The sequence below is a fragment of the Mycetomoellerius zeteki genome, unplaced genomic scaffold (assembly GCF_001594055.1).
Source record: "Mycetomoellerius zeteki isolate Tzet28-1 unplaced genomic scaffold, Tzet1.0 scaffold25, whole genome shotgun sequence".
Taxonomy (NCBI): domain Eukaryota; kingdom Metazoa; phylum Arthropoda; class Insecta; order Hymenoptera; family Formicidae; genus Mycetomoellerius; species Mycetomoellerius zeteki.
The window spans coordinates 492,066-561,522 of NW_017257227.1; the positions used below are offsets into that span (position 1 = coordinate 492,066).

At 32.9% G+C, this 69,457-nt stretch overlaps 11 protein-coding genes across 16 annotated transcripts in view; 6 read left to right on the plus strand and 5 right to left on the minus strand.

Annotated features, from left to right (window-relative positions):
• Positions 1–791, minus strand: part of RagC-D (Ras-related GTP binding C/D) — a 2,267-nt gene extending 1,476 nt beyond the window's left edge. The window contains exons 1-4 of one of the 2 annotated variants that reach the window (XM_018449683.1): positions 742–791; positions 570–634; positions 111–271; positions 1–24 (exon numbers count right to left, since the gene is read on the minus strand). The exon at positions 1–24 is cut by the window's left edge and continues 383 nt beyond it. In XM_018449683.1, the coding sequence (XP_018305185.1) occupies positions 1–24; positions 111–271; positions 570–578 (194 nt within the window). In that variant the 5' untranslated portion in view covers positions 579–634; positions 742–791. Of the gene's footprint in view, positions 25–110; positions 272–569; positions 635–714 lie in introns of both variants that reach the window. The other variant, XM_018449682.1, reaches the window with a different exon arrangement.
• Positions 792–2,049: 1,258 nt separating this feature from the next.
• On the minus strand, positions 2,050–4,292 carry LOC108723746 (nudC domain-containing protein 1). Its single transcript, XM_018449691.1, has 4 exons — positions 4,108–4,292; positions 3,036–4,014; positions 2,478–2,848; positions 2,050–2,292 (listed from the first exon to the last, which is right to left on the minus strand). Exons 1-4 carry the CDS (start codon positions 4,220–4,222, stop codon positions 2,093–2,095), a joined length of 1,665 nt encoding a protein of 554 aa, XP_018305193.1. The 5' UTR covers positions 4,223–4,292; the 3' UTR covers positions 2,050–2,092.
• Positions 4,293–4,643: 351 nt separating this feature from the next.
• On the minus strand, positions 4,644–7,212 carry Pdss2 (Decaprenyl diphosphate synthase subunit 2). Its single transcript, XM_018449695.1, has 7 exons — positions 7,091–7,212; positions 6,076–6,447; positions 5,879–6,004; positions 5,577–5,781; positions 5,183–5,449; positions 4,909–5,064; positions 4,644–4,804 (listed from the first exon to the last, which is right to left on the minus strand). Exons 2-7 carry the CDS (start codon positions 6,408–6,410, stop codon positions 4,649–4,651), a joined length of 1,245 nt encoding a protein of 414 aa, XP_018305197.1. The 5' UTR covers positions 6,411–6,447; positions 7,091–7,212; the 3' UTR covers positions 4,644–4,648.
• Positions 7,213–7,613: 401 nt separating this feature from the next.
• ABCB7 (ATP binding cassette subfamily B member 7) lies at positions 7,614–14,024 on the plus strand. Its single transcript, XM_018449864.1, has 12 exons — positions 7,614–7,707; positions 7,778–7,980; positions 10,577–10,828; positions 10,890–11,097; positions 11,196–11,362; positions 11,468–11,746; positions 11,973–12,147; positions 12,243–12,400; positions 12,481–12,644; positions 12,781–12,910; positions 13,020–13,295; positions 13,671–14,024. Exons 2-12 carry the CDS (start codon positions 7,813–7,815, stop codon positions 13,920–13,922), a joined length of 2,229 nt encoding a protein of 742 aa, XP_018305366.1. The 5' UTR covers positions 7,614–7,707; positions 7,778–7,812; the 3' UTR covers positions 13,923–14,024.
• A 1,126-nt stretch (positions 14,025–15,150) lies between these two features.
• On the plus strand, positions 15,151–18,986 carry LOC108723702 (lebercilin). The gene is made up of 9 exons (XM_018449618.1): positions 15,151–15,450; positions 15,616–15,725; positions 15,825–15,979; positions 16,065–16,283; positions 16,373–16,492; positions 16,601–16,827; positions 16,906–16,972; positions 17,058–17,524; positions 17,672–18,986. Exons 1-9 carry the CDS (start codon positions 15,389–15,391, stop codon positions 18,891–18,893), a joined length of 2,649 nt encoding a protein of 882 aa, XP_018305120.1. The 5' UTR covers positions 15,151–15,388; the 3' UTR covers positions 18,894–18,986.
• A 1,395-nt stretch (positions 18,987–20,381) lies between these two features.
• Positions 20,382–21,371, plus strand: Bet3 (blocked early in transport 3). Its single transcript, XM_018449619.1, has 2 exons — positions 20,382–20,454; positions 20,802–21,371. Exons 1-2 carry the CDS (start codon positions 20,416–20,418, stop codon positions 21,297–21,299), a joined length of 537 nt encoding a protein of 178 aa, XP_018305121.1. The 5' UTR covers positions 20,382–20,415; the 3' UTR covers positions 21,300–21,371.
• Positions 21,372–22,440: 1,069 nt separating this feature from the next.
• Positions 22,441–23,060, plus strand: LOC108723767 (E3 ubiquitin-protein ligase RNF180). The gene is made up of 3 exons (XM_018449718.1): positions 22,441–22,493; positions 22,610–22,826; positions 22,896–23,060. Exons 2-3 carry the CDS (start codon positions 22,638–22,640, stop codon positions 23,055–23,057), a joined length of 351 nt encoding a protein of 116 aa, XP_018305220.1. The 5' UTR covers positions 22,441–22,493; positions 22,610–22,637; the 3' UTR covers positions 23,058–23,060.
• A 1,115-nt stretch (positions 23,061–24,175) lies between these two features.
• red (LysM peptidoglycan-binding domain-containing protein red) lies at positions 24,176–27,997 on the minus strand. 2 transcript variants are annotated; one of them, XM_018449674.1, is made up of 5 exons: positions 27,737–27,997; positions 27,292–27,584; positions 25,599–25,748; positions 25,395–25,522; positions 24,176–25,086 (listed from the first exon to the last, which is right to left on the minus strand). In XM_018449674.1, the coding sequence occupies exons 2-5, from the start codon at positions 27,466–27,468 to the stop codon at positions 24,852–24,854; spliced, it is 690 nt and encodes a 229-aa protein (XP_018305176.1). In that variant the 5' UTR covers positions 27,469–27,584; positions 27,737–27,997; the 3' UTR covers positions 24,176–24,851. The 2 variants fall into 2 exon arrangements, with proteins under 2 accessions (XP_018305176.1, XP_018305177.1); XM_018449675.1 differs by having other exon boundaries at positions 24,856–25,086; positions 25,399–25,522.
• A 1,192-nt stretch (positions 27,998–29,189) lies between these two features.
• On the minus strand, positions 29,190–35,489 carry Cka (Connector of kinase to AP-1). Of its 2 annotated transcripts, none has more exons than XM_018449863.1 (11): positions 34,685–35,489; positions 34,179–34,282; positions 32,947–33,147; positions 32,569–32,776; positions 32,215–32,373; positions 31,591–31,729; positions 30,913–31,037; positions 30,639–30,817; positions 30,164–30,495; positions 29,628–29,939; positions 29,190–29,504 (listed from the first exon to the last, which is right to left on the minus strand). In XM_018449863.1, exons 1-11 carry the CDS (start codon positions 34,976–34,978, stop codon positions 29,335–29,337), a joined length of 2,223 nt encoding a protein of 740 aa, XP_018305365.1. In that variant the 5' UTR covers positions 34,979–35,489; the 3' UTR covers positions 29,190–29,334. The 2 variants fall into 2 exon arrangements, with proteins under 2 accessions (XP_018305365.1, XP_018305364.1); XM_018449862.1 differs by having other exon boundaries at positions 32,215–32,376.
• A 9,150-nt stretch (positions 35,490–44,639) lies between these two features.
• wde (Fibronectin-III type domain-containing protein windei) lies at positions 44,640–63,204 on the plus strand. 3 transcript variants are annotated; one of them, XM_018449823.1, is made up of 16 exons: positions 44,640–44,760; positions 52,902–53,197; positions 56,905–57,229; positions 57,595–57,711; positions 57,881–58,852; positions 59,343–59,665; positions 59,799–60,059; positions 60,149–60,463; positions 60,569–60,707; positions 60,959–61,146; positions 61,268–61,366; positions 61,458–61,512; positions 61,680–61,753; positions 61,830–61,929; positions 62,281–62,450; positions 62,777–63,204. In XM_018449823.1, the coding sequence occupies exons 3-16, from the start codon at positions 56,968–56,970 to the stop codon at positions 62,870–62,872; spliced, it is 3,171 nt and encodes a 1,056-aa protein (XP_018305325.1). In that variant the 5' UTR covers positions 44,640–44,760; positions 52,902–53,197; positions 56,905–56,967; the 3' UTR covers positions 62,873–63,204. The 3 variants fall into 3 exon arrangements, with proteins under 3 accessions (XP_018305325.1, XP_018305326.1, XP_018305324.1); XM_018449822.1 differs by lacking the exon at positions 44,640–44,760 and adding an exon at positions 49,880–49,956; XM_018449824.1 differs by lacking the exon at positions 52,902–53,197.
• Positions 63,205–67,287: 4,083 nt separating this feature from the next.
• The window catches only part of LOC108723789 (probable E3 ubiquitin-protein ligase RNF144A), a 4,055-nt gene continuing 1,885 nt past the window's right edge, over positions 67,288–69,457 (plus strand). Inside the window, exons 1-3 of the mRNA XM_018449754.1 lie at positions 67,288–68,920; positions 69,005–69,167; positions 69,286–69,457. The exon at positions 69,286–69,457 is cut by the window's right edge and continues 151 nt beyond it. Of these exons, the coding sequence (XP_018305256.1) occupies positions 68,234–68,920; positions 69,005–69,167; positions 69,286–69,457 (1,022 nt within the window). The 5' untranslated portion in view covers positions 67,288–68,233. The remainder of the gene's footprint in view (positions 68,921–69,004; positions 69,168–69,285) is intronic.

Sequence of the window (69,457 nt, forward strand, 5' to 3'; positions counted from 1 at the left end):
TTTTGTATCGACGACTTACCGCTACTAAAGAACGAAAGAAAAAAACATTGACATAAGTATCTTAACAAATTTGGGGTGTATTATCTTGATACAAAGAAATTTAATCATACCGTCTGAGACCCATCAGAAGTATTCTAGGCTTTTGTTCTCCAGCTAGTGGATCCATAGATCCTTCAGTTTCACCATCAAATGGTGCATATCCAAAATCCTTTGGAAAAGAACTGCTTTGATAATGGTCGTCATAACCACTTTGATAATGATCATCATCATCCTAGAACAATATTATAGAAGAAACTCCATAAAAAAAACAAAGTTTAAATGGCTCACAATAAACGAATTCTTAATGTATCTTATAATTAGAGACAGCATTATTGTTCACTCCATGTATTAATGTACATAATTTATTCCATCATACATGTACATCTAAATTAAGTAAAATATTCTACAGAAATACGAGTGACATTACATTTTTTTTTATATCAGTACCACTCTTAATTATTTATCACCTTGACTTATTATTTTCTCGACTGAATTCAAACAGAAGTAAATTAATGTTTTTGTCCACTTACCATGTTCATGAGATTAAATAATTTTTGTGCCAAGATTCCAACCGTTCTCTCAGAGGATTACGAACCTGAAATTCGAAGAACGTCACAGTGCCACGCCGTATCAACTGAATCGCGATTACATATAATGGAAAATTATGTAGGCTACAAAGTTTAATATAATATCTTTATTTACAGTTGACGTAGGGTGTGTGTGATGACTGATGATACAATGCCCGTTCAGTGTTGCCAACTCTAGTGAGCCGGCTCCTATTGGCCTAGGAATCCTAGGATGCGTTCCGAGTTGCGCATGAAGCAGCGTGATGTATCATTTTATTCTTCTTTATTATTTGGTGAACAACAAGGACAAATAATGCATCATGCGCTTCATGAGTAACTCGGAATGCATCCTTCGGGTGCGTTCACACCTTGACGGAAAAGCAGAAAGCAGAAAAGCAGCAGCCAATCAGAACTCGCGATAGTAGTCGAAAATTTCGGCTTTTTGTACTACTTACTACCAGCGCGAGTTGTGATTGGCCACTACTTTTCCGTTTTCTGCTTTTCCATCAAAGTGTGAACTTATAGTGCGGTTCCATGATGCGGAATTGACGCAATGAGGAATTGGCGGAATGCTCATGATTGGTTTAGAAAAGACATATCGGCGGAGCGCAATTGACGGAATGCTTATGATTGGACGGACATCGTTCCGCCAATTCCGCATTGCGTAGGCCGGAATCAGACTAGGCATTGAAGATTAAGATTGAAGATTGAAAGATTGAAATTTGACCAATCAAAACAATAGGAACTAAAATTCCTCTACCCTCATTGGTCAAATTTCAATCTTCAACCTCAATCTTCAATGCGTAGTCTGATTCCGGCTTATACGTTCCGCACCATGGGATCGCGCCATTAGGGTGAAATCACACAGTGCGGAAAAAGCTGCGGAATAGAAAATGCGTCATTGAAGCATCAACGCTATTCGGAATAGCACTGATTGGTTGCTTCAATGACGCATTCTCTATTCCGCAGTCTTTTTCCGCATCGTGTGATTTCACCCTTAAGACCATCACACGTACAAAAATTTTAGACGTAATTGTAAGGTCGCAAGCAAATCAACCAATCACAATCAAAATTAAGATCTCGCGTTTTTAAATGCTCAATTGTGATTGGCCGATTTGCTTATGACCTTACGATTACGACTAAAATTTTTGTACGTGTGATGGCCTTTAGACAGGATGGAAGAATGGGGGCAAAATACATGGGATAGTTAAAAGTGTAGGAAAGAGGCAAGGCTGTATTGGTGTAATGAAAGGAGCACGTATGTGTGGATGAATGATTGTGTGTTAAATTTAAACATTGTAAACCAAGTCCCCTTCTTGGCTGCAAATTTGCTAAAGTGAATAAATATTGTATTCTATATTTTTTCCTAACTCTTTTTCAGATTTTCCAGTTTGTAGCAACTCTTGTGTCATATACAATCATTATACATAATTAAAGTGTTTGTAATTTTTTATTTATCCCGATAAAAAATACAGATGGCACGATTATCACATACGGATTTGTAAACGATATAATTTATCTTTTGAAAGTACAATCAGATATTTGTTTGTAGCAACGACGCCCATAATGGGAGAAGCTTGGCAATCAAGATCAATAATTCTTTGTTTGGCAGACTTTGCTCCGACATCAGGTCTCTCATATAGGAACACATGTCGTGTATGTTCCACTATAGCTATATACGAACCATCTATGATAAAATTAGTTGTATTAATATTGTTAAATAAAAAAAATTAATGTTAAAATATAATATACTCTACAATACATGTACAAATAAAGAAAAGTTGCAACAACAATATATACTCTATTAATATAATAATATTAAGAGTTATTATTAAACAGAGATATATTTAAAAAATATTTCTGTTGTCTTACCAATTGGAGATACACAAAATTTTTTATTGCTTTTGCTAGCTTCGACATAGCCAAATCCAGGAAAGCTATGAACGTGTTGCAAATTCCATTGAGTATTATCGTTTCCATTGCCCATTTCCCAGATGCAGGCATCATGATCGTATCTTAGACACACTGTTTGTCCATATTTTCTTTTGTATGTAAACAACACATGATTGTTGCTTCCCAATCTAGCTAGATGTGTGGTTGCTTGTGTAAGAAGATTAATCCTTTGTAAAAACTTATCTTTTCCCTCTAAGTCACACTCTTCTAATTGTTCAGCATTAAACCCCACACAAGGTTGATCACCTCCGACACTGTTATTTTGTTGATCTGTACATAAATGTGCTAGCCTGTGTAAACAATAATACATTATATAATGTTGAAAATAATCATAAAAATATAATAGATATATAGAATAATTTTAAAATAATTAGATATTATATGCAATGTTAAGTAAAACGTTAATGTAGTTAAATTAAAACTGCTGAGCTTAAAACTGTGTGTATTTGTGTAACAATTATATAATACAAAGAGTACCTAGCATGAATTTCTGCAGCAAGAGCCTCATTGGGTAAACATTCGCCTCCAGTGTCGCCTTTAATTAATTCACTCCATATTAATCCACTTTCATACTTGCTTAAATCAATTTGCAATGTATCTTCTTTGTGCCTCCAAGTTGCCATATTTTCCTCTAATCTATGTTGACATTCCCCTTGTATTAATATATCATTGTCTATTGTAACAGATAATTCTAATGGCTTGATACTTATTTTAGGTCGTTTGATGCTATGCTGTTTCGGTACTTTAATCCAAACTGTAAGCGATTCTTCGTCTTGTGACCAATAGTACTTTGGAATCTTTATTTGTGAACTGACGCTTGGTTTTTCTATTTCAGTTTCAGTTTTTTGCGAGTTTTTATTCTCAAAACCAATGTTATCCTGACAAATAGAATGCAAATAATTTCCATTTTCTTCCACATAAGCATAGTCTACTGTGCCTTGTACTTTCAGTATCTGTTTATCTATGTTATATACTTTCGTCATTTCATTTTCCACACACAAACCATACGATAATAATATGAGCTGTGTATATTTCCTTTGATTATCATCTATAGCAATAGCACAAATGGTTAAAATAACTTTGGAGCTTTTTTCTATATATTGAACATTCATAATGATTCCAGGTTTTTCAGGAGTTAATGGAAAGACCTTTCTATTTTCTTCTGTATACCCTATCAATATATGCAGATTTCCACCACCATTAGAAATTGCCACAATATTATTCGAAGTAAATCCAATTGATGGATTATATGTTATTTTTGATGAGCTTATATCTGTTTGTAATTTATATATTTGATCCAAGGAACCATCCTTATCTAGACGCCAAACAGCTAAAGTTTCATCAATGAACCAGCTTGACATGTCATACACATTGTTAAATAAATGATTATGAAAAGCAAAGAGCCTTGCTTCCAGCCAGGACTCTTGATTATGATTTGGCTCTAATCTGTATACATCTGAAACATACTTTTCTGTCAGAAGATCTATACTCTTTGTTTGCTAATAATTGTATGTATAATATTCCATTGTATTTTCATATTTATACTTACGGTTCCTTAGCGTGTTTTCAGAAATTACGGAAATAACCTCATTGAAAAATTGATATTTTTCAAAAGATGAGTTTATCAAACTCTTATTAGGACGTAACTCGATTATTTCTGTCATTGTTGCTTACATTAATATAAAATAAATATCAGTAAAATACATAAATTCTTGAATTGATAACAGAACAAACCACTGATAGAATCTCACCTAACCATAACTTAACTTAACCCAAGGTGGTAATAACAAGTTAGGTATTAACCAGCTGGTGGTAATCAGTGGTAATAACCAGCTGATATTAACAAAAAGTGCAAATGTAAGTACAAATTTAATTAAATATCAGTGTTTTATATATTGCAATATATTATAAAATACAAAAAATTAACATGTTATATATATATATATATATAAAAACTTAATCATTGTTTTTTGACAACTTCTTCTAATCCTAAAATTCTTTTTCTATATAATTTTACTTAATATATACAAAAATATATAGCCTTAAAAATGTTTTTAATGAACAATAAAATAAAAAATGAAAAACTTTTGTTAAAAGTCACCTATAGCTACAATAATATTAGATAACGCCTTTCTGGCATCGCTTTCTTTAAATACACTTAAGATTTCCATTGCCTTTTGTGAGTGTTTTTTCACAAGCTCTTTAGTTAATCCAATGCCTGGACCAGCTGCAACAATGTCAAGTACCTATCAACATAAATTATTCATATAATCATCTGTTGAACAAGATAAGGGGTAACAATTAATTTAATTGTGCATAAATTTTATTAAATATTGATTATTTAAAAAACCTTTAAATAATAAACATTCTCAACTGAGTCCAATCCCTTATCGAGCTCCATTAAAAGTGATGGATCATGTTCAACATGGAACATAATTGGGGCAGCACACAAATTTTGCAAAATTCCCTTGTCTTTATTAATGCATAAACCTAAGTCCAAGGAAGCCTGTAAAAAAATTATTACAAAAAATTATTAAAGATATTATAAGTATTTTACAAAAATATTGAAAATTATTTAAAATAAAAAAATTTATTTAAAATAAAATTTATTTAAAATACATTACCTGCCAAGCTAAAGCTAAGTGTTTGCCAAATTCATAACCCTTCTCTTCTATTTCTTTACTGTGACCAGCTATTTTTAATGTACTTTGGCAACTTTTTCCAAGCAAAGATCCAGCACCATAAGTATTCAAAAGCGTCCATTCTTTTAGTGCGTAGCCCGTGCGATTTTCGGGTGGTATTGCCGGTATGGGAAAATTTTGATTGTCTCTGCGGGCTACAAACTCTGCTTGACATAAGTCTCTTATTGCAGTTGATATTAATAGCAAAAGCTGAAAAATATCTTTTTTTACTAGAAGCCTCTTAAATTAAAACAAAAAATCTTTTCCTTCTTTTTCTTGTAATAAATTAAAATGACAGCATATATAAGCAAGAAAAATGACAAGTATGTATACTTACATCTTGATTCTTGAGAGCTGCTATTTCGGTACAACTAGTGCTAAGCAAGTAATCACCACATAGCAATGCTATTTTATTGCCGAAAGTTATGTTGTTCAATTCAGTAGAATCCATAGATTCTGTATCTACATTTATGTTTACCAGTCCTCTATGTATTAAATTGCTAGTGCGTATCATTTCTGTAATTTCCGCCAGTGCTCTTTGACTGAAATACATTTATTTATTTAATATCTATGTCTTTTTCTTTCATGATATATATTTTTTGTAATGTCAGCAGGATTGAATTTTTATGTATAGTATACCTGTGTAATACACCTGCAGCTTTATCCTCTTCTATAGGTTTTGCATTCAAGTGACCAGCAGCTTTGGAGATTAGCAGCAAGATGAGACCAAATGCTTGCGTATTACGTCCATTATAAATAATGGTTCTGTTAAAAAAAAAGGAATGAAAAAATTGCAAATGAAATTTCTATTTCTAGGAAAACTTGTGATAATTTACTTGGCTGTTTTTAATATAGGATGATTTGATCCAACTAGCTTCCTCAAATGCAATGCAACGTTAGCAATCTCATCGCTTAATAGCCATCTTAAGCTTAAGAAGGATGACGGATATCCAACAATCTTCTCTGCCTCTGACATAGTTTTATTCCAGTCTGTCTTTTGACTCACTGCTAACTTGTTTTCAGCTTGGTTAACGTTACTGAAGTAGAATCTATCTCGTGCAGAAATACAAACTGCTCTCTGAGTTTGGAAAGTCTTATATGACTTCCATAGAATCATAGTCACAAGATTGCTTTCTTTCCACATTTTGAACACAGCTGTGTTTGCAGACATCGTTTAGTTTATTTTTTAAACTACTGTAGATGATATTCTAGAAAAAATATGTTAACTGATCAGTAAATATAAATTTTGGCTAAAGTTCATTCCACTCTACCTCTAAGAGTCAGTTGGTGATTAAATTATTTGTTCAGATTTACAAGCATAATGTTAAAAAAAAGCTCTTAAATACAATATTAAATAGACAAGAATTTAAATATAATACAATTGAGAAACTACTAATGCCTTGAAGATTAACAGAAGTATGAATCATTAAAACTTTCTCTTCTGACCTAACTTTCCAAAATTTCTCGTACAATCGTTTCGCTCATATTTTTACACAAAAAGGTACATTATTTTATATTGAAAACTTCTATTAAAAGCTTCTGAAAATCCTAGTCAGCAAAGTTGACATTAAATTAATATTAATAAATTTATATTTTAAATAAATTTCTTGTGTCAACATAAAATTATGTTAGTCTGCAAAAATTTCTAGCGACTGCTTTTTATCTTTAAAATCAAATTCAAAGAAAGAAGCTGAACATATCAAATAAGAATAAATTGACTCTTGGAAGAGATGGAATACTTGTACGAGATGGAAAAATAGGTCAGACAATTTATTCACGTATACGTAAAAACGGCGTAATAATCGAATATGAAATTAACAATTTTTTCATGGCATTTATCAAAGCACTTACCGATCTCTGAGATTAAATTAAATAAAGGAAATATCGTGCGCAGCTTAACAGTTGTTCAAATCGTATTTGCGAGCCTGGAATGTTATGCTATGTCTCACTCTCACGTACATTAATATGGTAGAAGTTCACGATGGGTGCGTTCAGCAGAACGTTTGTTTTGCAACTGTTGTAAGTTTCCTTCGCGCTAATTGGATCATACTTTTAGATCTAGAAGAATGGTCCTATCTCAGCAGACAATCATAAAACGGTTGCAAAACTGTTAAATCTGCTGAACGCAGCCAATCATAAAACGGTTGCAAAACTGTTGAGTTTGCTGAACGCAGCCTATGAATACCGGCCTAAGACGATACCCGAGAGCACTCGGGTGGTATTTCCGAACGCAGCTCTAGATACACCCTAAGTGCGTTCAAGTGACGGCTATTAGCGCTATTCTGTCATTCTATCCTTGTTTTATCTCTAATAACAACGAAGATAGAATAACAGAGTAGCGCTAATAGCGCCTTCCCGAACGCACCAACTGTGTATCATGCGAATTGGACTGTCATGTTTACCATGTGTTTTACGGTTAATCCGTATTGAGGTTATGGTTGTCGCGATGTCGTGATTACATGATTGCTGTAATATACTTATCAATACATTTATCGATTTGTAATGGCGTTTATTTTGGTATCCATTTAATATTTTCAGAAAAAGAAGGAATTATAGAAAAAAAAACGAAAAAAATGTTGAGCGTGCTGTACAATCGTGTGCCATGTGAAACCCTACGCAACAAAAAGCTGTGGAGCATGACGAGATACATGTATAGCAGCGGAGTCACGACACGATTGATATTATCTAATAGATTCCACATTACCAGATGTAATTCTATGTTTCTTCCTTTCGGTATCAGGGTAATACACACATCCAATAATTCTATAATTACAAATATTGCATTATGGCATAAGCTTTTGCATTCAATTATCGATTATATAATTACGTATGTATAGGGCTGGACAAAATACATATTTCTTCTACGAAGCTACGCGCTACTATATTGCGATATTGCGCAGAAATTTTATATATTTCACTTTCATTAGAATTTCTAAAAGAGGCCTCTTATTTCTTTATAACATTTACTCTTTAAAATGTGTACTTTAGACAGGGCTGGATAAAATACATAATTAAAGTACTCTGGAAATAAATACAAAATAAATAGTGTTTAATTTAGTATTTGAAATATAAAATACAAAATACTTTTATGTGCTCTACTAAAATACAAAATACAAACTATATTTTAAATACTACATTTCAAATACAAGTATTTAAAATATACTCAGCACATTTATTTACTTTTAATGTTATATATATATTATATATAATACTTTAAAAATAATTTATTTTTTTTATATACTTATTTATTTGGTCCTATATTTTATGGTATTTTATTATATATTTTGTATGTTCATGGTTATATTTTATTATCTATCAGACAATCAGTAATAAATATAGATATACCACAATTATCTTGTGCAATGTTGTATCAAGTTTCGAGATTTTATATACAAAGAAATTTGATATTATTGAGATGTATCATGATATATAGTGTGATAATCATAATTCATTAGAAGATTTATTATGACTTGTTTGCAATAAAGATTTTTATTACTGCTTCTACAGACATAATCATCTGCATATGCAATGGGACGAACGTCAAGAAAACGCCGCCAGAGGAAGAGGCTTAATTTCATAAAATTGAATAAGAACACTGATGAGTCTCTGACACATTTAAAATCCTGGCTTCTAAATGAAAACTGCACGTCAATTCGTTATTTAATACCAAAATATTTTCCCCTCTCAGGCAGAGGTTTAAAAACGTTAAAGCGCATAAAAAGTGATGAAGTACTGATTCAGTTACCCCTTCAAATGTTATTAACGACAGATATCTTGTCGCAGAGTTATATTAAAACTTTATTCCTGTATACCACTGATAATTTTAGTTCCCAATGTATGCTTGCAACGTTTCTTGTATATGAGACACATTTAGGTATAGAGTCAAAGTGGTATCTTTATCTAAAAACACTGCCGCAGTCTTTCATGAATCCGGATTTTTGTTCCAACAAAGAAAAAGCAATGTTACCAAGCTTTATATCGCATCCTTTATATCAAGCACATAAATTGCAAGAAGATTTTTCTTTGCTAATGAAAGTTACAAAAGATATGGATGTTGATAGAAGCTATTGTCCACATTGTAATGTGTGTCTGCAAAAAATCGTAACATTTGCAAAATATAAATGGGCATACTATGTTGTCAATACACGAGCTGTATATGTAGACGCTAAAGTATGCAAGGAGAACATATTTAACATAAAACAACCTAATAATTTGGCTCTCGCGCCGTTCTTAGATTTATTTAATCACGATGTGAATGCCGCTGTTAAAGTATCTATTATTACGGATAACTATCAGAATCAATTTTATCAAATTGTTACTTTGAAACCGTTTGATGAAGAAACGCAAGTGTTTATTAATTATGGTGCACATGACAGTCTCAAGTTGTATATCGATTATGGATTTTTCATCCCATGTAATCCGCTAGATGAAATCCAGTTTGACGTCATTGATATAAAGAGATGTTTCGATATTTCGAGGAATAAATTAGATTTTATTACATTCAATGGCTTCCATAAGAATATGTCGTTTACTCGCGATGGTTTGAATTATAATGCGACAATGACATTATTTATATTGAGTACAAAGTTAGAGAAAGACCGTTGGAAACTGAAAATATATGGCGAAACGTTTGATACAGAGGAACGGAGTATAATCAATAAGCTAGGAATAAGTATCTTAAACTTGAAAAGAACGGAGTATATATGTGCTTTAAGTAATATGAAGAATGTGAGACTTAAGAGCCCGAGCTTTTCAATCGCGATTAATCTCGTAGAAGAGTATATTGATATCTTAGATGCTGCATTTAATTATATGGAGAAACTAAGAAAAGCTATATCATATTAAATATAATACAGCTTTCCAAATTAATATAATCTACACAGTACAATATAAAATAAATTTAGGAAATGGTTTTTGTACATACGTATACATATGTAAATTTCATTAAACATATCTTATTTTACAAAATATTGTGATGATAGAATAATAAATAACGATCAAAATATTTCTTTGATTTTCTTTTTATTTATCCATTGTATGTAATATATATATATATATTTAGAGTAATTTTTTAGAAATGCTAAATATTTCTCAAAACGTAAATTTCTTTATGTATGTAAATCATCAATTTATCATGCTATACATATAGTTTGTTATCTAAAACAAAGATAACATAGTCAGTTTTGATTTGGTTTTATATCGATTATTCTTTGGAAATCTTAAGTAGTCACGAAATATATGTGAATATATTTGTTACATGTTTATAAATATATAATTATCATGATTGGCATACGTTAGATTTATGTAAAAATTAAATATTTTTTTATTTTATTATAGTGTTGCAGCGGCAATGTAATCGACCGTGCTCAAAAGAAGAAGAGTGTGCCGCAATCTAAATCTGTGGTACCGCCAATAAAATTAGAATCGGTTGTTACTGGATTAACCGGAGCAAAGCCTGGCCAGCAAAAAAGAAATTGTTTCCATCCTGGTGTCTCTAGCTTGAGCAGAGATGCTATTGACTTACATGATAAATTGTCGGTCACTAGTATAGACATGTTAAAGGCCATGCTTAGATACATTTGGCCAGAAGTAAGTAATATTGTATTAATTTAAAGCAATATGTACAACATTATATATTCTATTTTTATAGGACGATCCAGAAATACGGAAAAGAGTAAAAATAGCAGTGGGTTTACTTATAGGAGCTAAAGTCTTAAATGTTCTTGTACCATTTATTTTCAAGTATGCGATAGATATTTTAAATGCCCACACCGCAGTAATGTCTGGCAGTGCTGCGATGAATTTAACAAGTGCACCTGCAACAGTTGCGACTGTGGCAACGTCACTACTTGTAGGATGTAAACATACCTTATTTTGGAATATCTTAATATTTTAGTAAGAGAATTCTTATAATATATATATAGGATTTTAAATAAATCCAGAATAATCTTTGTAGATGGAATAGCACGAGCTGGAGCGGCCGGTTTTAGCGAACTTAGGAACGCAGTTTTTGCGAAAGTCGCACAGCACTCTATTCGTAAAATAGCAAAAAACGTTTTTGTTCATTTGCACAATCTCGATATGGCTTTTCACTTAAGTAGGCAGACCGGTGCTTTATCGAAGGTAATATATGAAATTTAGCAACTTCTTCTTTCATCATTTTCATGTCAAGAACATTAAAAAAACTATATGCTACATCTTGAAAAATGTTCTTTATATCTTTTTCAGACAATTGATCGTGGCAGCCGTGGTATTAATTTCGTTTTAAACGCCATGGTATTTAACATTGTACCTACAGCATTCGAACTAGCGTTAGTTAGTGCGATATTGGGAATAAAATGTGGACCAGAATACTCGGCCGTAGCGTTGGGTTGCGTGGGCGTTTATACTATGTTCACGTTAACTGTTACACAGTGGCGTACCAAATTCAGAATACGTATGAATCAAGCGGAAAACGAAGCAGGCAATAAAGCGATAGATTCGCTTATTAATTACGAAACCGTAAAGGTCAGTAAGAAATAAGCGACAACACGAGAAAAATATCAGGACTCCGAGATTCGAACCGAGGCCTGGTCTCCTCTGAAATGGTAGACTTTCGTCCTGCCACTGAGTCACACAGCCCTGACACTGATAGCTTCTCTGTTGTGCCTATTTCCTCTAAATTTCTTACAGTAGTAAAATGTAATTCTTTTTAAGTAGATTTTTAAAAATATATATGTCTTGCTTGCTTCAGTATTTTAACAACGAGAAGTTCGAAGTGGAAAGATACGATCAATCTTTGAAGAAATACGAAACGTCATCCCTCAAGACTAGCACGAGCTTAGCAATGTTGAACTTTGGGCAGAATGCTATTTTCAGCGGTGCGCTAAGCCTCATCATGGTATTGGCGGCGCAAAATATCGTAAATGGTAATTACATCTGTAGTTGCTAGTTTATTATCAAATTATAGAATACTTTTAAAAGAATTAATGCCTGTATCTTTATTTCTCTTATATTGTTATAGGCACTATGACTGTCGGTGACTTAGTGATGGTGAACGCCTTGTTGTTCCAACTCTCAGTTCCTTTAGGCTTCTTAGGCTCTGTTTATCGAGAAGTAAGACAAGCTTTTATTGACATGCAAACCATGTTTACTCTTATGACAACCGATACTGCAATTAAAGTAAGATTATATTGATATCTACATAGCTATCTATCTCTACTTGCATATAATTAAATTGCTGTTTGGATCTTTATTAACAGTCGAAAGAAAACGCACTGAGATTTTACGTGACATCAGATTCATCAGAAATACAATTTAGAAACGTAAATTTCCAATATGTTCAAGGAAAACCTATTTTTAAAAATGTATCATTCACTATACCGAGTGGCAAGAAGGTTGCTATTGTTGGAGGATCTGGTTGTGGGTAAGGTATTAGGTATAGCTATATAAATTCTTTAACACATAGATTACTCATCATAAATTCATCAACAATCAATCAATAATTCATCAGTATCAATAATTGGTTCATGATTGCTTCATGCAGCCTTTTATCTTTCCAGAAAAACTACAATTGTGAGACTGCTGTATAGATTTTTTGAACCAGATAATGGTAATATTTACATCAATGATCATAATATTCAAGATGTTGATTTAGACGACCTCAGACAATGCATTTCAATTGTGCCACAGGTGAAATCAATGTTTTATCCTTTTCTTCTAAAACTAATTATTTTATGTACATATACTGCAGCACTTTTTATAATATATCATTTATAATATATCAAAAACAAAATTGTAGGATACGGTACTCTTTCATGAAAGTATATTTTATAATTTACACTATGGTAATTTGAGAAAATCGCGTGATGAAGTTTTCGAAGCTGCGAAAATGGCGAATCTACATGACTCGATACTAAAATGGCCGCAAGGATACGACACACCCGTAGGAGAACGTGGTTTGAAATTAAGTGGCGGAGAAAAACAAAGAGTTGCAATTGCCAGAGCAATTTTAAAAGATAGTCCTATATTGATCTTCGATGAAGCTACTTCTTCTTTGGATTCCATTACAGAACATGCAAGTTTCAAGAATGTTATATTTACAGAGTGATTCGTATAAAGTCACCAATTTAATTATTAGCGAAATTTGAAGAAATATATGAAAAAGTAGTAGTTTATACCAATGTGTTCAGTACAAAAAGAGATATCATATAATAGAAACAATTATTTTATGGGTGGAGGCATTGGGGACATTTTAAGGTCAACTTCATTTGGTGTTCAATGAATTTGATGTTCAACACACTGGTGTTCAAATTATTACTTTTTCATATATTTTCAAATTTCGCTAATAATTAAATCGATTGCTTTATATAAATCACCCTATACATAGTCATATTATTTAAATATTTCTTACATTCCTTTAATTTCTTTAATATAAATAATTTCTTTACAGAACATACTTGATGCCCTGCGTAATGCAACCGAAAAACGGACGTCAATTGTGATCGCACATCGTTTATTGACAGTTATGGATGCTGATGATATACTTGTGTTAGATCAGGGTAATTTAGTTGAAAGAGGAACACATGAGTCATTGTTATCTATACCAAATTCTTTGTACAGTAAATTATGGGAAACTCAATATTTAGGCATGAAGAAATTACAAGAACAGAAAGAGAAAAATCAAGCTGAACAGTTTAATTAAAGATAGTGTAACTAGGTAAACATATACAATACTGAATGAAAGTTTTAGCTTTTTCAAGTAATTACCTCAAATGTTATCTTATAGTTAGGCCTTAATAAATTATGTGAGATATACAAAAATAATTTTACAAATAGTAAAATATTACATTTATATGCTGTACATACAAATGTAAGTATTAAAGATAAGTGACAATATATATATTTGTTACAAAGTCATTGTACGTATTAATATTAAACAAACAAATGTTACACTCATAATCTTATTACAAGCCTTCTATTACGTGCATATATTTGAATAAGTATTTCAGTCAATTAACAATACAACAATACACATTCTGGAGTAATTTATACATTAAGTGCCAAATGTTTTCATTTATAATCTCAAAACTTATGAAAAATATGTAATTTATATTCGAAATATAATTTAATTGTAAATAAAGCTATTCTCTCTCTCTCTCTCTCTCTCTCTCTCTCTCTCTCTCTCTCTCTCTCTCTCTCTCTCTCTCATTCTCCCTCCTTTCCTCTCTCCCTTTCTTCCTCTCTCCCTCCCTACCTATTACATAATTTTATATATATATATATATAATTACACTTTGATTTGAAAGTAGTAATATGAAATAATACATTCTTATGTGTAATGTGCAATATTAAATGTAAAATCATTTATGTCAAGTAGAATAAAGAAGTCATTAAAATATTCAATATATGCACAATTTTCAATTAAATTAAAAAATTAAATTTTCGGTTTATTATGGATTTATTTGATCAATAAATGATAAATAAAAGACTAATAATAAGTTCCGCTCATAAGGCTTCGCTCCTGAGCAATCATCTCAGCCATATTGAATCGTGACGTCATAAGTGAGAAATGACTTTGATTTTTTTTACATGTCATTTATAAATAAAGAGAATTTGGATGAAACAAAATATTGAGAGCGTTTTAAAACACTTGTAAAAATGGGCCGAGATTATCCTTATCTCCCCTGACAGTCAATAAATAGTAAAAAACATGTAAATTGCGTCTACTAGTTTTTACTCAATGCGCATATGTAGCCTATTTTCGCTTTATGTGCCTTTTACTATATATTTACTGACTGTCAGGGAAGATAGGATACATTTTTACAAAGCTTAAAACGATCTTAATATTTTGTTTCATCTAAATCCTCTTTATTTATAAATGGCATGCAAAAAAATCAATGTATGGGATCGTTTCTCGCTTATGACGTCACGATTCGATATGGCTGAATTGAGTACTCAGGAGCCATAAATTTATTTCATTTTAGAAAAGCATTTTGAAAAAGCATTGATTACTAATACTTTCACAGATGTTGCCTTGACAACCATTTGAAACAATTATGGTCGCCGACTAGCCTGCAATGAGTGTTTGACAACTCTTCGACGATTTGACTATAAAGATGGATTGTACGCAATTACAACGCGTTGTAATACGCTGCGTATAAATATAAAATGCAAACTGAAGCCTCTATTTTACCAGTAGTACAACTTAATGTGCACAGAACAATCACTAGGTAAATTAGACTTTGAGAGTATCAATATAAATTATGACGTAATATATTAGACGAAGACATAAGATATATTATAAGGTTTAGTACATGCATTTTAACGTTTTTAACTAAAAACTTAATATCTGTTAAATATGATATACATTAAATATATATATATATAAATTATAGAAAAGAAAAACCTTGTTCAAAAGATTCTGCAACACTGGAATCCAAAAAGTTGTCTCCTTTTAGAAATACATTATTTCCATTGAGTAAAAAATGCTTAAATCCCTTGCTCGGTTTGTATAAAGATTATTAAAATATCTGATTGTTTATGATCTTATTATATATAATATTAATAAAAAAATTTATAATATATATTGAATATATTTAAATAGGTGCGCCATATAGAGGCACTATGAAACAGCAATCGCTGTCAGATGAACCAAAATCTGGTAACAAAAGTATTTTTGGGCAAAGGGTAATGTCAGCGAAAATGCTTCGTTTTAAACAGTTACAAAATCAATTAGCCGATGCACATTATCATCTCAACGTGAGTATAGAAGATATGCTGACGTATATATTTAATACTGAAGACATTTTTTTAACATAAAACTAATTTCCTTATATTTTTTAAGGAACTAGCAAACGAAAACAGATTATTAAAAGCGTTACAAAAAAGACAAGATTCTGCATTAAGGCGTTATGAAGGAGCAAATGCTGAGTTACCAAGGCTTATAAATTCGCATCACGAAGAATTGCGAGTACTTCAAACAAAATATAAAAAATTAAAGGAATTACACAAAGATACATGTAACCTGCTGAAAGAAAGAGAAAATGAACTTTATTTTGCGAATGTGAGGTTTTCAATTAATGCGTTCCTGTAATGTTATATTTTTATTTTTAATGTGCATTCATACGAATTTCCGAACATTTTTCTTTATAGTCACAAAATAAGCATCTATTGCAACTTAGTAAAGATCGAAATCTCGAAGAGAGAGAAAAATTACAATTACAGTTAACCGACATGAATTATAAAATGCAACAGCAACAAGAAACTATTCAGGTAACTTTCAACATTTATTTTCAAAAGTTAGATTCACATGAATAGCAGAAATAAAATAGACTGATTATGTTGCAAAACTGCGGCTTTAGCTGAAATATCTTTTTGCAGCTATTACACAGAAAACTTGCCCTTGGAACTAAGAGCTTGAAGCATCAATTACATATCGAGATTTCTAAACATAAAGAAACACAAAAGAACTTACAAGAGACAATAGAGAAATTGAAAAGTTTAGAATTTTTATTAGACAATAGAGAAAAGAGATTATATTGTAATGGTCAATTGCCAATTTATAATAAAGAAAAAAATCTAGGTAGCCATTCTCTCACAAATCTCAGGTATAAAAATTATATGTATACATCTTTTCTCATAATGTATAAAGTGTAAATTATTTATATACATGCTCTGTATTTTAGCATCTCTAATCCAATTAAATCGTCTAATAGAAGTAAAAGGAATGAAAATGGGCCAAAGGATAATTTGGTGAGCTTGTTATTTGTATACGATTATATATATATAAGCATAATTAAGGATTAAAAAAGATTCTATAAATTTAATGTAATTGCAGCCGTCACTTGACATATTGGAACCCAATGCTGATGAAAAAGTAACTCAGCCAAATAATGTTAATCACAATCAATCGGTAGATCAGTTAAAGTCAGAAACAATGGCAAGTTTGCAACAAATACGAAAGTTTCGTTTACAAAGATCGTCACACATGCGTAAAAATGCTCATTCCATGGATGACTTAAGATTTAGGTCAAAAGATTCTGAAATGAATGCGCATGGTGAAAAAATCACATCGATAGATTATAAATCAATATTGGAGAGAGACGAATTAAATAACGATCAAGGTGAAAGTGGCAAATTAAGAAAATTATTTAGTAGAATAAAAAATCAAAATACACAAAAACTGCAAAAAGAACTAAGGGCTGAATTCGATTATTCATCTGATGACGGAGAAAGTGGGAACGCTTGTGAATATTACATTCAGTCTTATGATACCCCACAAAAATCTAGAGAGTTGTACGCAAGGTATGCATATAACAAGACTATATTTTTCATGAGAAATCATGTAAAGCAACGTTATATAATTAAATCTTTTTACATAGTATATTTATTTTCTGTGTCTAATTAATATAACAATCTCCTGATTCTTTACTCTTGTTGTGTCTGTTATAGACTAATTAACAGTACAGACGATACCTCTGATACTTTAGACGATATAATGAAGAAGGTAAACAGCGATGAGGAGGAAGAAGAAGAGTTAAGCACACGTCTAATGGAAGATTTAACGTTTCAAAAGCACAAGAGTAAAACAAAATTATTACATCATAAAAAAAATGATCTTTATGATAGCGGTTCTGATGTTGATTCCGAAGGAAAGATAAATATAAGTGGAGATTCTCCCATTGAATACAAAAGCAATGACTTTCAAACTAGTTTATCTAAGTTCGCTAAAGAGCAGTTCAGTAAATCTTTTAATGCTGTCACTCATTTAGAACACAATACTTTGGACATCACAGAACAGTCGGTTGGGAGATTAAAGGTTACACAGTTACCGAGAATATCTGATAATATTTTGGATGATGTAAATTTAGAAAATGCAGAGATTCCTCAACAATCTTCAAACTCAAACAGAACATGGCTGGATAAAGGACAACTTTTGGAAAGTAACGGAATGGACGACTCTTCTACAGACATGAAAAAAGATTGTATAAAAAAAGAAGAAATAAGATACTTAGAAGAAAAGCCAATATATGTTGACATGTCACGTGATAAGATTTATCATGAGACAGACAATGCAGTATATGAAGAAATGAAAAATTTGCCGATATCGGAAAGGAAGAAGATTGAGAAGGACTCACAGGAAGCTTATGGAAAGGAATCTACGATAAATTTGGATGGGAGCATTCGGCCTGTGCATAATTTGGAAAAGGAATATTTTAAGCTCAAAGAGAGAGACGAAACATCCAGTGTAATGCGCCGTAGTGATGAAGAAACATCAGATAAAACTGGTGTCAACATAGAAACGCAAAATAAACTGAACACTACATTAGATGTTGATGTATTGTCCAACAATGTTCATGTATCTCAGACTGAGCAGAGTAATGGCGCAAGGAGTGAGATAACACAGGTAAAACAAACAAATGAAAAGAAAAAAACAATTAATTACAACAAAGAGAAGTTGTTAGCCACAATGAAAGCTATCGATGACAACGAAAATATTGAATTCCTGAGCCAAGGATATAAGAATCATAATGTGAATAGAATGCAGATAATGGAGAATCTACATCGTGGCTTACCAGCGCACTCAAAGCCGAAACGCGATATTATTAGAGATATATTTGAGGACAATCCCATAGAAAGTAAAGTCAGGGGCACTTGTAGCAAATCTCATTGAAGCAATCACATCAAAGATCATAATAAATAGCACAAAACTTATATTATACTTTTGTCTCGCCTCCCTTAATTCTACGATGTAGAATTTTACGTGCAAACTTTTTCAAAACAATGAAATATTTAAAGAAAAAATATGTTATATTTTTTCCTGTTGTACTGCAGTTTTTATCCACTTAATTACTTGAGGGTACTATTAAATATTAGATATATTTTCTCAGAAATAAATAACAAAAAGGAGCAAAATGTATATTATTTTATTCCTATTTTCGACAATTAAAGTTAAGCGTACGTTAATTATTTTTAAAATTAATAAAAAAAATTTTAATAAATATAAAATTTGTTTTTAAAAACTCAATTATAAAAAATACTAAAATAAAAAAATGTTAAATAAGTTTTTAATCACATTTACCAGCCAAAGAGGCTCTGCTTGGTTCTATCACATGCATTTATCGCGGATTGTGATTACTACCTTAAATCGCCTCCGCAGCAATTATTTTAATTTAAATCATAGCCTCTTTCACAAGAATTTAATCGAGGACCCTGGCGTCCCTGGTTAAACGTATGATCATGGTGAAAATATATATATATATATTTTCACCATGCGTGTGGTTACGAAGTCAAGATCTTCTCCACGTCATTTTTGACTGTTCTGATTCCGAAACTCAAGCTCGTTACATTGGAATTGACCAATCACATTTACTGTTCAGCAGAATTGACCAATTACAATTGACACTTAGGCTAAAATCAGATTACGCATTGAAGATTGATGCGGGGTCTACAATAGAAGTCGTAGCAGTCGTAGGGTCTTAAGTCGTAGAAAATTGACCAATCACAGTCGAATATGAGAAGAATAATTAACTGTGATTGGTCAATTTTCTACGACTTAAGACCCTACGACCGCTACGACTTCTATTATAGACCCCGCATTAGGCTGGAATCCATAGACCGTTCTTAATCTCAAGCAAGGTCTCAAGATGCTAATACGGCTCTCTGATTGGTTCATGCACTAGCTTAAGACCATCTCGAATCTTGAGCACTGTCTATGGCTGGAATCAGACTGCCCATTGAAAATTGAGATTAGTGATTGAAGATTGAAATTTGATCAATGAAGACAAAGGAATTTTAGCTCCTATTGTATGGACAAGGTCTGGCGGCCAGACCTTAGGTCTGTCGCGTTGCTTACACTTTTTGCACTCAGCATCTTCGCTTCCTCTCTCTTCAACGCCTGAATATCTATTTATCTCACTTTGAGAACAAACATTTTTGGGGATTTCAAGCAACTCGAACAGACCCCTTGGGTCAGTTTTACCAACGCTGATTAAGCTTAATCGTGATTAACTGTCAACCATAATTGGTCAATTCTTCTAAACAGCAAATGTGATTGGTCAGTTAACGGCCGATTAAATTAACTGGCGTTGGTGAAACTGGCTCCTTGTCTCCGATTCTTAACGGGTGGCTGTTCCGACACTTCTAATAGTTCTGACAGCTATTAAGCAAGAAAAAGAAGATCGTCAATTGTCAACATGTCTCGAACAGGAACGAAACTCGATGCAAAGAAAGTGGCAAGTGTCGCGCTATTTTGTATGAAATATTTTGTGTAATATCGGTTTGCCATTAATAATCTGCTTAAAAAAACAATTTTTATTCATTTCGAATACGAGATTAGTATTAAATAGAGTCTCGAGGTTATGGTGTGTCATGTATTCTTTTTCATATATCTTTTAGAGGCTATAGGATATATCTTTAACATTAGAATTATCAAACAGTCAAAATTATAGAAGATTTGTAATTTTTTATCAAAATTACTCGAATTTATAACGATATCTTTTTTTAAAAATCTTTTATAATTTACTACAGTATATAAGGGATTAAATTGAATTACTTTTTTCTTTCATCTTTTTTGTTACAGAACTCTGAACTGTTTACCCTAACTTACGGTTCAATTGTGGCTCAGTTACTCCAGGACTATGAAAATGTGGAGGATGTTAACAAGCAGCTGGAAAGAATGGGATATAACATTGGGATACGGCTGATAGAAGATTTTCTTGCAAGGACCGGCTCTGGCCGATGCTATGATTTCAAGGACACGGCAGAGAAGATTCAGAGTGGCTTCAAGATATTCCTAGGCATAACGCCGTCGATTACAAATTGGAGTCCGGCCGGTGACGAATTCTCTCTGTGCTTCGAAACAAATCCGCTAACGGAATTCGTGGAATTACCGGATAATTATTCGAATCTCAAGTACTGTAATATATTGCCCGGCGTGCTCAGAGGAGCCTGTGAAATGGTGCAAATGGAAATCGCCTGCTGGTTTGTTCAGGATCAGCTTAAGAACGACAATTTGACCGAACTGCGTGTAAAATTTGTTAAAAGATTAGAAGATGCAATACCAGCGGGTGAAGATTGAATGTACCCATTATCTAAATATGTGCAAACGATATCTGTGATATCGTATATATGTCGTTCTAATGATTAAAATATATTGTATCTTTAAGTTTAAGATATATTGTAATAATTATTTCTATCAATGTAGATTAACTTTAATCTTGCTTTCACTCACATTTTATTTTTTTTGTAATCCTTATTCTAGTAAAAATTCTCAGAATATTTCATATGATTTTTTAGAATTTTTATAGAAAAATTTCTGGATTTTATATTTTTTTAAAAAATTTCTCAGAATATATAAATTGAAACACTCTTTTTAAAGTGCTGAAAAAGTCTATCTTTTTTTAGAATTTTTCATATATATAAATTCTGAAATATTCTAAGATTTTTCATTTTATAACTTTTGATAAAATCCTTTAGAATCTGAAAAATTTAAAGTATATTCTTAGAAATTATAGAATGAAATCATAAGAATATTTCAAAATTTTCTTAGAATTTATATTTTATATGATAAATTCTAAGAAGAAATGCAGACTTTCTCAGTATTTCTGAAAAGTTTACCAGGCTAAAACTAGAAAAAATCTAAAGTAAGTTGAATTGAATGAAAGTTAATCTATATTCGTAAAAATGAAAATATGAGGGGAGTGTATTTTCGCCGCTTACATTCCACAAACTTTAAATTAATAGAAATATATAGTGGATTTCTTTTTATGTTGATGTCAGTGATAGTAAAACAGGCAATATATGATATCAAGTTTGTTTACTAAAATTGTCTCAAATTATTTCCTATATATATCTTATTAAGATAAAAAATTAATATTGCTTTTTTATGTATAACTATTATATTTTTTATTTTTCTATGTAAAATGTATAAAAAAAATTTTTCTTCTAAATGATAAATGACAGATATAATTTTTCTTGCAAACAGTCCATAGTCCATAATGTGTCCAATATTAGATACTAATAGCTATGTGCCTATATTGGATATATAGGTTAGCTTAGGTTATGTTCCTATTGCAACTTAAACACAAGTTTATAGGCTTTGATTTAGATATTTTCTGCGATTTTGTATTTATTTCTTCATTACTTTAATTGTATATGAAGCATAATTTCGAGGAACATACGTTCTGATCATAATATATATTATAAAAATAATTGTTATTATAAAAGAACCATAATTATATATAACGGAGCTATTAACACTCTATGAACTTTGGTAAGTAACTGTCAGTTTTTTACAGCTTTTATTGTTTTATTTTTTATTTTTATGACATTTTATGACATTCTCATCAATCACTTTCAATAAAATCGATAATAATAATAATTCTTCAGATATTCTTCATATCGCTGTCTTCGTATAATGGAAGTAAGATGCAAGCATTGCTGTAAATCGCTTTTCAAGGGTGATTCTATTTTGTTTAATGCGCATCATGAGGTAAAACCAAAACAACAAACAATGGATGTAGGATGCCAAGTGGATGAATCCGATTGCTGCTCGTATATGACTCCCGAGAATGCACCAAATTGGATTATGAATGCTATTAACCAAGTATACCTTCTTTATCAAGATTTTACAAATATATGTATATATGAATCAAAAGATAATTATTTTTTTAAGGAATCTTGGACCAAGGGAAAATTATATTGTCCGTACTGCAACAATCGCTTAGGATCTTTCAACTTTGTGAATGAGCTCAAATGTTACTGCGACAAATACGTAAGGCCACCCATAAGAATAGTTAACTCTAAAGTAGATATATTATATGAAAGTTTGAGATAACAAGCAGACAGAACTTTCTCTCTATGCATACATTTCCTATTTCGTATGTATATATTATTATAATATATATTTGTAAGAACTATCTTCATAAATAACGCTTGTGAAATCGTGGAAAATATATTTTTGCAGAAGTCATTTTTTGTATTATGTAAAGTAAAAAAATCATATAATAACTTATTTCAAATAATATATAAATTAATTTTTTACTATGTTTATGTGATGAATAATGACACAATCTATTAGTCACATATAAACTTCTATCTTAACTTTTATTTGGATCTTTTTAGCTTTTTTATTTAATTTATATTTACATTTACTATAGTTACAGCTTTTCCAACTTACGTATATGTGTCTATATATACACACACACACACACACGCGCGCGCGCACACACACACATTGGCGAAGATGCATCAGAGATCTCAATATATAACATTTTAATATATTTTTTTTCCAACGTAATGGTATTGCATGATATATTAACTATAGACAACATTATCAACCAGTGCTACTATTTAGTGTATGTACAGTGTAAAATACAGGATTTCTTTAGATTATGTATAAAATTTGAATATATAGATTTGATGTACAATGTATATCAATGTGTAGTTGTGTCAGGTGGAAGAGTGTTATCATAAATTAAGTTGCTCTGTTATTATAATTTCTAGTTTTAATCATCGCTTTGCGACATTAAATAATATTATTTGTAACGTTATTTTAAAATGTAAATTCTTTTTAATTTCTTTGGATCTCTGTGACTTTTTGTATTATAATATATTTTATAAAAAATTCGCTGACTTTTTGTGATGATTATAATGAACATTCAAATTCATTAAATATTACTTAAAATTTGCTCTAGTAATCTCACATTTCAATAAATTCAATATTAGTCAAAGAAAACTTAGTCCAGCTAAGAATGAATTGAAAGAATTAATCTATGTTTTAATATATATATATAATATCAGATACATTTTGTTCTTTTCTTCAATTTTAGATGATAATTTTTATTAGGATTCTTGTAAACAATGACAACATTTATATATATTTGATATTAGAAAAATATTGTATACATGATATATTTTTTATCACTTGTGAAAAAAATTTTTATAATAGGGTTTACTAAGAGAGAAAATAAAACATTTTTATTAACAAGTGTAACAATTAGTTTAATAAGTCGCGTTTCAGATAAGTAAATTCTATATTTTGCTCATATATAGTTTTGCACTATTCATTTTCACTACATAACTAATTTTGAAAAATTTGTTTTTGGCTTTTTGCCAAATTTTCCGGTAATTCATCACAGTAACTCAAACGAAAAAAAAATGTAAAGTATTCGAAAAGAAATATATATAAATTTTTATGTGACTGAACCAGACAAAAATGGAGCATGAATGGGACTCTTATATAACGCAGTTTTATATATTCAAGGCACATATGGTCCACTAAGCAATGTTATGTAAAACAGTTCAGCGCTACGTATATAAGTCAGTTGATCCATTCACGATATCATTACGACGAAGAAGTCGTAAAATCGGAATATGGCGATAGTGCAATCATTATACAAGAATATTACTTAGACCAACTACGGGATACGCGAATGATATTTCAATGTAAAAGAGAGCGTAATGCAGTTTAATTAAAGTGTATATGTAATATAGTAATATTTTGGATCAACCAACGTCAGACATGAAAAGCAACCTCCTATTCGCGCATTGATATACAGTACATCCTTTCCTACAAGCTTTTTAATAACAATCGACACACAGGATATTACAGCCCAACGAAACTTAGACGCTACAACTGGAACATCTCATCTTGCTGCTGCTCGAGTCTTTGCAAGGAAGTCTTTACTCTTCTTCCTTGCGTCATAACTACAGCAGTTGGAAAGTTATGCATATCACTAGAGGACACTGGTCTGATGGAGTCAGAGGACGTCGAGTAGGTATTTGATGTGGTGGGAAATGAGTTTCGCAATTTAGCAGACCCACGCCGTCGTTGTACGTAAACGTCATTACCGTCAGTGCAAAATCTGTAAAAATAATTTATAGATGTAAAGATATTATTTAGAATTTAAAGAGAGTTAGTACCTTAATACATTAATTAAGATGGTCTTAAAGTAAGAATTATGAATATCGGCCTGTGATTGGCTTATTACATCTTAAGACTTTACTTAAGATAGTCTTATACGAGAACTATGAATACCAATCTTCGAGAGAAATTTTTATTTTCTAAGCTTGCCTTTCATATTTTTATTAAATCATCACTTTTCATATAAAATATATGCTCAAAAATGTGTAAGTTTCATTGAATGTATATAAGGCATAGAAAATAACTTACTCACTGTTCCCTTGAGTACGTTTGACGTCTCTCTTGGCATTTGCTATCGAGCTATCCATCTTAGCTAAGAAATCATTAACCGAACCTTCATCGTCAATAGATGACGATATCGAAGAAGGACTAGATACCTATGAAATGCAGCATATTCATAAGGCATATATATCGAGAGGTAAAGTGACAATCATTGATGAACAAACTACTTACATTTGGAGGGATATCATGCTCCTCAGAAGCTGCCGATTCGTCGTTACACATAGAAGCAGGACTGTCTGCGCTGACAGGAATAAGCAAATGTTCCCGTAAAAATAAACTATCTGATGCCCATAATCTATTAATCCTTCTTATTTGTTCTGTCTGTAAGAATTAGAAATGTTAATTTTACATTAGAGATAACATATTCTACCTGGAGCAAATGAAGTATTGATTGAAACATCATTTCCAAGCAAATCAATAAAATAAAAACTGTAATATATATCGAGAAAAAATATAACATATATATTTTTCTTTAAATATTTCATTTCTCAATGAAGTTTAAAGCTCAACAGAATTATGAAAGGCAAGTAAGTACAGAAGTAATATAAGTTTTATGCTATTTATTATAATTCCCAATGCAATCATTTCAGTGATGATGAATTTGATCACTTGCACTATAACTAGATTAGTATACTTTAAAAAAGTCAGTGTGGATTTAACACTCATGCACAGTGTCTATAGACGTTGGCAGAATTATTTTCAGGAAGTTGCAAAAGAATTTAAATTCGAGCGCCAACTGATACAAGATGAATTCATTGACAATAAGTCTGTTCGCGTTGCTTGAAATCCCTAAAAATTTTCGAACTTAAAATAAGATAGATGTATATTTGGGAGAAAGAGATTGAAAAGAGAGAATGCAAAGATGCTAAATGTAAAAAGTGCAAGCAACGCGAACAGACCAAATATGACGAACAAATTTGGACAGCAACCAAGATGACTCAAGTTTTTGCTTCAAAATAGATTTTTAAAATGGATTTCCTAAAGTTTTATTACAAATGTTAATTAATATTTATGCATTGAGTTTCTGTTCAATTAAAAAAATTATGTTCAGTATTATGCGACTTCTTTTTTTCTTGTGGATTTTCTTCTTTCTTACTTATTTTATATACCAATAGAATGCAAGTGTACTCCTTTGTACCCACCTCGTAGTCCCCATGATAGTATCTATATATTTCTCACTATATTGATGTTAAGTTTATACCGCTATTTTTTAGAGTATATACTATATATACATATTAAAGGCCTTACATAAATTACTTAATCTATTTCACATTAAGTGAAATAGATTAAGAAATGTTTAAAGAAGATTCACAAATAAGAAGAGAAATGCCAATTTCTGTCAAAGCATGTTTATATAAAGTATCTAAATGCAGTACAATTTAATAAATTTTAACAATAAAATAAAATATGTACATTCTGTTAAATATACAATATTACTTTTTAGATATTTAATCGTTTAAAATGTTTGTATGCTTTTACTTAAGTTTGCTAATTTCATGTATAACAGCCTTTAATACGCACTAATATAATATAATGTAAATGATCCAATATCTATGAGATTTATTACAAGTATCTCTAATGTTGGCATTTCAAGAATAGATATAGATACAGAGATAACCCGCGAAACATAGCTTTTATATAAAAAATACCTGTGGAAGCCTTAAAAATATTAAGTGTCTTTATTTTCTATAGGATTCTTTTACAAAATGACATATCGTTCATTTGCTATAACAATGTTTTCATTCTTTTTCTGCAAGCAACTAAAAATGACATGTAGTTTTAGAATTGTGTCATTATTGTAGCAAATGAGCGCAATATATCGAGACAAATGAATGAGAGGACAATACACATGGACGAACCGTACCGTAACTCCGTATTTAAGGGCTATTCCTTGGAGGGTGTCCGTAGGGCACACTGTGTGCTTCACCAAGCTCTCGGTCCGCGTCATGTGCTTGGCTGTGCTCCCGTACTTCTTCAAGGTTCTTCCAGTATCTCGAATGCATCGGCGCTCCTCCATCTCCCTGGCACCGTTCCGTTCCATCGTTAGGCCACCGGGACGCTCACCAAGAACCGGAGCATACCATAATTCGTCGATGTATGTCTCGGATTGCGCGTCTCCGGGTGATAATAAACTCGCACGAGTCTCACATAACCTGTCTGAGAATTTAACAGATTAGACGATTTTATTTTTCGATTGTCGGCGACACCTCGTTAAGAATCTCGTGTCGTTTCGTTGATCTCATCTTCCTCCGAGCCTCCTCCGTAAGTAAATGGGAGGACGAGGCTATAGAGAGGACTTAACCACTTACGAGGCGCGTGGAACAACAAATCACTCGAGGAACTTGAAGTAAGCGCCCAGCTCTCATGCCTGGCACGGCGTGCACACGTCTATGGGAAACTTTGTCATTTCTCTCGGGATCATCGATAGCTCACGGTTGATTTATGTCCTCACTCCTCGATTCGATCGGATCACGGGGAATCACGAGATCGCCCGCGGTTCATGTTCTATGGCTGATCGTGTTCAGCTTCAGCTGATTAGCGCGTCGTGCTTGAATGGGAGGGTGCTTTCTTTTTTCCTCTCTCTCCATCTCTCTCTCTCTCTCTCTCTCTCTCTCTCTGTCTCTCTTTGAAACAGCAATAATCGCGATGTATTCGCCACAGACCGAAAGATGGTATTTGCGCGAAATGGGGAAGTGAAAGTGAAGTAAATTTATAGAATTGTTCTCCCGTCCCGAGAAGAACGGGAGAATAATTCTACAAATTCATACTCCAGTTTTTCGCGCTCATTAAAGAAAACATTCGTAAGGATTATATATCTTCTAATCCCCCTAATCCCCTTAATATAATATTAAGACGAGACGCGCTGTTTCACGTACCAACCCGCACGAAAAAAAAAATAAGATACGATCGCACGAAATTTTTCTCGCTCAAGGAACATGATCGATCGCTGTTGCTCTCGCTGCAATGACCCCATTTGTTTACCATGGTAAATGGAAAATGGATTTACTCGCCTTCGAGTGAGGAGAGGGGGCTTCAGGACGATTCAGATTTGTCTGGGAATGTAAAATAAGAAAATAATGTGGAATGAGATTTTAATAAAAAAATGTTCATTATAATACGTTACACAGTTATCTATTTTTAAATACAATATATTACAGAGAGAAACACACAATTATAATTTATTGTTATTAATATTACGTCTATTTAGCTTACGATTATTATTATTATCATCATTATCATTACTATGTGCTAGCCTCGATGAATATATAAGGCAGCAGGAAAAAATTATGTGTAATGGGAGACTAATTATGCATATATATATATTTTTTTTATTCATTTAGGGCAACTGTATAGTCGATTATTACGATTGTATTAATCCCCAGTAGCTGTGCAACAGTAACGGCGATATTGGTAATAAATAGTTAACGTAAGGATAAATATTACGCTACCGCGGCAGTGTACTTCCTGGATTCTGTGGGTAAGGGGCTGGTTCCTCTAATTATCAGGACTATATCGGCTAATATTCTACATGATACCCCTCCCCGCTATTCCAAATAATTATCAGCTACTTAATGATGATCGAACATCAACAAGCAGCGTTTATATCATTTAGTTATTTTTCCCCCATAACTGTGTCACAGACAAGAGTTATTGATAATTTTTTTCATTTCCTTTATGAATAACTACACGAGCGATTTGATTTCTTTATAAATCGATACCTCGAAAATGGTAGAACAATCAGAGTTACAACAGAAATATATCAGATGTATATGTTCCGTATGTACGGTGTGGACACATAAAGTTATATAAGGCTATCTAAAATGAATACGAGTACAAAAACTGCTCGATTTGATGTAATAGTAGAAATTATTTTGATGTAGCGAGTGTATCTTGGATTTTACACATTTCACACAAACACTTTGGCGAGAGCGTCGGCGCCGGCGCTCGCTATAAATGGTCGTGATGGGTGGAACGCTACGTCCAGAATGCTTTCGTCAAATTTCTTCCGATGTGCTGTTATTTCTTGAACACAAGTCTTGTTGTCCATGTTCCACAATCTTATACTGCAATCGTGACCTGTGCGACAATAAATAAGAAGTGCATCGAAATTTATAATTTTTATTTTTAACTGACTGATAGTTTCGTGCTACGAAATTATCGCGATAAAATTAATCATAGTACGTTTTCTCTCTTACTTACTTCCTGAAAGTAAATATAAACCATGAGGATCTACAGCGAGACTAGTAACTGCGTCTAAATGCGCTACCATTGCGTGAGCAAGAGTAGCTGACCGGTGATCGTAAAATCGAATGTGCCGATCTTCGTGTGCGGCCACAACGAGCGGTAACGTAGGATGTGCTACTACACGATTCACGCCTTTCGTCTCGTTCGCCTCGAGTCGCGCCACGATCGCGCCGGTTTCAGTATCAAATACCACGCAAGCTCCTTCATAAGCTACGACCAGCTTGTGTGGGTCGTCCCTGATAAAATCAACTGAAGTCGGTACACCGTCTATAAAAGAAGAAAAAAGAAACTATTATGACAGATAGTCACTTAAAAATGTATAACACAGAGAGGAACTTACATTTGATCAATATTTGCTAGATAAAGCTGTGCAAATTCGAGACACAAGTCCCGTTATTATAATTTAACATAATTTAACATACAATTTGCTACTTGCTAATCATGATCTAATAGCGCATTGTTGCTTAAAATGTTAAATAACATTTGCGTACCTTGTTCTGAAACATACGTATTGAGAAGAGGTTGTGGGGTCTGTGGGGCCCACAATTTTACAGTTCCATCTGCACTAAACGACAGCATAGTACGAAAATACATGCTCAAGCCCCAAACAGCGTTCGTGTGTCCTGTTAACGTATGACTAAGGACACTTGGTTCATATGAGTCGTATGGATCAATGTTAGCCGATGGAAGCGTCCAGCAATGAATATTGCCGTCTAAACCACCGCTGTAACATCGATTGCCCATACTGCACATGGCCAGACACAATACAGGACCAGTGTGTGATCTAAATGTGTAAAGTGGTTCTACATCTAACGAGGCTGACCTGTAAAAAGATAAAAAAAGAATGTAATAATAAACATATAATAATAAACACAATATATGTGTAAAAAAGTATAGCATATATCTTTAAAATAAGATATTGCGATTAAACAGTTATTTTCATGACAAAATATGGAATTTACGAACTTTTTCGCTGGTACAGTCTTATGAAGATTCCACAACTTCAGCGTATGATCATCGCTCGCGGTGATGAGGACTGGATCTGTGGGATGGAAGACGAGTGCCCTAACAGCGTCAAAGTGCGATCGTAACGTATATTTCGCATTCCATGTTTTCCTGAACGTCTCTTTTGTGGTAGAAACCATCTGTTGGATAAAACGGTTGGATCAACAGCATTATGAACATAAATGAATCATATCGAATCATCTTGTGCGATATAGGAAAGATTCTGATAACTTACATCATACGATATTTCTGCATCGTTGTTAACACATAATTGTTCTAATTCTCCTAATTCCAATGTAGAATCACCTTCTTTATTTGGGCGTCTCGGGTCTGGTTGCAATCCTCTATGTAATGCTGCGTCTTCAGGGAAGATATCAGATTAGTAAATCGTAAAATATAACAATATTATAAATATATTACATTACAAGTATACAAGGTGTTCCAAAATTAATGACTCAAAATGTTATAGCAAAAGTTTTTAAAAAATTAAATAAAAGTTTTTTATAAATTTTTATTTCAAGGAATAGTTTCTGAGATATAAAAGTTTAAGTATGTCAATCACAGACTTTACGTTTAGATAGCCATCTATAAACATTGAGTATGCTGAAATGCACATTCACCAACATTCGCTAACACGCGCTACTCATAGGCAGATGGCAATTTAAACGTAGTTTGTAACTGGCTATATTTAAATCTTTACTATTTCAAAAATTACCATCTAAAATAAAAATTTACAAATAATCTTTTTATACAATTTTTTGAAAATTTTCTTACTGTAGTATTTTGAGTTGTGAATTTTGGGACATTCTGTATTATGACGTGGGGTGTGTGTGTGTGTGTGTATGTAACAGATTTACATTTTGAAATATAGAAACATCTAAAAAATGTATAAATTAATATGAATACTACTTACTCCATTCTGAAGAATTCATTTCCAAATGAATAGAACCAGGCGGTGATTCTTCGATTTCTGTGAGAAGGTTTAATTCATTTAACACTTCTTCTGCCTCTGCATCTGTATCAACATCCTCCGCTAAAAGAGGAATAGATGCCTGCAAGACAAAAACAAAAATAATATATCCGCCTCGGTGATCTTAGAACGCTCCTACAAAATATTAGAGATCCGGGTTCGATCCCCGGTCGAGATAATATTTTTCGCAATAACATTATTTACAGATTTTAATTTGCTATTTCTAACATTAAGATCTTTATGAAATGCTTATGAGCATCAAATTAATGAATTGCTAAGCAATTTAATTTGTGATATTACTGCTGTAGTTTAATCGATTTTCAAAACCGAAAAATCAATTCGGTGCAATTTAAACCACATAGTATATAAATTCGCATAGAATTATTTGAACATTTAAGATCGAACTCGACCGTTAAAGGCTTTCTTTTCTTTCTTGTTGTGTATTCACATGTATGGTCCTAGAAACTCTTTGAAAAATCATATTGATAAAACACACATGTCATAAATAAATATATGACGAAATTAAATATTATAAAATAAACATCTAAAGTAATAGTGGAAATTTACTTTATTTGGTTTGGTATCTGTATTTGCATCGTAAATTTCGTCTTCTACGTCTCCTTCCTCTTCTTCCATATCCATATCCGTGTGACGCAAAAATTCGAAATTCGCTATAACAGCCGCTTCTGTATCTAATATCATTGCCTCTGCTATAGAAGATGGCTGCTGCTAGAATTGGAAATATCACACTTCTTATATAGAGATTATATGCAAGGTATTTTCATCACTTTTTAAACTTTCAATATAATTTACAAATTCATTAAAAATTTTTATTTAGATATATGCAATTTGCTAATATCATTCACGTAATTCAAGTTTTTTTATTTCAAATTCTAAAAAATATAAATTATTTATTTCTACCTTTTTGTTGGGGTTGCGCTGTTGCCTTCCTCGGAGTAAGAGACTTTCATTATATTCTTGCTTATCTTGTGCTACTCCTTCATTTCCATTTAACGCTGGAGTATTCATTTCTTCTGTGTCTGTGTTATTGTTTAAGCCAAGCAGAGATCGTACTCTGTTTGACCGTACATCTATTATTGTGTCAGTATATCCAATCTCTTGCAAATACCTAAAAAAAAAAACATTTATAATATCTTTTTATGAATTAGATACTAATGTTTCTCTTTTTATCTCTTTCTACAAAAATTAAATACAAAATAAAAATGCAAAAATATTAATATTTGCAAGCAATTAAAAATTTTTAAGTATTTCTAAAATTAAAAAGTATCTTATACATACTGCCTTAGAAGTTGACGACCTTGTCTCCAACTAACATTACTGACAGAAGTAAATGAAGCTTCTCCATCTCCTCCTCCTCCTCCACCACCACCACCACTACCACTTTCAGAGATATTGCACGTGGTACCTTCTTCATAAAGAGGTGGTTTGACATCTTGCATTACTAAGTCAGTACCATATTTTAACTTATGATATCTCGCTCTGTAGAAATTACAAGAAATAGCATTGTAAGATCACTGTAATAAATGTTATTATAAAGTATAGTCGCAATCAGTCTAATGATAGTTCTGCAACATAATATTTATGTTTGTATCTCTCAATTGTATGTATACGAAAACTTTAATAATAAATTCAAATCAAATTCATTTAATTTCACACTGTAAACATAACAATTATAATTCATGAAAGTATATATAATATAATAATATATTTTTTTAATAAATAAAGAAGAATTTTTTTTACATTTATATACAGAATGTTCAATAAAGACTGTATCAATGTTTAAGGGTAGATTCCTAAGATTATTTGGAGACAAAAATCTTAATACCAAAATATTAAGACTATAGTAATTTTTGAATTATGAATATTTAAAGTTAACGAATCATATTGTCTAAAGTTAGTGCATTTAGGTATGGTTGGCATTTTTTGTTGGTATTTATCTATCACATATGAATGCGCGAACTTTAGGCGATATGATTTGCTAACTTTAAATGCTTATAATTCAAAAACTATTATAGCCTTGATATTTTAGTATTAGGATCTTTATCTCAAAATAATCTCAGAAATCTATTCTTAAACATTGTTACAGCCTTTACTGGATGATATCCTGTATATAATATACATACATACCAATGTTATTTATTAAAATGTATATACATATTATATATAAAGATCAAATTTTAAACATTAATGCCAGCAAAAATATTTGTTAAATCCCTCTTTAATACATTGACTGCCAATTTATTCATATATATTATTCATATATGATTTTATAAAAAAAAATTTCTAGAAAGCTAAACATGTTTTCTTTCATAAATTAGTTTATTTTATTTTTTTTACCATAAAACATCATTGAAAAACAGGACTTTTTATAAAAATTTGGTGTCATTCCTATTTAAATGGAATATTCTCAAAAATAAAGAACACCATTCATATACAAATGATGCAAAGGATACACAGCCATCAATGTATTGAATAATATTACCATAGTTAAATACTAGTTATTTATTTACCTTTCTTGTTTAAGTGCATATTCTAACATTTTTATTCTCCTCACAAGGTCGTTCTTCAAATTTTCCTGTCCTTTTCTTTCACCCTGAAGAAAAGCTATCCTAGCCTGTGCAATATAATATCAGGAAAAGTTAAATCAATGTGGCATTAACAGCAGTGTTACTTTTGCAATTCCTCATATATCTATTCTATATGTAAACATCAATAAATTGGGGGGTAACTCCAAAAAAAAGAACCACTTGCTACGCTTTTGACAGAGTTAAGACAAATCGAAACAACATTAACGCCAATAAGTATATATGCTCAAGTTTCACAATGCTAATTGTTAATACGTTCTATTGCATTGCTAACGCGTTTCATCTACGATAGCTCCAAGTAACGTTCGTTCCATACTTCCTTATGTGCCTCCTGTCACATGACACCTAAGGTGACAATAAGGCAGACGATTGTCTTGCGCACATTCGCTCGCGATCCGCGAGCTTTGCGTCGTCGTTACGGGGACCCATACCTGAAATTCCGCCCTGTCCAACTCCCACTGGGACCTCTCAAGCTCAAAGCGGGCCCACTCGTGTTGGATGAAGTGCAGGATGCCAGGCATCGAGTACTGCGGCCGCTGGTCCTTGGCGTCGCCGTTGCTGCCATTGTCGCTGCCACCCTGATGCTTATTGTTGGTGAGAGAAACATTCGCGCCGCCGGCCAGCTGGCCGTTGTGATTCTGGGACGCGGGGCTGCAGCTATCCTCCATTGTGGCACCACAAAACTGGCTCGGTACCTTCATTGAAATGAATGACACGGCGGCCATTACAGCAACATCCCTTCCTTCGCGGAGTACCCCGAGAGTGCTCTCTGGTCGGACAATGTATTTCGATCGGCCCGTCGGGTAAGGAGACAATTATTACGCATGCGGACGCAGTTATACACAGTGGCCGTCGTACCCGAGTCCCGAGACTGCCCGAGACTCCCGTGCGAGCGACGAGAATAAGTCCATACAGATTACAGACCCGCTCTACGCTGTTTCGCGGGTGCACAAGTCCGCGCGACGCTCCCTTCCGGAAAAGCGGAATGGACCGCGATCGGTACGGGAGACCGTTTCCTCTCTACTGCTACGTCGGCCTCCCTGTACGCCAACGGGTCAACGGGTGAAAGTTACCGCGCGGCATGCCTCGCGATATCCAGCTGTGAGCACCTCAGAGCACCTTGCCGACTGATTCGCGTGCATCGTCGCTTCAAATTCGCCCTTTTTATCGGTACTGATGGACTCGTTTATTACCACTGTCGCCGTCGCGCGCTGCGGATCTCTCACCTAACTGGATCACACAAGTTTGTTTTCCTAAGGGTGCCATTACATGAGCGCGGAAACACGAAAATGCGGAAACGCGTAACCAATCAGAAACGATCCGCTGTTATGGTTTCGCGTTTTACCGATTACTGATTGGTTGCGCGTTTCCATGTTTCCGAGCTCATGTAAAGGCACCCTAATCCTTGCTACGATGTCGGCTCCCATTGGTCAGATTGGCCTATCAAGTTGTGAGCTAATCCATCATTAGAGGTTCGTTCGCAAATTCCAACATGTTCCAACATGCTCCTACTCACTCTATCAAGCGCGTTGGAGTGAGTAGGAGCTATAGTAGGAAAAATATTGAAACATGTTGAAGCATGCGACGTGAACAAACCTCTTGTATTTGTTTGATCTATATTTTTAGATCTAATGGAATATGACCCCTTTTACACCGAGCACTTGATACGCGTATTAACTAGTAACTTTCTATTGAGTTATCTTAATTTCGGCGAAACGTGTAAATATATACATGATATGTGTATTTAATTAATCATTTTGATACATATTCTACCAATTTAGTACATCATTCTTTAAATACATTGCTGAAATTAAAATAATTTAATAGAAAGTTACTAGTTAATACGCATATCAAGTTCTCGGTGTAAAAGGGTCATAGACATTGCTCAAGATTCGAGATGGTCTTAAGCTAGTGCATGAATCAATCAGATTCAAGATCGTCTTAAGTTCAGCCTTGAGATGTCACGAGCCAATCAGAAGGCCGCACTAGTGTCTTAAGATGTTACTTAAGACGATCTTGAAATAAGAACCGACTATAGCTGCGATTTCACGGAGATATGCATATCTAGATATTTCCCCCATTCCCATCAGTATAGCTGAAAACAGAGTGCTTTCTCGATATCCAGGGCCTCTATTCTTGAAAAGTATCGCATACGTAAAAACTAGGGAAATATTATAGCATATGTTACGTGCACTATAGGGGAGCTTATTACGGTTTTTGTGACGAAGTGAAAATTACAAAAATGATCAAATTCACTAGATGTTAACCAATGAAGTTGTAAATATTCTAGTGAATTCAATCACTTGTAATTTTCACTACGTCACAAGGAACCGTAATAAGTTCCCTGGATGCGAATCCCTCTCTGGTACAATGATCGTATGAGGTTCGTCAAATGTTTATACAATGTGTAGCATAAATTTAAATATTACGCGTCACGCGAAATTCATGAAATATAATGTCAGTAGAGCACATTATAAGCAATATAATAATTTTAATAATTTAATAATTAATTAATTAATAATGAATTAATAAAATATTAAATAAAAGAAATAAAATGTTCAACTAATAAATTATTAATTACTAATTATTTATAATTACTTATTATATATATTATTATATTTAAATTAATATTCAATTAATAATAATTATTAATTCGTAATTTATAACACTTTATAAATTATAATTCTTAACTCGTAATTATAATTCGTAATTTATAACTCTTTATAATACTTTCATATTTTAAATGAAATAAATACACAATATACAACATGATACATGCACACTATTATTTACTTATATAATATAATATTAAAAACTCTTAACTCGTCATAATTACGAGACATACAAAATGAAATAATACACAATCCATTCGAAGTTCTTATGAGTAAACACAAACATAACTAATTTTATAAATAATCCAGCAAACAGAATATAACTGCAACATTGTAACATAATAAATAAATTTTTATAACATTTTGTAAAATGTAATTTACAATTCCATATAAGTGACTCCAGCTTTCGAACAGCTTTCGTATGCAGAATACGAAACATTTCAACATGAAGCCTCAGACTCTCGGAATTAATCTAGCGAATAATCTGTGGACAATAATATTTATTTCATATTATTATCAAATATATTTATACAGAGGTTATTTTTTTTATTTAAATCTGAATTGAATTTGACAATAATATTCACAAATTAACTTTGATCATCGATTTATATTGTATTAGGTTGTTCGGAAAGTTCGTTTCAAATTTTCAACAACCTAATCTATATATATATATATATATTTAAAAATCTGTTTTTTAAATTGTGGTACGACGATTTTTAACGGAGTTATGAGCTATTCACTATCTTAAAAATCATTATCTTAAAAACGATTCTCTTGCCACGATACTGCTCCTTCGTTGTTAAAATAATCGCAAAATTGTCATGCACCTGCGAACACTCATGTTTGATCTGCTTCGAATTATATCTGTAAATGTGCATTTTCAAAAATTCTTCACCAAGAGCCATCTGTAAATCCATTTGAGCTGTTCAGATCATCTGCATCGACCAAACCTGCGTTCAAATACGTAACATTGGGCGCATTCAACATTTGAGTGAGCGCTCGCTGCTATTGATGTATCCTTTTAGATCTAAAATTCTGATTGGATAAGCTAAAAGAATACACCAATAACAGCAAGCGCTCACTCAACTGTTGAGTCCGCTAAATGCGCCCATTGTCTGCTTTTTTCAGAGCCAGTTATGTAAGCAAACTATGTGGCTTGAATCATTAACATAACATTTTTTGGATTAGCAATTATCGGTTTTCGATATTCGCCACTGACTTGCTAAAATATCGAATATGCTCAATCATCTTCCGGGCACGATTCAAGCGAAATTATACACAACTTGCTCTGGTGTGAGTCCATTTTAGGAGTTAACCGTGAGTTGTGGAACTGGGCCTAAGGCCGGAATTAGACTATGCATTGAAAATTGAGATTGAAGATTAAAAATTAAAATTTGACCAATCAAAACAATAGGAGCTAAAATTCCTTTGTCTTCATTGGTCAAATTTTAATCTTCAATGGCTGCATTCAGCGGACTCAACAGTTGAGTGAGCGTTCGCTGCTATTGACGTATTCTTCTAGATCTAAAATTATGATTGGATGATCTAAAAGAATACACCAATAACAGCGAGCGCTCACTCAACTGTTGAGTCCGCTGAATGAGCCCATTCTTCAATCTTAATCTTTAATGAGTAGTCTGATTCCGGCCTTAGGCGTTCTCTACAATATGCGAAGTATACTTGATTTAAGAAGTAATGCCCGTATTCATATACCTAATGCTTAATTCACACTGGACGCAGCAAGCGTCAAGCAGCGGAGCAGCAACCAATAGCAAGGCGATATTGTTTACGCCACTGTAAATATCGCCTCACTGATTGGTTGTTGCTCCGCTGCTTGACGCTTGCTGCGTCCAGTGTGAATTAGGCATAAAGCTGTAAGACACATCGGAAATAAAAAAATGAGAGTCAAAATGGCCGAAGTGCATATAGTACACGATTCCAAGCATGATGGTTGGTGGTTCATCTTTTAAACTGTACTTACATGTCCCTTCGTGCACTTTCATGCACTAAACTTTTACAGCAAATAAATCCGTATTAAACTAAAAAATACATAAATTAAGCATTCGTATGTATTCTTTTGGTCATAAATAAACTAATTACATTTCAAAAACATTGATTTACATACTTGACTTACATACTTCATTTTCCCAAATAAAGTACGTATATACAAATGCATAAATTCGAAATGGCCGCGTTTTGCGTCAAAATGAATGCGAATTTGCGGTACTTTATAGATCTAGTGACTTTAGCTTCAAAGCATTTGTAGCGCCAAGTGGACCGTACCCTATGATATACTTAAAACAGTCTTGAAATAAGAACGAACTATGAATACTGCCCATACATCGAGAAGATTAGGATCATTTTAATCAGAATCAAGACACGAAACCGGAAGGACGCCATTGCTGGGTCCGGAAACGACAAATAACTCGCGCGTGATATTCAAATTTATGTTTCGCGTATCGCGCTAGATTTAAGCTGCGGTCCACTTGATGCTACAAACGCTTCGAAGCGTTTGAGCGACCAATCAGAACAAAGAATTTTACGAATTAACTAATCAAAGAATGCTTCGAAGCGTTTGTAGCGTCAAATGGACCGCAGCCTTAATCGCACCCTAATATGTAATCATGTTTTGTAGACCGTATGATGCCGAAGTAGATGTTCTCCGTGACATATTATAGCTCCTGGAATGTCGAAATGATCGATGGGCGTGGCAATATGTTCAATATCATATATTGGTCCAATGATACAAATGTCTGAAAAAAAATGTTAGTTTACTAGCTGTTGACAAAAAGTAAATATTTTTTCTACATTAAAAAAAAGCTATATTGAAATGTTAATCAACAGATAATCAGATATTTTATTGTTTACTTATAGAATTCATAAACATTTAAGTTAAAAGGGATTTTTTAGACATCAACGAGATATAATACTATTAAAGACGGCTGGGCTCCTATTTTGTAATTGTCTTTACACGCTTACCGACAGTTGTCGGTGTCGTTGCGCAGCTTTTTCACTATATAAAATATCTGCGCAACGACAAACGTAAAATAAATTCTTAAAACAGTTACAGAATAGTACCCCGGAGGGTCGATTCTGTACCTTGAAACAAGGTAAAAATTACAAAAGTGAACAAATTTACTAGGCATTATTCAATGAAATTATAAATATTCGAGTAAATTCGCTCACTTTTGCAATTTTCATCTTATTTCAAAATACAGAATCGATCCCTTGGTCTTACGGAAGTTTGCATGTTAAAATTTAAGTGATTAATGGCAAATTATGCTCACATGCACTGACTCTGCTCTGGTACTGCCCTGACAGGGTGCAAGTACAAAACCACTTTGATTCACCAAATTGCACTGTCAGAAACGTACAACATTTTTTGGACTCGTTCAGTTCATTCGGTTGATCTGAATATAAATTTAGTATACACTGGGTCAGCTTTCATTTGCTAAATACGACAATCTGAACGCACTGATACAGCTAGGGTGCATGTAATCCGAATATATGACACCGAAAAGAAGATAAAATTAAAAGTTTTATACACATCTGTTCGTCGACTTACCGAAAAGAAAACATAAAAACGATGCTTTTTTGTCATCTTAAATATCTTTCTCGTTTTGTTGAAAAGACAGATAAAAAGAGATATCTTCTCGTTATTTTTTAGTATTTTGTGCTATCTAAATCGTGTGTGTTAAGTAAGAAATTACAACATTGATGTAATGTTATTATATTATAGTTTGTATTTTTGGGTGGTTTATTTAAAAAACAAAATACTCAATAAATTCTTAAAATATATTAATACATCTAGTCTTGGTCGTAAGAATCTTTTTAGAGCCATAATTATTTTTTTACAATAAAAAACAAACAATTTTTGGCAAAAATTGCACCTTTTAAATTCAAAAATGTGTCATTTTGTCAAAATTGAGAAAGTTTCTAAAATCGGCTACAAGGATTAGACTTATGAATATATTTCAAGCATTTGTTGGGGTTTTTTGTTTTAGATAAAGTATATGGAAATTGCGATCGTTACGGCCGTAAATCATTATTTCTTACATGGACCAGCTTGACGTTAACAATTGTTGATTGTTAGCGTTAAGTTGATCCGGCGCTATTTGTTGATATTTTTAATTAAAAATTTTATGTAATATTCATAAATATGAATATTAATATATTCGAAAAATATTGCTTAAAATCCTGTTTAAATAAAGATAATAGTTTCCGTGAAAAAAATTCATAAAAGTAATCATCTTTATAATACTTTCTGAGTGTATGTTCCCCATTATTAATACTATTTGCATGTTTTTTTACTTAAAAAAACTTTGCAAAAATTTTCTTTATGTATAGGACATTCTGTCAACCTTTTAACTAATGAAAGTTTCAAAAATTACTTACACAATCATGATATAAGCAAGAAAAAAATTTTTTACGTAACAACAGAAAATTTACTTAGAGTCCAAAGTAAAGTTGTATGTTTTTATAATTAAAAATAAATAAAAATTTTTAGGAAGGTTTTTGTGAACTTTCGAATTCTCTCTGAATACGCCTATCTTATATATACAGGGTGTGTCCTAAGTACGCTAAAAAATTTTAAAGTGTGATTCCTCACACAAACTCAAGACAGAAACTTCATATGACCATATGTTCGCTTAGTTTTATGAGCCATTTCAATTTTCAAGTAAGGAAGGTACCTGGTGTTAAAATTGAAAAAAATTTCAAAAACCATTCAGACTATTGTGATGGAACTTTGTACGTGTGAAGGACATAAAACCTCATCTTTTCGCGGGGAATACACTTTACTTTTTTATTCTATCAGGGGCGGATCCAAGAATAAGCAGGTACCCCTTTTTTTACGAAAAAAACTGGTATAGTGGGTCACAGAAAGGTCGCAACACTTTTTTTTGATGGATTTCGGAATGTTGTCTGCACCGGAACGATTGGTTTTTATTTATGGATCAAAATAAAATTTTGAAATTTTTTTATGATGATGAAATATCAGCAGAAAAGCATTGAGAAATCAGCAGAAAAAAGGTCTCTTTAATATTTTCAATAGAATAAGCCATTTCCGAGATCACTACTAATTAAATAAAACGATTTTGCAATCTACAAATTCTAATTTATTTTTCTTTCTTAAAAATGGCTTATTCTATCAAAAATATTAAAGAGGCTACTGATTTATTACATTTATCATTAAAAAAATTTCGAACGTAAGAAAATTAATGGCGTATCAATTTTTTTCGTAAAAAAGAGCATCTATATAAAAATTAATAACATAGTTATTTTATCGGTTTGTCTTCACTTATCGGTGATGTTATCATTACATAGTAACATAGTAGATTAGGTATAGCAAAACAATGACTACGTTTACACGGTACGATTTACGCTGAAATTATCAATGTTATAACTACTGACGTTAGATGCCGTGTAAACGCTATTTTACGACGGAGTTATTACATCAATGTATTAACTCAAAGTCATTTGAGGAAGAGGCTTAGAGTTACAACATCGACATAAAAAGGACGTGTAAACAACGTGATAATGAAATTTAGGGGCCTATTCTGTAACTCTTAACTAAATTATAATTTTACTATACCTAATCTATGAAATCACATTAATATTTAACAAATTTTTTATGTTAATAAATTTACATTAATAATTTGGCTTTATTATCATGACCAGACTACTTATAGCACAGAGCACTTTAGGATTCTCACAATACAACATATGGTTCTTATTTCGACGATAATTGGTTATATATTTAGTTGATATGAATTGTTACTGATGTACAATAAATGACATTACCAGCAAGTGAAAAAATAGACGAGTAAAATAATATTTTATTAATTTTTATATGTATAGGTGGCTCTATTTTTATGACCACTACTGTGTATTCGGTGTCACACTTATACATTGTGTCACGGAGGTAACATATTTCGAGTAAAAATTATCCTACAAAAATGAACATAATGTAATGAATTTTTTTTTCAATCGAAGCGTCAAACATTAAAGAATATAATGATAACAAGTACATAAATGCGTACGTATCTTTATTAATACAAAATTATAGCACTTAAAATGAGAGACATAACATTCTACACTGTTAAAAATTTCATGAAATTTAATATACTTTTAATTTACACAACTTGAACTTAATTTCATGGCATTACATTAAATTTAATGTATTTATAACTGAAAAGTATATTTGTGTACATTTACATGAAATTTAATGTACACGTTCATTACATTTAAGTAATTATTGTAACTTAATTTTCAGTTAAATCATTCATTACTTATAATTTCGTTTATAATCACGAGCTTCATTTACATGTAAAGGAAGCTCGTGGTAACATTTCTAACAGTGTACATCAAAAACACCGAAGAGATATCTATGTACGCGTATGTGTCTGTATATGTGTGTATAATATTAAATAAATAATTATTTTAATAAAGATGAACACCAACAAGCATGTATAAATGATATACAAGTTGTATATATATTTAATGTATATATTGTATATATTGTATATATTTATATGTATATATTGTAATTATATGTATGCTTGTTTATTTTTACTAAAATAATTAATTATTTAATCTATATTTTCAAAATAATAATCAATTTTAAAATAATTCATCATAAAATTGTGTAATAAAGAAATAAAAAGTGTTTATTCCCAGACTATTTATAATAAATATTTATTACTATTTTTTTTGAAATATAAATATAAGATAAATATTTTATGTTTATAATAAATATTTATGATCTATGCAATCTAAGGCAAAAATATTTACAAAATACGTAAATTAAGTCTTATAAATATTTACAAATATTTAGTAAATATTTTATAAATATTGTGTGCTGTACTGGATTTTCATTTTATATATTATTTTATTTATTGTTTCGCGTTAATTGATTAATGAAGATATTAATTGTAAATACTACTCCTAAATTAAAAACTGTAAAAAATAATATAATTTCGTATAATTTTATAATTTTATTAAAAAAATTATATAGGAATATTTATATAATAGATACAATGACAAAAAATATATCACAAAAGAACGACTATGTTACGTACAAATAGAAAAACAAGATGGTTTCGAGTAATCGCATCAAAGGTGATTCCCGTACATACAAAAGAATTGAAGCATGATACTGTCGTATCGTTGTTTCAAAACAATATAGTAATAGTAACATGATCCTAAGCATCTTTATATTGATACTAATTAACATATACCGTTGTTTTGCAAATATTATGTGTACAATCATACAATACACTTAGTAGTAATAACAGCGTCATCGTGACGTATGTGATGTATCTGCCTTACTTACCGGATTCGCGATAACGGTCAGTCGATCATGTCTCGTGCATGTGTGCAATTATGGTAAAAGAAAGCAGAAAAGGAATATTTTCGCGTAAGCGTGTAAGGTGCTTCGATAAAAGGAAAAGAAGGAATGGGCAGTTCCTGCAGTTAGGCTAAAATTGTTGATCGGAGAATTTAGGCAGCGCATGCGCAGATGTGATTGTGTGCAAACATAACGACGTATAGGTCGATAACTTTTTGGATACGCGTTTATTCACGTTATGATGCCCTCGTACTTTGATATTTCATTTTTTAATAAATTCTGTTCATTCGGATGCATCTATTGCCCTTAATTCATCGCAATTTTGTCGTATTTCCCATATTAATGTACATTAGATGAAATTGAGAGAGTGGGAGAACTGGCAACGTTGCCAGAGTCGCTTGTTTAGTATGCGATGTTGCAGTTACTCGATGGTCTAGCATCAGAAGTGCAGTCCGTTTCTGGCATATTTACCGTAAATATAACCTGTTTCCACGTGTCGAAAAATTAATACTCCACTGTCCGAGATCTTCTTACACAATAATATAACGTAAGTTCATCAATTATTATCTTGATAATGTTCTGACGTAGGCTTAAATCCTCTGGATTTACGACGAGCATTCGTTGTGGGATTCGAAACGTTATGCGGATAAAACGTTTTATCAAAATTTTGTCCACTTATGTTTTAAACTACTTTATTCATCTTAATCCCGTTAGATTTTATATGGCGTTTGATAGGGCGTATTTCAAGGCTTAAAACGAAACAAATAATTTTTTTACTTGTAATTTTATATAATTTCTTAAAATAAATGAATCATGGATTAGCCGAGCATATTGTCTATAATGCAAAAATCCATGCATTGTTAAAATTAGCAAATGGGCCTTAAGACCCAAATCTACACGGAAGCATTTGCTGTTGCTATAGAGACGCTTTGACATAACAAGGGCACCATTTTAAGTAAGCTCGTGTACGCCATTTTGTTATTGTTTCTTCTAAAATATATACTCGATTATTTCATTAATTTGAAGTTAATAGAACTTTTTATTGTGCGAGAAGTATGATTCATTTGTTGCATATATCGTACTGTAGTATATAAATCAATAATATACAGGTACATATTTTCATGAAATTTGATAAATATGTCTTAATCATTTTTTAAAATCTTAGATATTATGTAGATACAAATAATATTGTATATGGCAGGACTGTCCAATTTGAGTTCAGGAGCCAAAATGCAAAACCATCAACGCAAAAAAATTCAATGTAAAATTTCATGGACTGTAAAGTGTGATAAGCGTCGCTCAGACTCGTATCAACACTACAGTCTCCGAAATCTTACTCATATTGATTTTTTTGCATCGATGGCTTTGCGTTTTGGCTCCGGAGCTCAAATTGGACACGCCCGGTATATGACCTTGAATGACCTTTTTCTACGAATTGTATTTATCGTTCATCAATAATACGTAACCAAAATATCATACTAATCGATTCAAACACGCGTAATGTTAGTTTGAAAATATTTTTTTATTTAGTCTAATGTAATTTTTGTGGAAATTTTCCGATACACACACACACAAACAAACAAACATGATTTGTTATTATAATTGCATTCATATAAAAATATGAAGGTTATGAACGCATAATATTTCGTGTTATCAGTCTTATATTTGTATGTTAAATATATTCAAGTATAAAAGGCTTCGTATCTTTTGAGACTCAGAATAAATTTGACGTTCCACAACTTTTTAATAATAATAAATATTAATAATAATAAATATTTTGGATTCTACTATCTAGTGCCATCTCATGTTAAATAAAAAATAATGTATTTGGTTACAATCAATTAGTGTAGGATTCTATCTTTGTAAACAAATTTTACAACTAAAATATGATAAATTTAAAGATAATTTCACATGTTTTAACATTGTTGCGATATAGACGACATAGCAGAGATGCGCAGATGCCAAATCTGAACCCCTGCCCCAGCACGAAATGGGTGGAGGGGACACGTACATTACAGAAGAGCCACGTACATATACGTGGCTCTTTCTTAAGGCCATCACACGTACACAAATTTTAGTCGTAACTGTTAAGCCGTAAGCAAATCGACTAATCACAATCAAAATTGCGGTCTTACGTTTTAAACGCTTGACTGTGATTAATAAATATGCTTACGACTTTACGGTTACGATTAAAATTTTTTTACGTGTAATGATCTTTAGTTTATGTATGTGCCCCTTCACCCATTTGGTGCGGGAATGGTTCAGATTTGGCATCTTGCGTAGTAGTCTAGTGTCCTTTGTCGTAAAGGTAACAAGAGATGGCGCTACTTGTTCAGTTGATCTTCCTAGAAAATACTGCGTATAAAATTAAATCATAAAATTGTACATTATATTTTTGACATTTTAAAAGTTTCGATACTTTAAGACTTAAAAAATTTTTTATTATATCCAATCTTCTGTACATTATATCATTTAGATTTTTCAAACGTGAAATGTTTTCATAAATTATATATATTTATGTATATAGATTTATATTGAACTTACTACTTTAATGGAATTGTTTGAATAAATTACAAAAGTTTCGTATGCGGTAATAAAGCAAGTTGTTATTGTTATCGTTAATGAAACATTCGGTAATATTTTTATTGTATTTTAAAATCTGATATTAAATTTTTTACACTATGTTCACAAATTTGTCGAAAGACATTATAAGTGAATTATTGTTCGTACGTAATTATATAAAAAGAGAGATTTTCTCCGATCATCTGTTTTTTTTTTAGTAGTGTTAAAATTACCAGGAATTTAACGTTTGACCAATGATGAGAGCCGAGGTTATGTTGAGTCTGTCTCTGTGAATCGCTTGTCATCGCGTTAGTGACCGCATAATTAGTAGACACTACAAGTAGACACAGAACATTTGGTACACCTAGTTTGCCAAACCTCAATAATTCAATAATTTGAAATCCGCTAAAAAAAAGAATAGTTATTTTTTATCGAATGTTTGGTAAATTGTAAATTTACCGACAAAATTTTCCGGACACATATTTTTTTTAACTATAATTGCGTAATAAGTTTTATTGGTTTCGTTATTAAGAAAAGAATGTAGTTCAGTTCGGATAATATTCGCACTGGGACATTTGGACATTTGAGGGGAAAGTAAGCGTATAAGAGATAAAATAGAAAGAATTCATTGAAGTAGGAATTTCTAAGATGTATGAAAAATCTTTTTAAAATAAGTTGATCGAAATAGCTGTGCTCTTCTACTGAAATAACCGCTCTAGTGCTAAAAATTTTCCTTTTTTGCGTATCAGAAAATATAACTTGTTTAATATCTTAGAAAATGAAAAGAGGGATAGTGTGTCAATTTGTTCTAAATATCGTTAAGATTATTCTTGATTATATCCGATTAATAAAAAATCCTATGAATATCGTATAATTTGACGTTAGAATTGTTTTATTGAAGGATGAGAAGTTTTGTCATAAGCATGCTTGGATAATATATGGATGTATGTAAACATGATTAAGGGAGGATTGTGATTTAGAAAAACGATTTTTAAGAGATTAAACTTTATTTATTTTTTAAAAGTAAAATGTTAAAAATAGAAATGTAAGGTTTTGAATAAATATTTATTTATATTTAAACATGTATGAATTTTTGAAAGTCTCTGAGCTCAATATTCTCAAAGCCACAAATCACTGCACATATCTTGTTTTAAAGTAATGATCTTGATGAAGTAATGATTGGAGGATTTCTATCCATTTTGAACAAACTAACAACAAATTTTTAATTTATATGATTATTACCAATATAATAATTATATATGAATATTACCATTGTCCTTACTAGAATCAATTCAATATTTTTAAAATTTATTAATATTTTTAAAATACTTTTTTATTGAGTAAAATTTTTTTAATAATAAGAACTTTGATATTTACAATGCCGCCATTTTGTTACATTTTAATATAATTTTAATAAATGATTTATTAAGACCGTATATGTGAATACACAATAAATCAAAATTTAAAGTTTATAACGTCGAAGCTGGATCTTTAATGCTTAAATAATTCAATGTGAATTATATATATTATATATGTACACCCAAGGATTTCGATTCTTTCCCTCGAAAATTTTCACAAACTGAGAAATGATCACCTTTTTACATTAATGCTCGTAGTCCGTGCGCGATTAACGACACGACTAAACCTTACGTCTGCTTACAACTAAATTTGACATAAAAACGAAATAACCTGAATTTTTGGAAGTTTCAAAAAAGTAACCGAGGGAAAGAATTGAAGTCCTTGAGTGTACATGCATATATACCATATTTGTAGTCATTCAAACTTAATATAATTTTATTGGTCATTAAGTCTGTTCTTTTTCCACCCCAAGTTCTGAACTGGTGTACACCGCTGCAATAAGTTAGAGTGAGACTGCTATAGTTTGTTTCATAACTTATTGCACTAATTCAGAATTAGTTCAGAATTCTTTGAGAAAGAACAGACCTTTAATACAGTCAATATAGCGCCATTCATAGGTCTGTTGTGGGACGCTGTTCTCTAACGTTTTATCGACAATTGTCACTATCGTTATTTAGCGACAGCCGCGCTTTCTTTCAGGATTATCCTGCCATTGGCTGTTGCTAGTTAACGATAGCGATAATCATCGATAAGACGTTTAGAGAATCCCGCTAGTCCTTTTTCAAAGAATTCCGAATTACTTCTGAACTAGTGCACAATAAGTTAGAGTGAAACAAGCTATTGCCTAAATTCTAAGCAGAATCGTAAGACTCGTAACATATTCCTGTAAGACTTGTAAGAATTTTTAAGTGCTTATACCTTTATACAATATTTTTGCAGATAGTTTCTTACTAGCCATAAAATTTACAAGAAATCGTAGATATTTACGTACATATATAATAATCGTACGTCTTACAATACATACGCATAAAATTAGTGACATCATATTTTTTTCCGAACTATTGTAATTCCACTGTGACGTGAATGTGACCTTTTGTTATGGGAGTTATTAGAGAGTGGTTCATTTGTACACTGTTGCAATTGCTCACTGCCAATCATAGCGATTTCTGTTACACATTAAAATAATTTAAAAAAGACGTTTCTTTCATCTAAGATAAAGATGGAAATAATATGTATTCTAATAATCTATAAATAAAGATTATAATCGATTATAAAGATAAGTCTAGATAATGGAGGATAAAAAAATAAGGTTGTTTTTTTTTTACCTTCAACTGATTTCCATTAAACAATTTTTTTTATTGTATAATCATTATAAATGTCAACAATAATCATTATATGAGAAAAAACGAATTTCTACTTTACCAAATTATGACTAAAATATTAAGAAAATCGTAACATAATATTAATTACGTAATGTAAACATTGTGATATTTGTAATTAGGAGAATTGCTTATCTCTTGCTAAAGAGCGATTTTTTCGAACACAAGTGCAAAATAGAATGTTTTATTCGATCCGCACTGTAATGTAGCTCAGGTCTGTCTAATTTGAGCTCCCCCCCCCCCCCGGAGCCAAAACGCAAAGCCATAAAAGACATTGACACAAAAAAATTCAATGTGAGATTTCAGTAAGATTTCAGAAATTATAAAGTGTTAATAAACGTAAGCGACGCTCGGGACTTAGGTTAGGTGGCGTGGATGTGAGCGGATGCGACTGCAATAGCTGCGATTTTTAGATTGTGTGATAATTAGAGAATAACAAATTGGTGAGTATAAAGCGATTTTTATAGAGAATAGTGAGAGCTTATCTAGAATAAGTGAAGGAGAGGCTGAGCGTAAAGCGAAAGACGAGATATCTGAAGATAAGAAATAAGAGAAAAAGAGAGGTTAGGATACCAAAAGATGCGGGAAAAACAAACAAGAAGGCGGGCAAGGGGAAAATAGATAGAGAAAAGAAATTAGTTTCCGAGAAGAAGGGTAATGGAAAAGAGGTATTATTTAATTAGGCGCTACTAGTAAGACAGAGAGAGATAGTAGAGATAGATAATAGAGCTACTAATAAGGAGAGGAGAGGAAGGAAAATTTACGAACAGATTAAGAAGGAATTTAGGACCATGTGCAAGAAGAAAAAGATAATGACTACGTCTACACGCACTGGTAAAACCGTTTTAATAAAAACCGTTTTAGTTAAAACCGGTGTTAGATGTCCTGTAAACATCTCTTAATACAGATGTTATTAAAACCGTTTTAGTAAATCCAAACCTCTTCTGAAACAGGTTTGACATTACTAAACCGTTTTACGATGGCCGTGTAAACGGTCTTCAATCGGTTTAACGTATCAAAATTCGATGTTATCAACTTTAGACGTTAAGGTTAAAAAATGACAAAGGATATTTCGTCTCAGGTTCCGTATCAGGTTATATAAAGCTATTTTATTTTTGAAGGTAAAATACGCCTGATCGTGTAAACAGGCACCAACATCGGAGTTTTTACTAAAACCATTTTTACCAGTACGTGTAAACGTAGTCAGAGATGGAGAGTTTTAAAATTAAGGAAAGGCTGTGGGAGGAAAATTTAGAATATTAAAGGAAAAGATGCGAGAGAGAGAGAGAGAGAGAGCTGATATAAGGATAAACAGGAGAAAATGGAGAAGGAATATAAGAAGAGATAAGAGAGTTTAGAAAGAATGTACAAGGAAAAAATAGAAGAGATGGAAACAATAAAGGGGATTTAAGAGGGATGGAGAAGGAGAAAGGAAAGGGAGAATGCAGGAGCATATTTAATGAGAGCAGGAGCGTGGTAAGCAGGAGAGGGGAAGAACAAGATTTTGGGAGAGCATGGGAGGTTTAAGTGTAAAGGAGGTAGCAGTATTAAGAAAAATGGCACGGAAAAGGAAATGGAAGAGAGAAAACGTAACGTGGTAATAAAGAGGTGTTAGATCAGTAAAGTGCTTACTGAGCGACGAAAAGAAAAATAAAGCTTGGGCAAAAAATTTTATATAAGAAAAGATTGGGATGAAATGTTAAATAGAGACATGTTGGAAGAATGGATGAACGTTGCTCAGACGCGTATCAATATTTTACAGTCCCCGAAATCTTAGGGAGCGTTTATACTGGCCGTATGCTGTAATCTATAAGAATTAATTAATCATAATCGAGTATTCCCTTTTTACAGTCAAATAAGAAGGGAATACTCGAATGTAATTGATCAATTCTTATAGATTACGGCATATGGTTACGGTCAGTATAATCGCTCTCTTATTCACATTAATTAATTTTTTGCGTCGATGGTTTTGTGTTTTGGCTCCGAATTTTCTATAGGAATTGTGTCAGAAATTAAATTGATAATAAAAATACTACTCAATTTTATTCTCACATTTTTATTCGTACAGTTTGTTTCACTCTAACTTATAAGTTCAGAATTCTTCGAAGAAGTAACCCTTTGTTTCACAGACAAATTCATTTGTTTCAACATGACGATCTAAAGTGCGTTCGGGAAGACGCTATTAGCGCTATTTGTGTCAGTCTATCTTCATTACACGTAAACAAGGATAGAATGACACAAATAGTGCTAATAGCGTCTCCCCGAACGCATCTCTTACCTAGCACAAGAAAGTAAGCACATCGGCTAACCGGTCATCTCTTTCCTTCAAAGTTAGCAAATAACTCAAAAGACTGAAGACTTATATGTAAGCATGTGTAGTGTGTTCGAAACATTCTATTCGCAAAAGAACCTCATTTATCTGTTGCGAGTATGACAATCGCTTTGCGTTATATCGTGTTTTAAAATTTATCACAAAGAATTTTTGAACTTTATTTCGAACTTTTAAAATATATCATTTTTGTTATATAATAATAATAATATACATATGCAATTTATATTTTTCTTATCTATCTTGAAAATCTTTATATAAGAATAGATTTTTATATCATATATACCATTATAAAAATGTGAAAATAATTCTAATAAAGTATTTAAACAACAAAGTTTCAAGACAAAAAAATTTTTTCCTTATCGGGACGAAAAACCGATTTATTGGCTCTGAAATGATCTCAACTTTTTCATAGTTCATTACTGTGGCATATATCTCAAAATTCTAAATTGGAAACTGTAGAAAGTCGTCCGAAAATCGCCCCGCTCTTTAAACTATTTTAAAAGTCAGATAGAAGTTATAACATCAACGTTATTAAATCGAAATTTAGAACTTATATAATACTAACTATGTGTAAACATACTAACAATAAGTAATGGATATTTTTTAAGCTATGATCTATCAAAGGTATGAAACTTATGCTTTTGTAGAACTAGTACGTAAAAGTAGTAGTTTGATACATTTTAGAAATTCTTTAAAATATGTGTCTCATTCAATCCTATAACTTTTCAATTAATTTGAAAGAGGACAATATTGATACAAAAAATGATCATTTTGATGTTTCTATTCAATATCATTTGCACGCGCGAAAACGATGGAATTAAATGTGATACATTTTCAAGGATTTTCAGAACATATTAAAACTTTGCTAGTTGTACACTAAAGAGCGCAAGTTTTATATCTATTTAATACACCATGGCTTAAGAATTATCTATTATTGAGTCTGATGTCCATGACATCTTTTGTTCACTAGATTAATAAGCTACATCATACGTGAAAACTAACTCATTTTATCAGGATCCAATTACGCGATTCTTTACCTTGAAAATCGTTTTCTAGGTCAGAATCCTCACTTAAGCAATGAGAGCGAATTAATTACTCAAGATCAAAACTGCAGAATCTATATTATGGTCAAATATTGGACCTAAGATCGAAGTGAGCCGACGAAAATCGATCGTTCTACAATACGGTGAAGAGCTAGATGCTATTTTCCCCACCATGAACTCTATCATTGGTGCGCCGAGCGAAAGGGAAGGGTTCTATTCATCAACCGTTCAATAAAACGAATCTGAGACGAAGACTTTATGAGCAAATGGTTAAAAGATTTCATATGAATGTTGGACATCGTCAAGAAGGTGATTATAAACTAGGCCCAATATACCTAAGTAATTAGGATTATGAAATTGTATAACAGTAATTATGCAAATATATGCTACTCGTGGCAATGTGATAAAATCGATAAGACCTTATTTGTATGCATATGTTCAATTCGAATATAAATAATTTGTTATACAATATATGAAAAAGAAATATATGAAAAGGAAAAATTCGAATGGAATGAAATGGTGTGAATGCAGCTGTCAGAAACGAGCCATGTTTTTGGCTTTGATGTCATGTTGATGCCAATGGCAAATAAGAGACCTAATTTAGAATTACGAATTGCTGTACACCTTCGCAGTTGCTCCAAACGAATGTTACTGGAGCGGCAAAATTTTTTTAAAAATAAATGTCGGTATATATGTGCCAGTTAAAATAAAGATTTCCTTATTGCGCAGCGAATCGGGAAACGTCACAAGCGCAGTTTCTGCTCGTATTTTTCGACGCTTCGTGCACACTCGGCGATCTCCGGGACGGAAACTCGGGGCCTAAGTGCAGTGTACTTCACGCTCGATGCGCAGATCTGTCGATGACGTTGAGGCTAGTTCGCGCGGTTTCTTTAACTCGCGTTTGATAATACGAAGGAAGCGATGCGGGGAGCGGCGATAACGACATACTTATTCGCAACGTTCCGCAAACCTGTTCTGTTCTCCAAGTGTCACCGTACGCTTCGTGGCGTCTCGTTTGTACGGAACGAACGTCACTAATAAAGCGTACTCTTTGCAATTACAGCTCCTTTGTGCGTTCTTGATCTCATACTCTTCGATGCAAAACAAATCTGCTTTGTTTAAGGGGCATGATCTTTTTAAGGTGACACACTTTTTAAGTGATTTTACACAGACAAGTGCGTATCCGTCTCAGATTGCACGACAGCATGACTCACCGTGATGGCTTTCACCTGAATTAAAAAAAAAAGAAACGCGAGATCACATCGAGAATCACGAGGAATAAAAGCCGTTCCTTCTTCAAATGTACACCCTTCACGTTCGTAGAAGGAATACGCTGTACAACTTTCAGTGGGAGATACTTGTCCTCGGTCCGCCATCTTTCGTCTCGATAAGGTCAGGGCCCTTGGCCCTCTAGGCAGGGGCCTGATTGTACCGTTCGATGTCCGTGACATCAACACAATTTCCGCGACAATTTGTGCACATTCGACGTGCAAACCTTTTATTTTATCGGGATGTCGAATTTATGCGCCAGTCGTTATGGTCAGCAAAATAGTGTGACCTCGTGCACGATGGGCATCGATCCAGAATAAAGCGCGCTTGCGCGCGCGCGTACATGGTACAGTAAGCGTCAGAATGTTAATGCTTTCGTTCAGCGGATAACTTCTACGCATCGATTGCTAAATCAAGAATAAACGACAGTTTCATCGAAACGTTAAACAGATATGAATTCCGTTTGGGCCCCTCCAAAAAAAGAGACGTACGTCTTTATAAAAGACGGAAAAGTGGTTAAACGTACCATATGTACGGAAAATGGCGGGGGAGGAGGAAAGAAGAGGGAGAAAATATTTCGAACATAAGCCATTTTCACATGTAAGGTTTGTTCGCGTCGCATGCTCCAGCATGCTTCGACGTGTTCTTGCCATAGTTCCTACTCACTCCAACGAGCGCGCTTCAGTGAATAGGAACTATGGAAGAAATAGGAACATGTTAGAGCAGGCGACGCGAACAAACCTGTAATTTCATCTTTTTAGTTTCTCTTTTTAGGGTACATGCCAAAACGTCTTTTCCGAGGAAAATTTTACTCGAAGTATATAATACACGTAACATATATAGAATAAAGTCTTCCATGGAGAGGACATTTTGGAATGTACCCTCTTAATTATTAAGGGTCTTTCTTTTAGTTTGGAGTAAAAAACACATTTTGCGGGTGCAAAGTTTATTGACAGTGGAATACTCGTCTCTATATTCTCACTTGTTTTGTCCTAAAGATATCGCAATAATGGATGCTTTCCATTTAGTGGCACAAATCAACACAAACATCGTTCTATCTTTCTCGATATTCAGAGAGGAACAAAGATAGAACAACGCTTATGTCGACTTGTGTCACCAAATGGAACCCAGTATTGTTATTCAAAACTGGGTATCGATCATGTAATGTTTTCTCCAGCACGGAAACGCAAAAATGAAAATTTTTGTGTATGTATGTACATATGGAGGGATGAAAGTGGGGTGTAAGTCACTTTTATGATGATCGAGAAACAAATTAATACGACGAAAAAATAGACGGGAAAAAGAAGTTAAATAGTACTTCAGTAGACTCCATCTCAAGTCGATAAGTTTAAAAAAGTGACTTACATCATTATCGTTCTTTGACCACTTCGTGTATACACACACATGCAAAAAAAATTTCATTTTACGTTTCCGCCCTGGGGGAAAAGTTATACATGGTTAACCTCCTGGGCCCCTATTCTTGAAAAATATCGCATACAAAAAACTAGGGAAATACTATAGTATGCGTCACATATATTATAGCATTTCCCTAGTTTTTCGTATGCGATACTTTTCAAGAATAGGGGCCCTGGGACCCTATTATTAAACAAATATCGCATACGAAAATGGCAATTCCGTATACAATCGACCAATCATAGTGGAGAAACTATCATTTTCGTATGCGAAAATTATTCGTATGTGCTCAAGACTAGGGCCCTTACTCGGTTCCTGCTGTCAGTCTGCCACGAGATTGCCTCGCGCGTAGATACTGTTCGGTTTCTGTCGCCAATCTGATAATGAGAACAGGTTCTGTTGACAACGGAAGCGGAATACGGTCGCAGTTGATGTCAGTCTGTTGACATTACTGATCAAATCTGCTATCAATCCGCCGATATTCTGTTAACATTTTGTTTACTGGGTACATAAAAATTTTCACTTTTCACGTTTCTACTTTAGAGAAAAAGCTACATGATCGATACTCTGGATCAGAATTATCTGCCGCGTTTCCCTTCTTTTTCCCGTCTATTTTTATTGTATTAATTTATTATGTTCGGTTTCGGTATAGAAACAGATTTTATAGAAAGGTTACCCAAGAGACGCAAATAGTGCCTCAGCTGTAATGATGCCGACTCTACGATTGGCTACTTTTTTCGTTGACTATACTTTCGCGAACATAGTTGATGACACGGCATCACTGTCGAATACATATTACATATACGCGACAATGGCGCTGTCAATCGGGATACGTGAAATGGAACGTGCCTGTCTCGTATAATTTTTATTTTAGGGATATTAAATATGATTTTGAAATATTTTATAAAGCAGCTTTAACAATTGAATATTTTTATTGTAAATAATTTATTAAACTGAAAAAATATAATTTATGATATAATATTAAAAAGAAAATTATGCTCTAGTCAATGTTACACATCATAAATGTTATTAGCAACATAAAAGAACCAAATTTAGACAAATATAAATGCGCTGTTTTATGATTGTAGTAAGAATGTTGTGATAATAAAGTTGTGATTTATAAATGTTTAGTGGAGTATCAATTTTTTTCGTTAATTTTCTAAATTACCTTTGGTTTAACAGTAATCGAGTTAACGTGATCTCTGACAATATATTATGTATGTATACATATAGTGATATATGCTATAAGTACAGATATATATTAAGTATATTGAATAAAATTGTATTACTATATTGTGTATACATTTCTCATGTAGTTTTCTATCTAATTATAGATTGAAAGGTATTTAATAGTCAAGATAAATGAACAGTAACATTTTACTGTGCTCAATTTTATAATGGAGAAGGCACGAACTGAAATAGTAGGCAATTCAGAATCTAGTTCTACAGTTTCAAGTGTCAATAGAATTGATATTGACGAACTGTCAAAAGAAAAAGAAGATGAATTATTATTTGGTGGGGAAGAAGAAGGAGACGATGAAGATACACTGTCTGATGATAGTTTACGCTTGAGATTATCTGACGATGAGGATGCTGAGCAAGATACTACAGTAAATGACACAAATATCGCGAAATTAAAATCACAGAGTAGAACAATTGGTATGTAACTATTTGTTATTTGTGAAAATTGGATTGATACACATATTACTAAATATTATTAAATAATTTCTGAATGCATGTTATTAAGTTATTAAATAATTTCTGAATGGTAACTTGATATATTTTTTCCATTGTGTTTAATGGAATTTAATGGAATTATATTTAAAATAATTTACAAATCCCAAAATATTGATAAAATGTTAAATCTAGAAATATGAAATACAAATGTCACAGAGAGAGAGAGAGAGAGAGAGAGGGGGGAAGAAAAAAAGTAGGTTTTAAACTGTGATTAAATAAAACAGAATTTTTTTTATTTACTGAAATGACCGCATTTGTTCGCATCTATATTAATATTTTGATTTCAGAACAACCAATTTCAGATACAATCATAGAGGAGACATTGTCTTCTGATCTACAGCAGACTGTAGAAAAAGTTTCTAAGCCTGATATTGAAAAATCAACGCAGGAGATACACAACACAGGTAATACCTTTATGAAAAGCCACATTGTAAATAATTATCAAGTTTTCACAAAAAGCTAGTTTTTAAATTGGATTTGTATTGTAGTCACATATTGTTCTTGTATTGTTCTTCATCTTAAAGATATTAAAAACAAAGAGAGAAATTAATTATATCATCGAATCTGTTGCAGCAGTTAAGATTCCAGAAAAATCAGCATTGAGTGAATATACATCCGAAAACAAACAAATACAAAATAGTATAGGGAATTTGGAAAATACCAGAGCGACTGTTAATGAATCTAGTGAAAAGTGTACGTTCACATCTAGCAAAGACTTAAAAATTACGGATGTAAAAAATGAGTGTTCAAATATAGCATCTGAACAACATATAACATCAAAAAATGATAATTTATCTATAATAAATAATTGTACACAACAAACAGATAATCTTCGAAACGCAGGACTAATAATTCACAATGAAGAAAATCTAAACGAGACAGCCAATGATAGTAAAGAAATAATTACGACAAATACCTGTGAGCTAAATAAATTAGATAATGTAGACAATAATAAATCTTGTGTAGATTCTGCTAATATTAAAATTTATAATGGTGAAAAATCGTCTACTATTACAACTATTTCTAACAGTAATGATGATAATTTAAAAGATAAAATAATAGAAAAACATATTAAAAACGATAATCAATCTTTGAAATGCTCATATACCGAATCTAATGTTACTTCTGATTATGTGGATTTAGTAAAATCCGAAAATTCTAATGATAATGATTCATCTCATAAAGACACTATTGCACATAAAAGTAAAAACAATAATTTAGAGCCTGTGGACACAACAGAAAATACATCAAATGTATCAAAAATCACAGAGAAAGTGACGAATATTTCGTTGATACAAAATCAAAATGATTTATCCAATATTAAAGACAACGCAGAAGTAAGGAACAAAGACAGTGATACTAATGATAAATCTGTAATCGAAACTGTAAATAATCCATTAGGACAAACCGTTTTATTAACACTTAACGATGTAAATGATTTTGATAACGATAATGGAACTAAAAACGTTGACACTGTTATTCCAAGAAGAAAACGAATTAAAAAAACAATTGATACGGTACAAGATCATGCCGAGGAAATACAAGGTAGGAAATATTTAACGTCAAAAACAGAAATGGCATTTCATCAATTTCTGTAATTAAAACTGAAGAAAAAAAGAAAACATTAAACAGAACAATCTGATAAAAATCTTAACAATTTTGCGTAGTCAAGTGCAGTATTATTTTATTCTAAGTGGATTTATGGATAATTTATATATACAACTTTTGGTTGGACGCAAAAATTTTTCAGGATATGTTGCATGAAATATTTTGATATTTATACATATTTATTTTAATATAAAGTATGTGATAAATATATCGAGAGAAAAGATATTAGAGATAATCATTTAAACATTTAATTCTGTTAATATCAATTATAAAATATATATATATTCTAAAATAAATAATTTCTCTGTACATATTCTCTGCGTGCTTTGTTGTCGAATATAATATCTCTTATTATGGGTTATTTGTCATTCTTGCTATATACTTTTTAATATATATGTTAGAATATTTTTGTATTTTATTATTACAGAGGAAAAGGAGAGTGGACGAGAAAAGCGGAAGACTGCTAGAAATGCGGAAGAGATAATCAAGAAAAAGTATCTTAACAGCGACAGCGATTCTAACGATAATACGGAACAATTAGTAAATAATAAATTGAATCAGGATGTAATTCCTGTACCACCTTTAGTAGCGATAAAACGTAATTGTCCAGACAGCGAGGTTTTTAATGGTATTAAAAAAGCGAAAATGAATATCAATTCTGAGGAAGAGAAAGATGTCACACAATTATCTTTTATTGAGAAATTTTTCCGGAGAGATATTAAAGAGAAATTACCAAAACTTACACAGGAGGTAAAAAATATTTACATTAGAATAGAATATTTTTTAATGATTTGTTATATCTACGAAAAATCTCAATTGATTACGAAAACTAAAATTACTTACTAAATATTACTTTTATGATAATGTTACTTTAATGCCTAAGGAACTGGAAGAGCTTCTGATTCAAAAGATCGTCGAAACGATTGCGATGCGCAGTGAAATTGGACAGCTTAGAGAACAAGCACGCATATCAGAAAAATATCAGGAAATAACACGTACAAGGATGGAGCAATTAATGAAGCAAGTGAAGGATTTCGAGACGGTTCTGCATCGTAATGAGTCAGACCGCCGTTCAAATCCCAACAAATCTGTTGCCCCTATAAAGATAAACAGATCCGTAGGCTTGCAAGTCAACTTCATAACGGTATTTATTTATCGCAGAAATATATTTTAATATTATATTTCCGTGGTATTTCCTAATGCTGATCGAGATTAAATGCTTTACTTGAATAGGAACACGGAATACAGAACTTACGGCAGACTGCAAATCTCAAATCTGCAGTAAACATCATAAACAACAGTAGTTCTCCATCTTCTGTTGAAACAAATAACAATTCATCAAGCCCAAGACGTGGTGGAATCAAAGTAAGATCACCGCGACCTATAGTGACCATGCCTATTCCTGTAATGACACAGAATTCAGCCCAAACGGCGCCTCTTATTTCAACTGTGACACCCGCGGCTTTAGTTGTTGCTAAACCCTTGGAACCTCAACACACTTTAACGTTGTCCAATCAGCCTGCGAATATGAAGCCAATCTTAACTACCGTAAGTAATATGAAATTTTATTTTTTAACTATTAACATTTATATAGCTAATACAAATCATAAAACTTATAAATTATAATTTTACATTAATACAAACTTTATGTAGCCGCAACAGCAGATTCAGTCGCAGTCACAGCAGGCTATTGTCTTAAATGGTAAAATAAGTCAAGTAAATCGTGCGATAGCTCCAAAGCCAAGAAATAACGATCTTATCGATCTTACGGATGAGGAAGAAAAGAATAAATGTATGTTCATATATATTCGCTCGTAAAAAAATATGGGTATTATATCGATATAGTGCCCGTATTTTTTACGGGTAATTATATTTTTCTATATATATAGGCTAAATATTTACACATTATATATACATATACATATATGTATTATATATAAATGGTCTTTTTTAAGGCCACAATCCATCTCTATCATAATAATTAACATTTGTAATTATCACGTTTTCCATATTATCTAACATGTCGAACCTTATATTCAACAGCAAATGTAAAAGTTACGACTATAACTACAGCTCCTATAATTGAGCAGCCATTGAATGCAACATCGAAATCTGCGCAATCATTCCAAAGGGTATTGCAAACAATACCGGCAAATGTAGCAATTACGACACAATCGGCTAGTATAAAGGTGATAACAACTAGTCAACAGCCAGCACCAACTGCCCTTGTTGTAAGTATTTCTCATATCTTTTTTTTATTACATATTAGGGTGTTTACTGAAAAAAAAACAACATACACGCACGTGCGTGCATAATGTACATACATATATAGTTACATATTTATTTTTTTAGAATAATGTGAATCCGCCCAGGCTGGCGTACGTAATGCAAAGTAGTACGGGCTCACCAAGACAGGTGCTGATAGCATCGAACCCTAATCAGCAAGTACAGGTTCAAAACAACGATTTCTTCAACATTCTGTCTAAAAATGTGAATGTTAATTATAATGTTTATGAAAATAAAAAATTTTAATATCTTCTAGATACGGCCAGTGAACACACCTAATAGACCACCCTTTTCAACTGTCACTTACAAGGGTAATTAAATTATTTTAAAAGAAACATATTGTACTACTATTCTGTTTTAACATTATAAAACTATGTTTTAGAAGAATTACAATGGAAAATGATTATAGAAAATGATAGTGATGTTTTTTGTTGCAATATTTTATATTATGTTATTTACTTCATTGTCTTGTCGACAGGAATATCAACGATCACGAATGGTACTGTACGTGTACTAACCACGCCAGTTCTGTCAAATGTACAAATAAGTAAGGTGAATATCAAAAGTAACGATTCTACTCTTACAATGTTTGTTCAGTGATTATTATTTTAGGATTGTTTTATTTCAGCATCCAGCACCTCTGCCAGACATTCCAAATTACGCATCGACGCCTGGCTGGAAACTCCCACCGCCTGCACCATCGTTGAAGATTTCAAAAGTGCCAAATGGTAAATTATGAATGTCTCTATGTTGCACAAATAATTCAAATTCAATAATTTTTTGGCTTTCACGAGAATTTTCTTCAGAGATGCCAAAAGGTTTCGAGGTTATTATCATATCATGATCCATTGCTAATACCAACGTTTCATGGATCTTGTCACGCACTTCCTCAGGGCGAGGAGTGTACTGATACTGAACTGCTCCTCCGGAAGATTTCCTTTATATAAACTGTATTGATTTGTATTAGCCAATGGATCATGACATGGAAGTAACCTGCAAACCCTTTGGCACCTCTGAATTCAAATTCAACTTTTAAGCTGCGAAATTCTTAATAATATTAATTCTTATTACATCAATAGGGATAGTGCTATCTTGGAACATGAGCCTGTCGGATAAATATGCGGAGATCGCGAGTTATCAATTATACGCGTATCAAGAAGTCGCTGGTGTAAATCCCAACACATCATTATGGAAAAAAGTTGGGGATGTGCGTGCACTGCCACTTCCCATGGCGTGTACGTTGACTCAGGTAAATTGAAGCAACGTTATAATTCGTCAGCGAGACTAGAGAGAAATCTGAGAGTGGACATCCCGGTCTTTTTCATGTACCAAACCTCGTAGGGTAATGTCCACGTTTTTGTGATTCTTTTCCATACTATTACGTGGATTAGACAAAGACGAATAATCAACTTTAATTGTTTGTCCTTGTCTAAACGTGGACATTACCCTATGAGATTTGATACACGAAAAAGGCCGGGATGTCCATTCTCAGGTTTCTCTCTGGTGAGACAGAACGAGTCTCTTGCGAGTTTTTGATTGATATTTGCAGCACTATAAAAGCAATTCTTGTTACAGTTTTCTGAGGGTAATAATTATTACTTTGCGGTTAGAGCGGTTGATACACATTCTAGAAAAGGACAGTATAGTATGCCTGGCAATATCTCTTTGTAGAGGAGCGACATCAAGTTTCAGAAGATCCCAGTTCTTTCTGTTTCTCCTTTATTTTTTTTGTACTTCTGTGTTCAATGCGTAATTGTGATAAAAATAGTTTGTAGATAATATCTCATAATATCACAGTACGAATCTGATTTGACGATTGATTTAGCTAATGTTTATATTTCGGATTATTGAATCCAAATGTAGCAACTATTCCCATTGATATTGCACTTATAAATGCTTCCAATCGCACACACATAATTTGTATATAATTCCCAATTTGAAATAGAATATCTTGTTTCTTTTTTATTCATTTCTTTTAACAGGTGAATTTTCATACATTCTTTTGGGGCAAAATATTGATTTTACAACAATTGTAATTTATTAACGACATTTTTACGATAAATCCATGAAATTATTTGAATGTTTTTTTTTTTCGATTTTTATTGCTCATGACAACAACCTGTCACAATGCATAATATAGAAAATTCTAGTCAAAAGTTTTCATACAATTAAAACATGTTAATATTATTCGAAGACTGGTTTTGGAGGAAATGCATTATTATTTGAATTCAATTGAAGGTGCTCTAAGACAACAATGCTTGATTGTTTGCGCTGAGTGTTACTGAATGCTAAACAAAAGATAGTGATAGACAACGACCGATAGATATAACAATTGTAGCATAAAGTGGAGAATGTTTTGTACATTAATTATTGCTTGGTTTAATCTTAGTTCATCGTTGGATGATCCATTATTTAAAATGTTAGATGAAAAATTACTATAGCGCGCAAAAAGTTAATTATATTGCGAGATATATATATGTGTATATATATATATATATATCTGTATAACTACAAATATATGAGCATATGCATATATGTATATGTTTATTATTTATTTTTAACATTTTAATAACATTATTCACTTGTATCCAATTTCAATGTTTCTGTTAAGATAGATCTATTTGTAATAAAGAAAAGTTATATATGCAATACGGTATAATGACTGAAGCATTCTCCACTAATTTATACGAAAATTATCTCGTTATTGTCACTTTTTATTCAACATTCAATTGCGAAGGGTTAATCGGCATACTGTCTTATGTCTTCTTCGGGTTTTAACTATTATTAATGATACAAGATAGGAAAAACTTACGTATGCCATGCTTTTTTCCTAAACTGACAGGCATTAATTAAATTATTATTTAATTTACATGGGGTATTTCTCAGTCTGGTTTCCAAATTGACATTTTCCAGAATTTAGCATATAGTTATAATTACTTTGGATCTGATTACCTTGGATTTGCTCAAATTTTTGTACAGCTAAATTCAGATGAATTCATAGCACTAATCTACGTTGTAAGAAAATCTCTTCTCATGAACGATAAACACATTATTTCAATCGCTCGTATGTAAATATCAACATGTATGTATACATACACATATCGCACATCGTCATTTATACATAAACATAAGTGTATTTGCGATATATATACTAATTCAATTTAAATTAATAAATTTCATTTACTCGTATGATAAGATAAATCGTTAAATTAATCATCCCTTTTGTATATATAATATAAACAATAAAGTTTTCAATTAATTAAACTTATAATTCTGAGATCATCTTTTATTCGTCATATATTATCGTCATATGATCGTTTTTTTCAATTCAGTGGCTTTATTCTGTAACTCTTAATGCAAAGTTTCGTTATCGTTTATCATGGTAAAATAACTGCGCAATGATAGAACAGCCCTAGCAGCAGAATTTTATAACTCGTTATGCAACAAGTAACTTGTTATATCGACGCTCATACAGACAGTTGCACAGATATCTTATGTAGTAAAAAAGCTGCGCAATTATCATTAGAAACACATAACGACTGCATAATGAGATTAATGAGTTACAGAGAGAGAGAATACAGACTCTGGTGTGATTCGTTTTGCGCTTGACAGTATCGTTTGTCCTTGTTTAATATATTGATAGACAACAAGGATGAACTGATGCTTACAGCATGTGAATGTGGAAACGGAATACACCTCCAGTCACCCCCAGTCCAAGCATATATTTATGTTAATAGTCTAAGCATATATTTATATTTAAATATGCATATTTTATAAAAGATAAAAAAGATGAGTGTATGATGATTTATAATTTACGAATTAAAAAGTATTTCTGACTTATTTTAAAGACCCTCTAATCGGAGTCGCGACATCAGAAAGCCGTATTTTGATTGGTCCGGCATGTTTCAACACAATTCCCGCCTATATTTGAATACTATATTCGTGTTACTCTTAAATTTCAACAATATAATTAAAATTAACTATTTTAAAGGCATTAAGATTTCTTACATTACATGAAATAACGCATGTGAGAAAAGAATTTGCTGTTGCAGGCGTCCAATTTTTCACACGCATTTGCCCAACATCTTTCGCTAACATTTTTCGCCCATAAAGCACGACGTTTAGCATTTCGAGGAAATGCTTTTAATATGTGGCCTTTGGCTATTGAGTTGTTACAAAATGGAGCTACACACTCAACCATTTTTAATAACTTTCTTCAATAACTTTTAATACAAATTATAGAATACAATAATACGCATGTTCCATCAGCTGCCGTCAGCACAGATAGGTTAGAAATGCGTTAAGGTTAGACAGACTAATATATTTCTCTCTCTCTGTTATCAATTTTGTTGAAACTACTACCCTGTATACAAAAGTCGGCTCAAATCGTTTCGTGTCGCGACTCTGATTAGAGAGTCTCTAAAGATCCAATAACAATAAATTAATCTCATTATTATTGGTCCATTATGAGCCGACAGTCAGAGTTGGCAGTCGAGTCAGAGTCGGGAGCCTGTAATGCGATTACGGCTTAAGGCCGAAATCAGACTAAGCATTAAAGATTGAGATTGAAGATTGAAGATTGAAATTTGACCAATGAGGACAAAGGGATTTTAGCTTCTATTGTTTTGATTGGTCAAATTTCAATCTTTCAATCTTCAATCTCAATCTTCAATGCATAGTCTGATTCCGGCTTAAGGAGTTGCGCAGAATAAAAGGAACAGGAAACAGAGAATAAGAATTTCAACCTATCAGAAACTATGTATTCCACATATATGATTTCTGATAGATTGAAGAGCTCACTGAGTGCTCAGTGAGCGGTTGTAGTACTGAATGCACCCAGTATGAACGGACAAAAATTAAATCTTGCTATCTCATCGCTCATCGCGCATCGCCCATCGCGTCCAGTGTGAATTAGGCATTATGCCTACTGCACACTGGATTAGAGTCCTATATATAAAGAGGAGCGACATTGACGTCCGAGTTTCTGATTGGCAGTCTGATATGTATTCTGATTGGATATCCCCTCCTAAGTGAAGCAGCCATATTGTGACCGCAGCTGTTTACACAGCTGACACACGTGGCCGTCGAGTTGTTTGCACTATTTAATGAGTTATATAAGCCTTACTCCGGATCTACAATAGGTGTATTAAGCCTTAAGTCGTAAGAAATTGACCAATTATAGTCGAATTCGAAGAGAATAATCGACTATGATTCGTCCATTTCTTATGACTTAAGGCTTAAAACTCTATTGTAGATCCGGGGTTAAGTAATTGGTCAAAGGTTAAGTAATTGGTTTTTTACGACTTAAAGCTTAAAATATCTATTATAAATGTAAAGTAATGAAATACAGAGCTCCCTTCGCTAATGGAGTCAACAGAGTACAATGGTGATTAGAGTATGTTTATGTTTACGACACTGAAGCGGTCGAAATATGGCGGCGTAGGGAGTGATGGTAGGGATCCGATCCGATGGTGGGGGTTCGATATCGCTTCTCCTTATGTATAGGACTCTACACTGAACGAGATAGGCGACGAGAGATATCCAATGAAAGCTCTGCTTTTTCTCACGTGACGATGCAAATCAAAGCTCTCATTGGATATCGCTCGTCGCTCATTGCCCATCGCGTCTAGTGTCCCTAGAAGGTAAAGATTACGGAAAAAGTTAACAGATTACGGCCTATTATAAATCAACCCTAACGCGTATATTTTATTATAATTTTGAAAAAGGATTTTCAATGAAATCTATAAAAAAGGGAAAAAGTAATTGTTTTACAAAAATTATATGGTTTTAATTGTTAATAGACGGCTTCAGAATCTCCTTAAATGTAGATATTTAACAAAATAATTTTTAATATGTAATTTTTATTGACAATTCTTATTAAAATATGATTTTATAAAAATATAAAATTAAATTAATTATTCTCTTAAAAGAATGTGGCTGATAACCCTAACTGGCAGCTAGTATAGCTGCGGAGGTAACGTTGTCACAACGTTACCCTCGCAACTAAAATAGAAGCGGTTGCGCTAATCGCGAGGGTGGTTCACTCTAGATCCACTATATCCATATCAGTCTGCGGTCGTGGCGTTCTTCGCCGATGACCGATCTCTGCGAGAAGGGTGAATAAGGAAGCGGGGGCGGAAGAGTACTATCGCGGTTCAGATAATTTATGAAGTATGAACGCGCGCCCGCGCTCGCGCGCATGGGCTCGCATGCGTGTGCGCGTGTCGTCATCGTTGTCATGCACAGTAGTGTAGGCGACGGTGAAGGTGAGAATGTTAGCGAAGACCGTGGCGCGCTAACACGGGCGATACGACAGAGTGGGACGTGTTTCCTATACCGTGGACTACCGTGGACACACGCAGCAATGAAAGCGGCGACGACGGCGTTGGTGACGGTGACGGTGACGGTGATGGTGACGGATCATTAGCAACGACCGTTGGCGAAGAAGAGAAGCGCTGGTTACGACGTGCAGCAGCGCGACCGTCATCGCGTCGTCGCGTTTCGGGCGTACATCACGGTTATCAAATATCACGTCGCTCGGCACGTTCGCCAAGCAGCGCGTTTACCAACATTTACTCCGGTTTTACTCCTTCACGTCGACGACTACCTCGCAAGCGCGCGCTATCTCTCTCTTTCTCTCTCTCTCTCTCTCTCTCTCTCTCTCTCCTTCCTCTCTATCTCCTCTCTCTTTCTATCTGTCTCCCTCTGTCTCGAGACACTGAGGACGATCAGCTGTTGTGGGTGTTCCGTACGTCGTAGGGACCAGTGGACAGACACCGAATATTAATCTCGGAATATTAATTGTAACATCAAACAGTGCAAGTGTGAAAAGCCGTTACGATACTTGGAAATGAGATGGTTCAACGACGGTGCCGTTTTAGAAGCTTGACGTGCAGCACGTAGAGTCTGTGCAGGACGTGACGCTTGAAAGGCGGAGATTATGACGAGCAGCGTGAGAGTCCATCGACATTCGCGTAGCTACACCACGGTAAACCGTGTCAGTCCGTCATGTACATATGATTATCCGGGTTCATGCGTTCTCTTACTATCAGCGGCGAGCGAACGACGACGACGGGCGTGGAAGGAGGCAGTCCCCCGGGCGGGGATCAGCGAACGCAGGCCTCCTCGTCGTCTGTAACTGGCAGTGACGTCCAGGGGATGCCTAGTCTACACTCGCTCGTCTTACGACGGGCACCACTGATGGACATGGGTGCAGCGACCAGTTCGGTCACGTCTGTCACTTCTCCCACTAAGCTAGCGGCTAGCCAGAAGATCGAGAAGGCCAAGCTTAGTAGCATCAGATTACCCCTGATACGCAAGGAGGCCAGTGTGGTGAATCTCTCCCTGACAGAGAGAACGATGCCAGGTAGAGAAGCAGACGCGCCTCTCTTGCGTCCTGAGAGCAGCGCAAGTCTGGAGGCACGTGGCGGCAGTTGGATGAACCTGGGTCCTGGCGCCCTGAGGAAATGCGAAACCGCCGTAGGACTGAGTACCTCGGCACTCGAGGGAAGACCCATAAATCGCAGCAGAGTTTGTTCCCGTTGCTCCAGCCTGCTGTCCTTGGCGTCCAGTTCGCGTTACAGTCTGGCCGCTGGCAATTTCGTTCCTGCAGGCTCACAGCAGACAATCGGACGGATATTTTGTAAACTGTGTCTTGTTGACACTTCTCTCTCCAAAACATTTAAGATTGAGGGATGCGGTTGTTCCTATTGTAAAGATGTAAGTCTAATGTTTTAGATAGTTGTCCATTTAGGAAGGATGTGTATTAGAGAGATACTTATTTTGTTTTCTGATGACTTTTAGTGCATGCGTGCCTATGTAGAATTTGAGATTGAGGAAGGCGCGTACGAGATTAGTTGTCCTGATGCTCAGTGTGATCATGGCGCTGTACTATCTTTGAAGGAGATATCAAGCCTTGTCAACACAGAACTTGTGGAGAAGCATTGCAAGTTTCGTTTAAATAGAGGTAATATGGATTCTATATCTATTCAGTTAGATGTAAAAGTGTAGTCGTCCACACAAGATCGACACCATTTAAAACACCATTAAACACTTTAGTACAATCAATATAATTTTGTATGCAGATGTGTCGATGGATAAAGGACGTGCATGGTGTCCACGAGCGGGTTGTGAAACAATATGTTCGATAAATGGCAACAGTGGAAGCGGCACTCCTTTAGGTCCTGTTCACTGTCCCAACTGCTCCACAGATTTCTGTTCAATATGTCGCGAGCCTTGGCACAACGGGCCCTGTTC

What these genes read in the sequence shown, in the direction of transcription:
- LOC108723702 (XM_018449618.1), top strand. Translation starts at nt 15,389, where the DNA reads ATGCAAACTGAAGCCTCTATTTTACCAGTAGTACAACTTAATGTGCAC. An exon ending in GTGCACAGAACAATCACTAG is followed by an intron (nt 15,451 to 15,615) that starts GTAAATTAGACT and finishes TATAAATTATAG; the next exon opens with AAAAGAAAAACCTTGTTCAA. An exon ending in ATGCACATTATCATCTCAAC is followed by an intron (nt 15,980 to 16,064) that starts GTGAGTATAGAA and finishes ATATTTTTTAAG; the next exon opens with GAACTAGCAAACGAAAACAG.
- Bet3 (XM_018449619.1), top strand. Translation starts at nt 20,416, where the DNA reads ATGTCTCGAACAGGAACGAAACTCGATGCAAAGAAAGTG. An exon ending in AACTCGATGCAAAGAAAGTG is followed by an intron (nt 20,455 to 20,801) that starts GCAAGTGTCGCG and finishes TTTTTGTTACAG; the next exon opens with AACTCTGAACTGTTTACCCT.
- Pdss2 (XM_018449695.1), bottom strand. Translation starts at nt 6,410, where the DNA reads ATGTCTGCAAACACAGCTGTGTTCAAAATGTGGAAAGAAAGCAATCTT. An exon ending in CCTATATTAAAAACAGCCAA is followed by an intron (nt 6,005 to 6,075) that starts GTAAATTATCAC and finishes TTTTTTTAACAG; the next exon opens with AACCATTATTTATAATGGAC. An exon ending in ACTTAGCTTTAGCTTGGCAG is followed by an intron (nt 5,065 to 5,182) that starts GTAATGTATTTT and finishes ATTTTTTTACAG; the next exon opens with GCTTCCTTGGACTTAGGTTT.
- ABCB7 (XM_018449864.1), top strand. Translation starts at nt 7,813, where the DNA reads ATGTTGAGCGTGCTGTACAATCGTGTGCCATGTGAAACCCTACGCAAC. An exon ending in GGCGCAAAATATCGTAAATG is followed by an intron (nt 12,148 to 12,242) that starts GTAATTACATCT and finishes ATATTGTTATAG; the next exon opens with GCACTATGACTGTCGGTGAC. An exon ending in CAACCGATACTGCAATTAAA is followed by an intron (nt 12,401 to 12,480) that starts GTAAGATTATAT and finishes CTTTATTAACAG; the next exon opens with TCGAAAGAAAACGCACTGAG.
- red (XM_018449674.1), bottom strand. Translation starts at nt 27,468, where the DNA reads ATGGAACGGAACGGTGCCAGGGAGATGGAGGAGCGCCGATGCATTCGA. An exon ending in CCCTTAAATACGGAGTTACG is followed by an intron (nt 25,749 to 27,291) that starts GTACGGTTCGTC and finishes TAATTCTTACAG; the next exon opens with ACAGAACAAATAAGAAGGAT. An exon ending in AGCATGATATCCCTCCAAAT is followed by an intron (nt 25,523 to 25,598) that starts GTAAGTAGTTTG and finishes TGCATTTCATAG; the next exon opens with GTATCTAGTCCTTCTTCGAT.
- Cka (XM_018449862.1), bottom strand. Translation starts at nt 34,978, where the DNA reads ATGGCCGCCGTGTCATTCATTTCAATGAAGGTACCGAGCCAGTTTTGT. An exon ending in TGGACAGGGCGGAATTTCAG is followed by an intron (nt 34,283 to 34,684) that starts GTATGGGTCCCC and finishes TATATTGCACAG; the next exon opens with GCTAGGATAGCTTTTCTTCA. An exon ending in ATGCAGAAATATCGTATGAT is followed by an intron (nt 30,818 to 30,912) that starts GTAAGTTATCAG and finishes TTTATCCAACAG; the next exon opens with ATGGTTTCTACCACAAAAGA.
- LOC108723746 (XM_018449691.1), bottom strand. Translation starts at nt 4,222, where the DNA reads ATGACAGAAATAATCGAGTTACGTCCTAATAAGAGTTTGATAAACTCA. An exon ending in GCTGCAGAAATTCATGCTAG is followed by an intron (nt 2,849 to 3,035) that starts GTACTCTTTGTA and finishes TTGTTTACACAG; the next exon opens with GCTAGCACATTTATGTACAG. An exon ending in ATTTTGTGTATCTCCAATTG is followed by an intron (nt 2,293 to 2,477) that starts GTAAGACAACAG and finishes ATTTTATCATAG; the next exon opens with ATGGTTCGTATATAGCTATA.
- LOC108723767 (XM_018449718.1), top strand. Translation starts at nt 22,638, where the DNA reads ATGGAAGTAAGATGCAAGCATTGCTGTAAATCGCTTTTCAAGGGTGAT. An exon ending in TTATGAATGCTATTAACCAA is followed by an intron (nt 22,827 to 22,895) that starts GTATACCTTCTT and finishes TATTTTTTTAAG; the next exon opens with GAATCTTGGACCAAGGGAAA.
- wde (XM_018449823.1), top strand. Translation starts at nt 56,968, where the DNA reads ATGGAGAAGGCACGAACTGAAATAGTAGGCAATTCAGAATCTAGTTCT. An exon ending in ACCCTAATCAGCAAGTACAG is followed by an intron (nt 61,367 to 61,457) that starts GTTCAAAACAAC and finishes AATATCTTCTAG; the next exon opens with ATACGGCCAGTGAACACACC. An exon ending in TTCAACTGTCACTTACAAGG is followed by an intron (nt 61,513 to 61,679) that starts GTAATTAAATTA and finishes TCTTGTCGACAG; the next exon opens with GAATATCAACGATCACGAAT.